Source organism: Chinchilla lanigera, unplaced genomic scaffold (assembly GCF_000276665.1).
Source record: "Chinchilla lanigera isolate Chin_1 unplaced genomic scaffold, ChiLan1.0 scaffold00050, whole genome shotgun sequence".
Lineage (NCBI taxonomy): Eukaryota > Metazoa > Chordata > Mammalia > Rodentia > Chinchillidae > Chinchilla > Chinchilla lanigera.
Genome location: NW_004955451.1, coordinates 313,509 through 384,573, shown reverse-complemented (window position 1 = coordinate 384,573; position 71,065 = coordinate 313,509). Strand labels below are relative to the sequence as shown.

Here is a 71,065-nt window from a genome sequence, read left to right as displayed (position 1 = left end):
TGCCCAGGACGGCTGCCCTATCTCTGTGTTAATGCTTGTGGTGCCGAGAGGAGGCTCACCTGATTGTGACCCATCCCCTCTTACTCTCAGGAGCTCCCTGCTCCTCTTCTGCAAACATAAGACAATGGGTGAATGGGAGTTACCTGTCTCAACAGGTGTTACCTGGGGCTCACTTTCCTACAGGGTGATAGGGAGGTCACTCTGAGCCCACCCCTCTGGGCATTCCTGTGACTGTGAAAATCCACCTTCCAATGTGACCCTTCCTCCGCCCCCACCCCCACAAATGTGAGGTGAGCCTATCTCGATGGCTTTAGGAGTATGTTCCGCATTAGCCTTCCCTACCATACTGTGAGACCCTTGAGGACTAAGACTAGCTTGCTCTTTTTTTTTTCTTTGTTTCTCTCTCTCTTTCTTTTTTTCTTCTTTCCTCTTCCCTCCTCTCTTCCCCTCCTCCTCTCTCTCTGTGTCTCATTCTGAGAATCAAATCCAAGGCCTCTTGCTTAAGGGTAAGTAAGTATTTTACCAGTGAGCCGTGTTCCCCAGATCAAGATTATTTCTTATTTGTCATTGAATTCTCATGACCAGAAGATTGCATAGAACATAAATATTCTTTATGACAAGATGAATGCTATTTTCTCATTACCAGCAAATAGTTATGAAGTGACTTTATTAAGCAGTAGGAACATAAAGATTAATGAGACATCATTTCCACTCTAGAATCAAGGAGATCAAGTGAAGCTTTTCTTACCTGGAGGTCGGAAGAGGGATCTGGCACCAGGGACCCCCAGGAATCTGCCTTGACAACTGAAAGCCTGGGGTCTTAAGAAAATTTGCCCAGAGTGAGTTTAGACATAACAAGATGCCCGGACCCCAGGAAGACACTCATTCACCTTTGACTTCAGTATATTCCAGAGTGGGGCTGATAACTCACCAACACTCTACAGATCTGTCTTCTGAGATCTCAGCATCTTCCTCTCAAAATGGATAAAAATAATTTCTAGGGGCTGGGGATTTAGCTCAGTGGCAAAAGCGCCTGCCTGGCAAGCGCAAGGTCGTGAGTTCGGTTCCAGGTACTGGAGAAAAACCAAAAAAACAAAAGCGCCTGCCTGGCAAGCGCAAGGTCATGAGTTTGGTTCCAGGTACCGGAGAAAAACCAAAAAAAACAAACAAAACAAAACAAAAAAAAAAAATTTCTAGTGTCTTTGCTTGGAAAAAAAAAAAGTTCATCCCCAAGGTTCACTTCCTGGGACCAAAGGAAGTGAAGTTTGCCCCAGGCCTTGCCTGGAGCTGCTGTTATTAGCTGTGCCCATGCTGCTATCTGTGGGTTTGAGGTTAAGGCTGCCTTTGCCCTCGGGAGGAAGCAAGCAGGTGGAGGCAGCTGTCTGGAGCTCAGTTCATCTTAACACATGTTTATGGAGTGTCTCATGTGTGCCAAGTGCTGCTGTGGCTACCGGGAACAGAGTGCATAGCAGTATAGGGGTGTGTACAAGACTCGTATCTGAGCACCTATGAGAGGAAGGAGAGCAAGCTGATTACTTGCGGACCATGGGTCAACCCAGGTGATGATCGGTATACCAAGATCACTGTAACACTGAGGGATCTTCACTGTATTGGATGAAGGTCTAGCAGTGTGTGGGACAGCGCTCTGCATGTACCACATTTTCTGCACAGCTTTTTTTTGGTACCGGGAATCGAACTCAGGACCTTGTGCTTGCCGGGCAGGCGCTTATGCCACTGAGCTATATCCCCGGCCCTGCAAGGCTCTTTTAAACCAGCACTTCTGGGGCTCCTCTACCATTAGTTTCAAAGAGGAAATGCATCCTTCTCAAGGGGTTTGGGGGTTCAGAGCACTGCAAAGGGAAAATTGCCCCAAAGCTTTACATTTTATCTTATAATATATTTCATTTTTGTGTTTTCTACCATAATGGGCCAATAATTGATCTATAATTGTTTTTATATAACAGGACATTTTATATAAATAGGAAATTATAATCAATAATTGATCATAATTGCTTTTGTATAAAAATGCAGTTAAAAGCACTTGGCTCTGAATAAAACTGATGCTCCAAGAAGGTAGGCTATTTTTCCTGTGTACTTCCTGGCTCAGAGCCCTATCTCCCAACCTGCAATGCTTGGCCTTTAGGACCCTGGCCCCAGACACATCTACCACATTCAGGGGTGTTACCCCAACTGGGCTTCTAATAGACCTGCATGTCCCACATCTTTGATCCCAAAGTACTCCTCTGAATTTGCGCTATGCCATCCTGGCCACACTCAGTCACACAAAAGATCGCCCCTCCTCTTCTAGGCTTATCCTTGTCTCTCTAGCAGAGTTTGGAGATCAGGTGGCCTATTCCCCTAATGTCTGGTACAGGGCCTCTAAACCTTTTTGCAAGCAAGACTCAGTGGTATGTGTGTGATCCTAGGTACTTAGGAGGCAGAGGCAGGAGGATTGCTTATGTCCAGGTGTTTGAGGTGAGCCTGGACATCATAGTGAGAGGCCATCTCAAATGAATGAATGAATGAATGATAGAATGAACAAATAAATATATAAATAAGCCTTTTTGCAGAGGCCTGCACAGAGAATGAGCAGGAAAGGGGCAGCAGTGAGCATGGGATCTGAGGCGAATTGAAAACACCCAACAGCTAACGTGAATACTTAATAAACTAATTATCTAAATGGTCCTGAGCTGGCTAGGGAATGTTCGTGTAGCTGCCTCGCCGTGCTTTAACTCAGTGCCTCACTTGCTTTTCTGGAATGATTGCTTTATATGTACAAGAAGACTGCGAATCCAGACTGTCAGCTTATCTAATGATGCAGAAGTTAGTGGTCCAAAGTCTAGAGTGGATTTATTATGGATTCACTATATCAGCATTTTTCAAATTTTAAAAGAAGTGCAACCCATTCATTTAGTCATTCATGCATCAGTGCATATTCTTATACACTCAAGTCTTCACAGAGGGCCTCCTCTGCAGCAGGCACTGCATGGGGTACTGGGTACAGCGTAGGGACCAAGAATGGCATGGTCTGGGCCCTACTCAGAGCTTGAAGTGGGAGACAGAATTAAAACAAAGGTCTCCAGGGAGGCAAACCATGTTCAGATGGGGCCAGCTCAGGGCCTTGTGCAGCCAACTTCTCTGTTCAATAGTCTAAGTACACAGTGAATAGGTCCCAGATGAAATTGAGGTAATGATGAATTGTCCAAGATTTCTTATAGAAGGTAAAAAAAAAGGTAAAATGAAATTCCCCTCCAAGTTCCCCCAGCTGCCCAAGTGCCTCAGATACTGTGAACCAAACTTGAAGTGCTCACACACACTTGAGACTGAGGAAATTCGTATTTCATTTCATCTCCCTCACATTAAAGCTGTGATGTTAAGTGCCGTGCTGACCTCCATGTCACAGATACAGCATGGGAGCCTTAGGGAGGTAAAGCAGCCTACTAAAGCCTAAAGTCGTCAGGACAAAGCCAGCAACGTACTGAGATGGGGTTTAAAAATGCGATGGGGAGGAGCAGCACCCAGGGCGTGACTCTTGATTGCATTGAACAGTGCTGAGCTGGAGGCTGCCAGTGACCTGCCAGACAGACCCCCATGGTTCTGAAGACTCCAGCCCCTGCCCTTTATCTCCCCTCCCTGCGGTGTGTGCAGATTGGATGGCTCTAGGTGAGGGAACCTCTGGACTCTGGGACTCAGCTAAGGAATTGCAGAGAGGCTGAGACAATGGAAAAGCGGGCTTTGGAGCATCTCTAAACAACCTGCACCCCTGCCCCCTCCTCCTCACCCTAAACTGACCAATGACCCCAAAAGCAGTGGCTCAGTTTCTTTCTGAGAAACCTGCTATGGCTTTGGCAATTGCCTGATAAATGCTTGCTGTTCTTTGCCACCCTTCACCTTCGGAGTATCTTCTGAAACTTTACTGCCATAAAGGCAACTCCAACTGAATTTTGGAGTGGGGTAGGTTACTAATCACGTGTAGAGTCACCTTCCAATGACATTAAGGCCTCCAGGAGAGTCACTGAAAAGTCTGTGAGGCCTGTTATTTCCATTGTGCAGGAGGAATGTGTTTATTCTTCCGAGGGACATAGAATCCTCACTCAAAGTGACGCTGCCACGTTGTGTAACCAGGAACATGGGTTGTTGCTGATGTAAACAAATGGCCAGGGCAGTATTACCAGGAGGCCTGGGTCTCCATTTCCCAGGGGTGTTTCTTATGAATGGCTGTGCCCAGTGAAGCAATTTCCTGCCTTGTAAACTTCTGCCCACCAAACCACATCTCCTATCTATCACTGCCTGGCTCTGGGTCATAAAACAATTCCCCCCAAACCAATCAGAGCCTGATCAGGAGTCCTTGAGTAATGAGAAAATTACCCTCCACCTGCAGACGTAATGGCACTTAGCAAGCCGGTGGCTTTGCAGTTCCTGAATGTAAACATCAGGTGCCTTACCCCGTGCTCTACCGCCGCTCATCTGTGATGTGGGGCCCATGGATTTGATTCTTAGTCTCTAGTTCACTTCACTGAGGCCCTTGCTGGCTAGTGACCCATTACCTTGACCTGAGAACCTTGCGGCCCAGAGGACACATTTCACTGTGTCAGATCATGATTTATAGAGTCAGGGCAAGAGAGGTTCAGGCAGGAGTCCCTGGCAGGTAGAGCTGGGAGGGTAGGGTGGTTGGTGAGGACAGGATGAGGCTGAAACAACTCCAGGAACTCTGATTGAGACATTCACTTTGAATGTTTGTGATCCTTCAGCCTGGAATGTCTACTCCACCCTGCACCTGCCTAGTACCTGTCACTCATTTTTCATGACACAGTTCATGTACCTACAGTTGAGTAATTGAGTCTTCTCTGACTCCGCCCCCCAGATTCCCCCATTGTCTTACTGCTACCACACTTTCTAACACCTACATGCTATATGGAAATCACTTGCTAACTTGGTCCAGCCGGGCTAGGATCTCTTTCAGTATCTTTTGGAGCCGTCAGCTCCCTTTATAGTACCTAGCTCAAAAATCAGTGTGCAGAAGAGTTTGCTGAGTGAATGAACACTTAGCATGTGTCTCTCCACCAACACCTAGGTACTCTGGATATTGAACATGTATAGAGAATAGCCATGTGTGGCAGTGCACACCTGTAATCCTAGCTCCTAGGGAAGCTGAGGCAGGAAAATCGCCAACTTCAAGGTCAGCCTGGACAACTTAGCGAAGCCATTTCTAAATAATAATTAAGGACAGTTGTAGATAGAGTATGTGTTTAGCATGCCCAAGACCCTGAGTTCAATTCACAGCAACACACACACACACACACACACACACACATGCACACACACACACACACATATACACACACATACTACAGAGAGAGAAGCTGGATGTGGTGGCACATATTTAGGAGACTGAGGTGAATTTGAGGTCAGCCTGGGCTACATAATGTGTTCAAACTCAGCCTGGACTAGAGTGAGACCCTGCCTCAAACCCCTGCACACACACACACACACACACAGAGAGAGAGAGAGAGAGAGAGAGAGAGAGAGAGAGAGAGAGAGAGAAAGAGAGAGACTTAAAGGAATATATGCTGGTAAAGCAAGGCATAGATAGGATCTGTGTATTAGAATTTTACAATCGGATTATCTTTTTGTGAATGGTAGGAATATTTGCAGATGGGATAGAGAAATCAAAGCCATGGGTAAGTGAAAGTTTTTTTCCTCTTTGAGTGCCAGTTCAGAAGGCAAAATGGGAAGAGGCCTATTTTTGCCTTTAGTTCTCTCTATTCTTTTAACTTCCATTTTTAGGAAAGCACTCAACATGCCACAGTTCTCACTAGCCGCAAACCACCACCCAGAGCAGCCATTTTTCTCTTTCCTTTCTCCTCATCCCCTCCCATAAAAGTGAATGCCGATGACTTGCAGTGTTCTTTGAATTTTGGGAAGTCCCAGAAAATGGTGGTGACAGCTGTGGTAGTAAGTGTGTATTTTTGGTTCATACGCATTTCAAACACAAAACTAGTAAACTCCATATATCCACTCACTCCTTCGAAGAGTACTGAGTGCCAGGTACCAGGGAGAAAAACCAGTGAACAAAGCACCACATCCCTTGTAGAACTTGTGTTGTTTGTGTGTGTGTGTGTGTGTGTGTGTGTGTGTGAGAGAGAGAGAGAGAGAGAGAGAGAGAGAGAGAAAGAGAAAGAGAAAGAGAAAGAGAGATCTCATGGTGTCCTCCTAGCAGCACTGGATACTATTAACTCACATTTATCCAGCAATTTCTTATGGACCAAACTAAGGACTTTATGAACCTCCTAGCTCATGGCTCATAGCTCATTGAATCCCCATCTAACACATTTCAGAGGTTAAACAGCTTTCCAAATATCATACAAGGAGGTAAGCGGTAAAACCAGGATTTAGATGCAGATTTGAATGACTCCCTACCCTGAGCTCTGCACCACAACCCTATACAGCAGCAGTAAATATTTACTACATGAACAGATGAATAGATGAATGGTTAACTCTAAGTACAGTGGCAGCCTGTTGTTTTGTCTCCACGATATAAGCATGAGTAATACTGAAGTTTTTCATTTACTTATTTATTCCAGCCACCCCAAAGCATGGCTCCTGAAAGATTTTATTAGCATCAAGAAGCAAGCATCTATATTGTTATCATCTATGTTCTCGGAACAAGATAACTTATTTCATAAAGATAATGATGAAATGTAGTGGGAGAAGGTGTACAAAGAAATGCTTACCGTAAATTCTCTTTCTGGGTTCGCATTTCTGAGTTTGCAGTAAAATCTGTGTGTTAGGCTGAATAATGACCCTCAAAGATGTCAAAGCCTAATCTCTGGAATCTATATCTATATCTATCTATCTATCTATCAATCATCTATCTATCATCTATCTATCATCTATACATGTTACTTTAAAAGGAGAAAGGGTCTTTGTAAATGTCATGAAGGAAGATTATTCCAGGTTAACAGAGGCTCTAAATACAATCTCATGTATCCTCATGAGAGGGAGGAAAGGAGAGCTCTGACACAGAAGCAGAGGCAGGGGCTGGAATGATACCCAAGGAATGCTGGCAGCCAATAGATGCTGGAAGAGGCAAGCAAAGATGCTGCCTTTGAGCCTCTGGAGGCAGTCAAACCTGGTGACCCCCTGGTTTGGGCCCAGCAATACTGGACTGCAGGTCTCCAAATCTTTAAGAGAATACATTTCTATTGTTTTAAGCCACCAAGGTTTTGGTCATCTGTTATAGCAGACAGATGAAACAAATTGAATCTCTTAAAAGAGGAAGCAACAGGAAGAATGAGTTTTCAGCTGCCGGTGTAGGTGATTCCAAAATAGACCCTCAGATGTCTTCTTGGTTGAAAGCCCAGTGAAATCCTGTCTTGAAAAACAAGAGTAAAGCAATCCCTATACAAAAAAACGAGCCCATCTCCTTTTCCCTTCCTTCTCTTCTTTCTTTGTGTGTTTTCATTGATCTAATATGTGTTAACACCTTTATATTTCTTTAATTAGTCCATATTTAAGATATTACTTGTTCAGTTATTGGTGGCTCCCTCCCAGTTGAATTTATTTAAGCTCCATGGAGAGGGTAATCTTGTAATCTTTTATTGTTTAATGTTTTTAATCTTTTTTTTTGAGACAGGGTCTTACTATGCAGTTCAGGCTGGCCTTGAGCTCACTTTGTAACCCAGGATAGCCTCAAACCTATAACAATCCTCCTGCCTCAGCCTCTCAAGTACTGGGATTACAGGTGTGCGCCGCCATGCCCAGCTGAGGGTAATCTTTTAAAAACTGCTTTTTTTTCTCCATGCCTAGCAGAGGATGAAGCATATAGTAAGCTTCAACAAACATTTGTTGAATGAGTGAATGTTATCTCACAGGGCAGCTTGACATCACCTTATGGACATCCTAATATCAGATGTCACATCATGACATACTACAAAGACGCTCCCTAAGGTGCCACTATAAAGAATAACCAAGTTATAGTCTATGTTTAGGTAATGCTGTGTTTCATTTCCTCCAATACAAATTTCTAGTTCCTAATTTGTTTAGGGCCCAAGCCTTGGAACTATTTCTGTTGCCTCTGTTTCTCATACAACACATCTAAACCATTGGGAAACCCTGGTATCTTCAAATGTTCTCTATCTTTGAGACACAAGCCCAGTCAGATAAAGAAGAGACAGTCCCATGCTTGCATAATGGCAATGGCTTCCATATGGGCTCTTTGCTCTCTTTCATGGCAAACTCCATACTTCATCCCAGCTCAGCAATCAGAGGGTCCCTTAAAGACGTCAGATCTTGTCCTGGCTTTCCTCAAAATTCTGTTTCCAGTTCATGCAGAACCAAAGCCAAAGTTATTACCCCCACTTGCAGAAGTCCTTACAAATGACCACAAGGCCTGATACCATTTGTCATCAATCCCCTGCACCCTGCTTACCTCTCTGACCCTCCACTTTCTCTTTCACTCAGCTCTAACAACTCTGCCCTTGCCTCAGGATCTTTGTACCTGCTGTTCCTTCTGCCTGGGATGATGCCCCCTGGATGTCCACGTGGTTCACTGCTCAACCTCAGGGCTCCTGCATGTCACTTTCTCAGTGACCACACACTTCTCCTTGGGCATCCTGTTTAAAATGGCTACCCCACCCCATCATCCCCTTGGCTTGCTAGCGTTTTCACAGATTTTACTATCTGACATGCACACATACACATATTCACTAATTTTTTAACCGTTTGTCTCCCTGCCTAGAATGCAAGCTTCATGAAAGTCAGGCTTTCACCCATTTTGGTTCACTGTTGTGTTCTCCATGTCCAGAATGATGGTGCCTAGCATGCAGCAGGGTCAGCATATATTTCTTGAATACATAAAGTAGAAAAATAATTTTGGACTAGATATTTCCAAGAGCAAAGGTATACACAAAAAAAATTCTTGTAATGGCTCGGGACTCAGACATGCTTTCCTTATATTGGGTTATTTTTGGTCTTTTGAGAAATTAACTTTATTTCTTGATCTTTTTCATAATTAATTCAGAATAATTTAATATACTGCTTTGTTGAAGATGTCAAGCCAGTAGGGCACAGGAAAGAAGCCTTCCTTTTGGGAATATAGCAGCATATATCTGGTGAGAAAATAAAACGTGCAAAAGAAACATCTTGTTGTTTGTGTTGTGGGATCTACTGGCACAAACATACACATACAGGCTGCATGAAATCTGTTGTCATGATTCCTGTTTTTGATGTTGCCCCCTCTGTGTTTACTTTGCATGCTCTCCTTTAGAAAGTGTGATATTCTCTATCATCTATCTATCTATCTATCTATCTATCATCATCTATCTCCAAGGAGAAGTTCTTATAGGTGTGTATGAAGTCCTGCACACCTGAAAGATTCATTTATAAAATAATCCTGTGATAAATCTCAGCAGGCAATTCAGTATTTGCTTAGCTGGAATGGCCTCTGCACCCAAGAGGAGAGGAGAGGAAGGGAGAGGGAGAGAAGAGCAGCAGGAGGAAAGGAGACACCTCACAGTCACTTGGTCCTGCTGATTGCATTTTCTCATAAATATTTGCCTTGAGTGATGCAGTTAAGATGTATTTGAAGCCTGCAGTCATTGCTCTGTCTTATTCCAGTCCAGCACAGTCCACTATTGACAAGCGCTTATTTTCCAAAGCAGCTTTAGTTTTTCTTTCAGTGCGGGGATTGATCCCAGGGTTTACAAGGATACTAGGCAAATGCTCGACCAGTGAGCTACCTCCCCAGCCCCAGTGCTTTTTGGGTGGCCTTTGTTTGAATTAATTCCTAAGGCAAAGGGGATCCATCAGCTTTGCTTTTCCTTGGACGGAAGTGACCTCCTGCCTTTTCCTCATCTTCACCTTTCCTGACTCTCTGATTCCTCCCCTGTAGCCCCCTCTCCTTTTCAGGACTAGGAAACCAGTTTTAGTCCCAGCCTCTTGGTGGTCTCTGTGGTCTCCCACTGATCACATTTTATCTTCTTTCCCCAAAGAAGACAGCCTTCCTGCCCGTCAAACCCTTCCCCCTCCTTGGGCCTGCCCTTCCCGACAACCATGGCTCACTGTTGGTTTCCATACAATGTAGAAATGAACAAAGGCATTTGATAATTTAGTGGAAATTTTCTTTAAGAAGCATCAAATTGGTGAGTGATAAGGTTATCTGAAGATATCAACCCAACCCAACAGACTCTATGGGAAACTGCTCTTGAATGGGAGAATATTCGCTAGCACACAGTACTCAGGCATGCAGGCAGAGTTCTAAGCATTTAAGGCATTCACTCTTCCTCCTAAAACAACCTGAAAAGTAGCTATGATCATTATCAGTCAGATTTTACATAGGAGGACAGGAGGACAAGAGAGGCTAAGTGGTGGAATTGTTGATTCTAATCAGGGCATTCTGGCTGTAAAAAAACTATCAAAGATCTTTTCCTAGAGCTCAGATTCTCTAACTGTCTGTACTGTACTCTTATCCACTTGAACTCAGTGGCAAACAAGGCAGGTTATCTGCAGCTTCAGAGCGAATACCCCATAACCCTTTGGCTTGGAACAGCTAATACAATTTAAGGCAAGTTTCATTACTGAGTCCATTCCCTATCCACGGATATTAACATACAGTCTGCCTGCCCCCTAAAACATGACAGTGGGTCCCGGTAAAAACAGAACCCTTGGTCACTATGAGCTCAGTGTACAAAGACAGACCCAAGAAAGTGTTGGTCCTTAAGAATCTGGGAGGAAAAAAGTGAAAGCTTTTAGTTGCAAAAGAATCTTGAGAGTGGGTAATTCCCATCTGGACCCCCACACAGTGGGTACCCATCCCCCTCTTATAGCCAGTGAGGAGAGGGGTCCCTGAGTTTATGAAAGAGCTGTTGTGGGGCTGGGTGTATAGTTCAGTAGGGGAGTGCTTACCTAGCACTCTCAAAGCCCTGAGTTCAATCCTCAGCACCACAAAAGCAAGCAAGCAAGCAAGCAAGCAAGCAGCTGTTGGCTTTCCTAGGGACTCAGTTGCTACATATTTTGATTTAAATAGGGTTTGGTTAGGAGAAGTTCCCAGATTATCCCTCTGCTCCTTCCCTTCCCTTCCCTTCCCTCCCCTCCCCTCCCCTCCCCACCCCTTCTCTTCTCTTCCCTTCCCTTCCTCCTCTGCTCAAATGACCTCTTGCATCAATATGACCTTCTGGGCCCTTGGGGTTACTGCAGTAGTGCAAGATTTAAACTGACAAATGCAGATGCTTGCTGTGGCAAAACCAATATGATCCAAATATAGAGCTCTACGGAGACTAAGGCTTGAGGTCTTTATTCCATTCCTCCTCTCAGAATTTGAGGTACCCTTAATTAGTGATCATCTCAACTGGTGAAAAGAGATCTTGTCTTCTCTCCACTTGCAATGCTTGGCCTTGCCCTAGTCCCTTCTCAACCCCATGACAAATTTTCTCTTGATCATTTTGGTCCAAATTACATTGTTCAGGAGAGCGAGGAATCAATGGAGGACAGTGTGCCATATCTACCCATCTCTGCTCTGGGCATATAGTAGGCACTCAGCAAAATTTTCTGACTCACTGAGGGTTGCATATTCCAGTACACTGAGACTTTTGGAAAATCTGTCTCTCAGAGCCTGTCAGCATAGGTTCCTTGCCTACATTTTCCTTGGGAAATGTTCCATCTAGAAGTAGCAAAGGGACAGGCCAGGAAACTCAGCTATGCCAAGAAGGAGGCAGCAAAGAAGACAGGGTCTTTTTCCTTTCTCCTGGAACCAGCTCTGGATTCTTTGCTGGCAAAGTCTGTGCTGGTAGAGTCTCCAGGTATTTTGCTTTTCACCTTTTGGACTACTGTACAGAATCCGATACAAGTGGTGACACTCACAAGAGCCCATTGTCCTAGTGCCTGGCCCTATAGATGGAAGACAGGATGGGAAGAAAGGCTAGAATTAATGCTTAAAATGAGGCTTAAAATGGGGCTGGGGGTTTAGCTCAGCGGCAGAGCACCTGCCTGGCAAGCTCAAGGTGGTGAGTTGAATTCCTGGTACCAGAAGAAAAACAAACAAACAAAAAAAAACAAAAAACAAAAAAATGAGGCTTAAAAAGTTACCCAGTATATTTTCATTCTTTCTGCTTGTTGTCAGTCTCTATGACCACAAGTCACCAAAATCTGTGACTTTGTCCCTGTGAACTGCAGGGTAGAAGGGCTTGTGCAGTCTGCCTGGGGGAGTCCAGTCTTCCTTACCTTAAACAGCAGGAAGGCCAACCTGAAGACTCAGGGAATGTGACAGCAAGTGAAGGCCAGCCACCCCTCCATGTCCCAGCACACACCCACTGTGACAACAGTAAGTGGGAAGTCTCAAGGAGACCAAGCCAGGGGTTCTTGGGAGGGGAGATGTCAGAAACAGAAATATGAGACTCTTGGCAGTGATAAAATAAATGGTTTTAATGGGAGGCTTCCTGAGATGACCACTGTGTCTTTGGCTATCAGCCAGTGTCGCTGCCCCAGGGTTTCTTAGGGGTGCACTGGCTGAACTGCTATTCCCACAGGAAACTAGGATGTCACTCTGATGCTCTGTCCCACCCCTCCGGGCATCCAGAGGTGTGTCTCAACATCAGGAGGCTGGGGCTAGCTGGCAGTCAGTCCAAGGGATGCTGTACTATGTGTGTCCTGGCCCGAGGGAGGAGTGAGGGGCTTCAGTTCTCACTTGGGGAAGAGGGTTTTGAAATTTCAACTCTGACCTTTACAAAGAAAACTAATCGATGCTTTAGTATTATATACAGGACAGGGGGAGATTATGTGGAGGGGGAAATTGCACTTAATTACAGCAGTTTATAGTTTACAGCCATTGGACGAATTTACTTCTTTAAAAGAAATCTCGAGATCATTTGGGATAGGGTTGGGAGAGGGAGTCTGTCGATATTTACAGCGTGTTTGGCTCAGTTCAGTAGCACATGTCCTCCTCTCTTCGTTTCAGTAACAGATTCAAGTTTTTGCATCAGTTTGTTCGATGAAGGATTGTAAGGTAGACTACCACGTTCTCTTCCTCTTGTGCAGTTTCCCGTTGCCCACCTCCAGGACAAACCGGAGCACTTGACATCTTAGGAGAGGCGTCGTGACAATACTGTGTAGAAGGGAAGCTGGGCTTCAGGCTGCGTCTCCTAAGAGCGGATTGTCTGAGGTGCCACCAGGGTGTCAGGTAAGCTGGGACCTCTCCCAGGTGCTTGTCAGGTCGCTGGGCTTTTCCACGACAGCTGCGCAGAGGGTGATGGTGTGGAAAAGAGTCCTTGTTGCTGTGCACGGAGTAAGTGATATGTGGACATCACCAGGCTTGCAATGGACACTGCAGAGAGAAAGAGAGGAGGGGAGAGAGCTCAGTTGTGTGCACCAGACAAGCACATGAGCCTTTAGTTCAGCTTCTGCAAGGAAGCTGACGCCTAACCCAGCCAGCAAACAGTGGTGAAGGGTGGAGGTCTAGCGGCTGCTCAGCTCTGCGCGTTGGCCCAGAAACACTTGTAGCCTTGGGAAAACCTGGGAGCTAGATTTCCTGGCCACTTCAGAAGAGAGAAATTAGTTGCTAGGGGCCTGAAAACAGTCCTAACTTGCTAAAGCTGAACTCCTCTTCCTGTGAGTATGGAACTTATGCACTCATTGTGGTTGCAAAAGTAGTTGAGTGGGGAGTTCTCATCTCTTGCAGAAATGAGGGTCTCCTCCGAAGATCTCTAAGACCAGGGGTGCCCTATCCCAGGGCTTCCCAAACTCTAATGGACCCACCACTTATGGCGATCTTCATAGAATAGCTCGATCCTGATTCTTAGACCCAGGGTGGACCTAGGAATATGCATTTCTCAGAATTTCCCAGGCTGTGCCCAGGCTGCTCATCTAGTCGGAGTAACACGGCCATCAGGCATGTGGGAAAACGGCGTCCACACAAACTTCCCTCTACCCAGGCTTTTCCAACTGGGAAGGAGCTTTGCCAACTGCAAAATGCTTTCTCAAGGTTTGTTGCCATTATGACAAGAAACTCAGAGAACAAGGAGAAGGATCCAGGGACTGAAGACCTCTGGTGCCATTTTTTTGAGCCTGGGGAAGGAGACCCCAGGAGACTGCTACTACCAGAGGCTTACTGTTACATTGTTATATCATTAACCAATGTTCCCAATCACAACCCCAGATGAGATTACCACTATGCCCATTTTACAGATTAGGAAATCAAGGCTTAAAGTGAGCTGGTTTCTGAACTGGGAGAGTGTGGAGCCAGAGATCTCAATCCTTCTTGGGTAATCTCATAGCATTTTTTTCATTCTACTACCCTTTCCTTTCTACTACACTTTTTCTACTTACCCTGAGGTTAAGAACCTTCTACTTAGCCTTGTGCCCTTGGTCAAGTTGCTCTCTCTCTGTGCCTCAGTTACTTTCCCTGGAAAATGGAAGTTGTGGGATTGGATGGGTCGATCTATGTGGAGTTCTCTGATTATAACTGGCTCACAAAGGGTTCCTCCATCCATGTTGCTCTTGAGGGCTCGTAAGAGCGAGCCTGAGCCATGAATTCATGTGAGGAGACAGGTTTCTGACCCTGCTACATTCTTGTGGGTCTGGTCAGCACCCTCTGATACCCTTTGCCTCTTCTTCTTCCCTCCACCCACCCCTACTCTCCAGTCTCTTTATTTCTCACTATCAGCGTTTTTCCAATTTTCAGATTTCAGGCCGAGGAGGGAGAAAACGGCTTCTGACCTTGCAGGTTTCAATAGAAGAGCAAACACGAAGGGAAGATAAGGAGACGCCAGTGAGATTCTATGACCTGTCATTAGGGATGGGCTTCCCAGCTATCAAATGTTTGCTCACATAATAAAATGGTGGCAGAGACTTAAATGTTGTCAAAAGAACTAGAGTTATTTGCCCCCTTCAGCGTCTAAACACAAACATCTGATAAGAGGTACACCGTGGTCCCTTAGAACTGGAGGCCTCGCACACCTAGTCCCATGAGGGTCTGGCCCAGACAATCCCGGGGTGACCCTCTACATGAAAGGTATTGCAGCAATAGCCCTCATCCTGAGAGAATTTGTTGCATGATAATAATAGCTAACACATATTGAGCTCCTGTGTGTGCCAGGCACAGGCATCAGGGCTTTGCACACACTATTTCATTTAACTCTTCCATCGTCTCTTTGAAGTAGAGAGTTGCCATTCATGTTTTTACTTTCTAGGCCCGGGGAGTACAGCTATGAACAAGACCTATGCATTCTAGTCAGCATTAATCAGCATAAATACCTATAGAATCAACCTTCAGGCAGTGATGAATACTCTATAGCAAATAAGCAATGGTAGGAGGTTAGGGTGACTTGAGGGAAAAGATCATAATTTCAGGGAGATTAGGAGAGGCCTCTTTGAGGTGGTGACATTTGAGCTGAATGAAGTGAAGGAACAAGCAGGTAAAGAAGCACACAAAAGAGTATTGTGAGGGAAGGACAAATGCGAAGACTTGAGGGGGATTGCTCAGCTTGGTACCGTTGAATCCAGTAAGTACGCGAGGGCCGGAGGCAGGGGAGAATGAGGACACCAGCAGTGTCTGATCACTCAAGGCCTTCTAAGTCTCTTAGTTTGGCTGCAGATGGAACGTTGCTGGGGATTCTTGATAGGGGAGGAACGTGCCTGATTTTTCTTGAAGCGACCATTCTGGCTGGTGAGTGGTGAATACACCACAAAGATACAAGGATGGAAGTGAGAAACAGAGGCCCCTGAAGGAGATGAGCCAGTGAGAAGGGTTAGCACTAGGAATGAGCCTGAACTAGGACTGGGACAGTAGCCGTGGCTGTGCTGAGAGGTGGTCAGATTTAGATGTATTCTGAAGGATGTCCAGCAGGATTTTTTTTTTTTTTTTTTTTTTTTTTTTTTTTTCTCCGATACCAGGAACCGAACTCACAACCTTGCGCTTGCCAGGCAGGCGCTTTTGCCGCTGAGCTAAATCCCCAGCCTGAGTAGGACTTTTTTTGATAGATTGGATGTGGAATATGAAGAGAAAAATCGAGAGTTAATCTCAGATATCTCATGTGAAAAATGGTCTAATTTGGGGGAATGGAGAAGCCCAAGGAAGAAGTAATTTGGGGAGGGAGGAAGTGGAGCAAAATGTTTTAGGTATGTTCAGTTTAGGGGGACTATTGGATATAACTGTCAGGTATATGTGCTTGCCAAAGACAGACGAACCCTTGGTGGGCAGGAATGCCCTGGAGACAGAATTGCAGGAGCTGTGAGCGTGTGCTTGGTCCAAAGTCACAGGATTAGTGGACACTCAGGAGTGACCATAGATGAGAAGAGGCCAAAGAATGGGCCCTGGGCTCTCTAGTGCATCAGTGTTGGGAAGATGAGCTTCCAGTTAAAGACGCAGGAAGGACTGGCTTGTGCTGTAGGAGAAGAAACAGAACGATAGTGTCCTAGAATCCAGGGGAAAAAGGAGAGAGTGATTGGCTGTGCCAATCACTGTGCTGGATTTAGCAGCACAGGAGTTGGTGAACTGGATACTCTTCGTGAGGCGTGAGGACAGAGGCCGGTCTGCAACGGTCTTGAGAGACCTGAGGGTGAGGAAGTGGAGATTCTGAGCACAGACAGCTCATTTCAATTATTATTAACTTATGTGAGGTTAATTGTAGCTCTACTAATTGAAAGTAATAATTACAGTTCCAAACCAGGCATGGTGGTAGATGCCTATACCATAAGCTACTCAGGAGCTGAGGCAGGAGGATTGCAAATTCAGGGGCAACTATCTTAGTTACTTTCCTTTTTTTTTTTTTTTTTATCTTTTTGAGACAGGGTCTCACTATGCAGTTCAGGCTGGCCTTGAGCTCACTTTGTAGCCCAGGCTGGCCTCGAACTCGCAACGATCCTCCTACCTCAGCCTCCCGAGTGCTGGGATTACAGGTGTGCACCACCATGCCCGGCCTTAGTTACTTTTCTTGTTGTTGAGACAAAATACCCAACACCCGAGGTTAAAGGGAGAAAGATTTATTTAGGTCACAGTTTGTAGAGGTTTCAGTCTATAATCAGCTGGCTCCAAGGAAGGGTGGCATGGCAGAGGGGCAACAATTCATGGCAGCACGAGACAGCAAAAGCAATAAGCAAGAGGGAGAAACAAGCCACTTTCTGCCCCTTTCATTTTATCCAAACTGCTGAGATTGGGGCAGTGCCAATCCAGTCAGTGAACTGATCCAGCAATCACCCACTCTTAATCCCAGCACCCTTAATCCTAGCAGTGAACCATGAGTTAATCACAAACTCTAGATTCAGCCACCTCCCAAAGAACTCTATGATTGCATGAGACTTTTGGGGGGGGGGACATTTGGATACAAATCATAACAGCAATTTAATAAGACCTTGTCTCAAAATAAAATTTAAAAAAAGGGCTGTGGGATGTAGTTCATCCCAGTACCACACACATCACCATCATCACCACCACCCTCATCATCATACAATTCCAATTTTACAAATGAGGGAAGTACAATTTAGAGAGATTAATTTGCCCAGGATTTTATACGAGCAATTCTGTGCTCTTAAACACTACATAGGATCATTTTCTACCTTCTGAGCAAGGAGATGGGGAAATAAATGCCCTTGCCATTGAAAAACCTACTTCTCAAGTTCCAGACATACTTGTTGACAGCAAGAGAAGCCAAGTGTGACCCAGCACCTGGGGACTGGATGTTTCTTTCTGGTCAAGCAACAAGTGATATAAGTCTTCCTTGCTATTAGTTCTCTCAGTGAACCCACAAAAGGGCTATCATTATCCTCATTTTGCACATAAAGAAACTGAGGCCCAGAGAGGTTGACACATTTCCCTGAGGTCACACAGGAAAAGAGTGGCAGAATGATGAGTGTGCATGTGCTGAGCTCCCAAGTGAGAGCGCCTAACCATCAAGCATTCTGTCTCATCACCAGTGAAGCCCACTAGGGGGGGGGGGTGCAGCAGCCGGGGATTTATGATGAGGCTGCCCACTTCCTTGTTGTCCACACCTCTGATCAGGGACTGTCTGGGGGCCTCTCTTGACCTCCTTATAAACTAGGAAGTGAGGCAGTGGGTACAGAGAGTTGTGGAAACAAGAGTCGGTTTACAGCCTGTCCACACTTGTTCTAGCCAGGGCCAGTGCTTCTGCAGTCTTATTTTTAGACTGGTGGCGCACTGTTATATGGTTGTGCAGGCACAAACCCACCCAGAAAATAACCCACCAGCAACCAAGATTTAAGAAGGAAAGAGAGGCATATGTCATGGAAAGAACTGATTGTGGTAGCCGCAGAAGAATTTGGGTCAACCTGAGGTTTCTGAAATAAGATTCCCAGAGCCCTTGGGGCACGCACGTCTGACTTGACAACAGGAAGTACTATGACCAGGTAGATCCAAGTTCATATTCTGATTGATTGCTGCATAACCTTGAGTCATGATTACGGGTGCTTAAAAATGGATACTGGAAGATGAGGGCTGTTTAATGTATTTAAAGTGAAAAGAATAAAGCCTGGAAGTCCAGCTCTAGAATTTATCACTCACATAAACTTGTCCAGACCCAGAAACCTGAGGTTTCTGTTCTGTAATCAGGCGTAAAAATATCTACCTTGCAGATGAGTGGGAGGGTTAGCCAGAGAAGTAAAATATAAAAACTCATGGAATACTGCTTAGAAAATGAGAGATACTAAAAAAATACTAGTTCTGAATCCATCTGTCCGTCCGTCCGTCCATCCATCCATCCATCCATCCACCCATCCATCTACCCACTCATCCATCCATCCATCCATCCATCCATCCATCCATCCATCCACCTACCCACCTACCCATCCATCCATCCACCCATCCATCTACCCATCCATCCACCCACCCACCCATCCATCCATCCACCTACCCACCTACCCATCCATCCATCCATCTTAACTGAATATCTACCATAGCTGGGGCATTGGACTAAACATTAAGGGTTTAGGTATTCTGAGCAGTCCCTGAACTATTTGCTGTTTTCCTGAGAGTTGGGTGAGAGGGTGTCTTATGCCAGCAGAGTGAAAAAGAGAGATCTGAAGCCCAGGCCTAAGAGGTGGGATGTGCTATAAAGACGGTCCTAATCTTGAGAAATGTTACTATCAGAACCTCCTTTGACCACACAGAGACTAAGCACACAGAGACTTAGCACCAAGGTATCAGTGGAAGGAAAGACAGAAGACAAGGGAAGGAAGAGAGCAAGAGCTCCCACTTTGAGCATTTAACTGTGTCCCACGCACACTGAACATAGTGAGATGGGGGTGGAATTTTCCTTCCATATGGATGAGTCTCACAGTGGGGAATGAACCGCCAATCTCACAGGGTGATGAAGCAGGGAAGATCTTTCAGCTCTACAATGTTTCTAAAGCACCACTGCCCAGCCACGCCCCTGTGACCTAAGCACGATGCACACAAATTATCCAGTTTGATGTGTGTGCACGTCTGTACATGAAATGTTCTGAAAAGCCCTGCCCAGCAGTGTTTAACTTTGTTAATAATCTTGCAGTTCCCCAACACATCTGACCAAAGAGTCCTTCTCTCCCTTCACTCCATAGGCCCCTGATATCTAGAACTGACTGGGAAATGCCCCTTGGAAAATAGTGCTACTTCCAACAAAAAGAAGAATTGCTACCAGGGCTCTTTGAGAATGCTTGTGGCTCCTAGCCGTAGGATCAGAGTTTGTACAAACTGTCTTCACCTTGGGTACCTTCGATGGTCAGGAGGGGATGCCTTTACCTTCATCCTAGTTCATTCTGCCTTTTCCATTCCTCCTCCTCCTTTGGTTCACAGGAAGAAAATTTTCTGAGTGGAACTTAGCACATGGGCTTAATCTTTACACTGGCTCACGAACACTAAAGATGACAAGAGCAACAGCAATTGCCATGGGGATTTAACAAGGATATTGGAAGGTAAGTGTTGTTTAAGTGGAAAGAGGCCATGGTTCGGAGTCAAAGAGAAAAGTCTGGAGCTCAGGCTCTAGAATTTATTATCTATGTGATCTTGGACAGGTCATTCTGTATCTCTGAGCTTCAGTTTATGTCTTTGTACTTAGAAAATGTAAAATAAAAAGTGATGAGATAACATTAATGAGAGGTATAAACTTTAAAGTGCTATGTGTGTTTATCCTTCCAGTGATGATCCTCTCCATCACTGCAGAAACGAGTCTCTTGCAAGACTCCTGAAATGTCTAGTGACACAGAGACGACTTCACAGCAGATGGAGAAGGCTGCTCCTGCAGCTTCAAGGTCGGCTGACCACTCTGTCCAATGGAGAGGAGAAGCCATTTGGAGGCTAGTGCAGAGTCTCAGAGAGCATCTTGAAGCATTTTGATTAAGAGCCCATTTCCTGCATCCAGAGACTCATTTCAGCAAGCAAGCCTCAAAGTCAATTTGGGGAAGACAGGAATAATTAATCATGGTCCTGTCTAGGGCTGACCAAGTGGCAGATGAATTGATAAAGCTTTCAAAGCGGAAGATATTCCCAAGGAGGTGGCTGCGCCTGGCTGCCCCCCTGATCGAGATTTGTGAGTGCAGATAAATGTTTTCCCTGCTCACTACAAAGAGTGGGAAATCGCATGGGAGTTGAAGGGCAGGGCAACGGGGGATTGTTCTTTAATCTTCTATTGGGTGAGAGAAGTGTGGTAAAGCAGATCCCACACACTTCTCCTTCTACTCCCAACACCACAGTCCAGTTGCCCGGCCTGTGCATATTTCAGCAGCCCAGATGGGCAGGTATTTAATCTATGCCACCTTGCCAAATCCTTAGAACGAGGAGACCTTACAAGTATTACCATAAAGATGAACAAATGAAGGTTCTGGGAGGTCAAAGAAATCAGGAAAATGGCGGGAATAGAATCGACCTGCCTTGCTACACTCTTAGACTGGAGGTAGAAGAAGATGGGGTTAGGAGAAGAACAAAGACTCCTGAACCCATGAATAAATCTGCTCAGAAGCACATGGCAATGGGTGAGGCGTGATTTACAGTGCTCAGGCGGAAAAAAGACCATTCACAAGATCAAGTTCTGCTGAGCACCTCTGACATGAAGTTCAAGGTTGTCTCCTCCTTATCTAATAATCAATAAAGGCCAAACAGTTCTCACACTGCACAGACCCCAGCTACTAAAAGGTCTTATTGTGTTTTTCAGGAGCTGTCATCCATGTTCAAACATCTCGTCCTGTTTCTAACTCTCGGTGTCCTGCCGCAGTGCAGCTGTGTGGCTGCAGCAACGCACTTGGCTGCCGGTGGCTTGTCTTTACTAGTCCATCACCTTGATGAGGAGGTGGGAATGATTCACCAAGGGAAACAGTGACCGAACCTCTCCATCCCCCACTTTTAGCGCACCAGGAAGGTGATTCTAAACTCAAAGTGAATCAGACCCTTGCAAAGGCCACGCTGTCTGCTGGGGAGTCCCCATGGTTGGCATAATCGGGTCAACCCTTGAAGCATACAGCATCTGGGCCTGGCAGGGGTCCTGGACTGAGAGAATCAGCCTCAGGACCCTGGACTCACCACTCATGTTCTCCATTGACCACCTTTGAAAAGCATGAAAACTCAACAGATGGCCTGACCTCCTGAGCCCTTCCTGGAAATACCCTTCCCATAGATCATCAATCATCCCATGGGGGAATATTTGATCTCAGGCTTAACGGCTTTGTGTCATCCATTCTCCAGAGACCTCTCAAACTTCAGTGCCTGATGGCAGGGGAAACGGGGAGCAATAAGCCTCTTTGGCCTATGGTCCATCTTTCTCCTGTCAGCTCAGGGATTCTTTTAGCAAGCAACCAAAGGAGGCTCAGAAGGAAGCGTCAAAGGGACCAAAATATGGCTGAGTCCACCCTTGCCACACTTCAGGCACAGCAAATGTTGGTCATGCCACCCGCCAGCCCTGCCGCCCCATCCTGTTGGCGTTACCTGTTTACTGGAAGACATGTTGGAGAGTGTGCTGATGCTGCTGGTATCCGTGACCACCATCGCAGAGGGAAACCGGGAGGTGTGGGAATACTGGGGGGGTTCCTGCTTGTGTGTGTACACTGGGGAGGAAGAGGGAAGACAAAATCAAGATACATACACAGCTATAGCTCCCCATCTCACACCATAGCTCCCATTTGCCTGCAGAGATGAAAGAGGGTGGTGTTTATGTTTGGGAAGGCAGTGAAATGTGATCAAATCCTGGCTCCTTACTCAAGTTACTTAAGCTCAGTTTGCCTGAAAAATGGGGATGATATCTATTGTGGGATTAGGAATTATCATGTTTAAACTACTTTGTACCAAGTACATAAATAGCTTTGTACTGTGCCTAAAACACTTCTGTTCCCCTGATTGTCAATAAAATATGAGGTGCCTGGGCATCAACAAGTGACCCTTAGGCTTATGTGGTGAATCTGAGATTTAAGTCAAAATATACTTTAAGCATGTGGCCAGCATGAAGTATCTGGCTAAGCTCAGGCTTGCTGCTTCTGCCGTGACTCAAACATCAGATCTCCTATGAGAGTTGTAGACTGATTAACAGCTATAATTAGATAGAAGTATAATTGATTGTATAATTCTGGGCTATTCCAGTTTGCATTAAAATAATATCATAGCCTTGTAACATGGAAATATGAAAGATAAACAAAGGAAACTAGATCCCAATAGAACCTCCAAGAGCATGTGACTTGAATTTTAGTTTCTTAGTACTTGTCCATGACATCTGGCACTGCTCACTCTTAACTGTTATCCAGAAAAATTATGCAAATTCTGTTATGTGACCAATTAATGAGAGCAGGTAGATGCTTGGCTGTGAGGGAGAGACCAGCCCGTTCTCAGAACACAGAATCTATCAAGGAACCCGTCAGTGGGGAATGGGGCTGAAGGTCACCCGCTGGTGTCCCAGTTCGCCCCTCTTGAGTAGAGATACTGATTGTTTCATAGTCCAGGGACCCATGGGCTCTCTGTGGCCTGCCCACAGGTTGCTGGCAGCCACTCTCTGACTGTCCTACTCAGGCCTGGCCACTGAGGGACCCTGCCCAAGTGAGGGAGAAGAGCATATTGCCAAGCTGTGGGAGGAAGGGAAATGAGGGACCTGTGGGCCTGGACTCTGCTACAGGCTGTGACAGATTTTTAGAAGCCGCGAATATGTGACTGGAATGTGAGATGGTGCTCAGAAACCAGCTCTACAAGTCCAAGTAGGGACTGAGCCCAAAGGACAGAAGGCTGAACTTGGCTGTTCTCCTTTACACCTGAAACCTTGTCAGAAGCAGCGTGGAGGCTGAGGGGCTTAAATCCCCTTTGCCATCTTTCCCTTTTAGGTGTCCATTAATAAATAACCTCTTGCATTTCTATAACTCTTTATGTTTATAAAATGCAGTTCACTCCTCTTTTTGTTTCATTTTCATAATGACCCTAGAGGCATATGATTCTTATTTTATGCATGAAGAAACTAAGACTTAGAGTAGCTTAAGTAACTTGCCAGTGGCTACATAGCTGGTGAGTCGGGTTTAAATTCAGGTCTGTCTAAGAATATATATGAACACCTTCTTCTGGCAGTCCTGAAGCAGGAACACCATTTATCCTTCAAATGGTTCCTCCCTGAACTTGATTTCTCTCCAAACATCTAGGCCATGGACTGTGGCCAGATTTGGCCAGAGGCCTGGAGGCTTGGGATGGAAGATAGAAGACAGAGAGGCAGTTGATTTAGGGAAGGCGCAGAAACTGGATCCAGGGGAATTCTCTGCACGGGGCAGAAACTCTGATACTCCTCACCCGGGATGGTGTGTAGGTAGTATTTTCCACCTCTGTTCATGGTTTTTGATCAGAGATGTCTGGTGTATATAAATTTGGAGAACGGGAACTCTAGAAGATTTTTCTATTTCAGGGAGGCAAACAGAATACAAATTATAGGTCAAAGCTGGTCATTTGGAAATGGCCTCTTGGAATTGTGGATTGGAAAGGCTGAGTTGAGGGAATGGAGATGTAGCTCAGTGGGAGAGCATTTGCCTACTACGAGTGAGCCCCTGGGTTCGATGCCCAGTACCATCATAAAAGAAAAAAAGGCTAAACTGAGGCTCCCCGGGAAGTTGCTGTGGTTGGTGGATGACATCTTTCCCACTGTGGCTGAATGGAGATTACGGCATGCGTTCCACAGTCTCTCTATCTCTAACTCGCCTTTACGGTAGGCCTAAGGTATCCCCTGCAGACCGTCCCCTGGGAATCTTGGGAGGAGGAGGAGCAACACGCAGAAGGCATGCTTCAGAAATTGTCTTGGTTGATTAGAGGGAGGGAAGATGACCAAACCCATAGCCTTCCAACCCATAGCCTTCCACCCTGAAGAGGGAAGCTCCTGTCCTCCTGTGTCCTTACTGTGTGAGTTCTGCAGCTGAGTCACGGCAGCCATGAAGGGCTGCTGGGCCATGTGGCTGCCTGGGCTCTGCTGCATGAGGGGCTGCTGGTGAGGGCTGTGCAGCTGCTGGGAGAACTGGACGGGCTGCAGGGCTGCCAGGCTGCCGGCCACACTGTTGATGACTGGAACGCTCTGTGCTTGGGAAGTGTTGAGGCCTGTGGGAGCAAGAGAGGACGGTCAGAGACGGCTTCAGGGGCAGGGAGAGGCAGGGGACGGCACCCAGAGTGACATGAAAAGTGACCTTACAGACCAGGAAACTGAGATTTGGAGAGATTCATTTATTTGCTGCAATTCCACAGTGTGTTGTGGGATGCAGACAGGCTTTAAATCAGTCTGACTGAAGCCTGAGCATCTGCAAAAGTCATCCTGTGACTTCCCAAACTTAGCCCCTTGAAGTTACCAGGGCCTTGGGGAAGCTGACTGTATTTATCACTTCCATCCACTCCAGACTGAAAAAGCCTTGCCTGGTGGCCTGGGGCAGTTATAGGTGTCCACTAGGGAATGGATTGATGGCCACATCTGGCTTTCCAGTAGAGGGCAGCAGTGTGCAAGGACCCACACCTCGATTCAAAACAAAACACCTCCATAGTCCTGCGTATGGAGCCTGAAGCCCGAGTTTAGCAGACTGTGCAAACACTGTGAGAGAGGTCGGGGTCTTGACTATACCAGACAGGAGGAAAACACGGGAACTCAGCCACTCTATGAAGTGGACATGTCTGCACAGGGCTGGCTACATAGGGCTGAGGGTATCAAAAAGACCAGGTTTGGGGGAAAGAAGTAGCAAGTTAGAGGTCAGCCCTTGACAGTGACAGGGCATCTTGTCATCTTGCTGTTCCAGGGTGAGAGAACCTCTGTGATATGGTATTATGTCTATATCCTGAGGTCTATTTAGAACCTGGGCCAGCACTGTAAGGACTGGGTCCCACGGTGCTCGTGCTCTTGCTGCTCGTTGGTGGGCCTCTGGGAAAGAGAGCTGAGGCACGGTCGGGGTGGGAACAAGAATCAGAAGAGAAGACACCCCAAACTCTTCTGGAACAGTCAATGTTCCTTTGTTCTTATTTTCTGGGGTGAAGAAGGAAATCCATGCAAATTATTTTAGGTAGACACAGAGGGAACAGCTGGAGAGCCTTTCCTGAAAGGGCCAGGATTTTGTGAGCAGGATGATGGTGGGTGGGGGTTGGGGGTGGTCCTCAATGGAGATAACACAAAGTCCTCAACAATTGCATACTCAGAGCTTTGGTTGATACTGTTATCAGAAACCTAAAAGGCAAGACCTCAGAGGAGAAAAGAAAGGGGGAAAATCCTTCTTCTGGCTCCCCTGGTGAGGGCTGGGAATAAGACCTTTTGATCTCCCTCAGAATAAACATGACTTCCACTTCCCCCAGGGGGCTCAGCTTCTCCCCAGCCGGTGATTCACCAGATACCTGATGTCCTCTTTCCCTTTTCTACTTCCTACTTAGGGTCTTGGTCTCCTAGGAAGCCCCACAGGTTTGCTATTTCTCCAGGAGCCCATGGCCACTGCTCTTTTTGGAAAATCTCTGCCCAGAAAAGCAAATTAACCTGTCTAGAGTGCATGACATTTGAAGACATAGTTCTGAGTCCTGCCTGAGCTTCAGAGCTATCTAGGGGACTCTTTAAGAAATATACATTCCTGGGCCCAACCCAAGACTGGTGGGTCAGAATCTTCAAGGGTGGGGCCTAGGAATCTTATTTTCAACAGAGTCTGTGATCCTGATATGCCTCAGTTCCAGGACTGAGTGCTCTGATGTCATTCTAGCTCCTGTGATGTGTGACTCTTGGCATTTTTCTTCTGTTTTTCTCTGCAGTTTCCTGCGTAAGAAGCATCTACCGGAAGCTGTCCAGGAGATGCACAGAGAGTAAGAATTTAGCATTGACAAGATATTTGTCCTGAAGCAGCGCTAGTACACTCAACAACACATAGTGGCTAAGTGAGAATGCCTGCAAAGTCCTGTTCATCTGGACACTCCAAAGAATGGGACCTCTGTGTCTCAGCAAAGCTTGCAGCTGAGCCTCACCAATTTTTTTTCAGTAGTGAGGATTGAACTGAGGGCCGCTGTACGCTGAGCTGGGCTACATACCCAGCTTATTTTATTTTATATTATTTTGAGACGGGATCTCGCTAAGTTGCCTAGGAAGGACTTGAACTTGCGATTCTCCTGCCTTCACCACCCTGAGAGCTGGGGTGACAGGTATGTGCCGCTGTGCCAGGCTTTATCCTCACCATTCTTCATGTTCTCTCTACCCAAAGTGTATAAGTGCACATCCTCCTAGGTCAGTGTACACGCTAGTGCCGCCCACATGCTATAGATCATTGTGAGAAGGTAGAGACGTCTGAGTAGAGGAAATTAGGAAAAACAAAATAGGAATATATAGAATGGCCATAGGGAAAATTTTAGTTCAGATAAATGATGCAAAAATGATGTATGTAACTGTACATGTCATTCAGAGCTTGGTGTGGAAAGAAAGAAGTCTCACAGTTTGTGTATCATTTGGTTGTAGAAATAAGGAAGTGGGTATGTTATCCATGGGCCTGTTAATTAAATCCCACTGAGCAAGCTTCTTTCAGGTATTCTATCCCATTTTCAATCCAAACCTTTGTATTAGTTTGGTTATGAAAGTTCAAGTACCAGAGGGTCTAGTGAAAAGTAAGGCAATAAATTAAAAATAATTTATTTACTTTTTAATTTTTTTGTGTGGTACTAGGGATCAGGATCTTCACACTGAGCTACACCCCTGCCCTTTTTTATATTTATTTATTTATTTATTTTGTACCAGAACTCATGACTTTGCACTTCCCAGGCAGGTGCTGTGCCGCTGAGCTATATCCCCGGCAGTTAATTGTTTGTTTATTTGTATTTTTTTTTGAGACAGGGGCTTGCTGTGTCCTTCAGGCTGGCTTTGCGTTAACTGCAGCCCAGGTTGGCCTTGAACCGTGGCTGATTCTCCTGCCTCAGCCTCTCGAGTATAGGGATTACAGGCATGTGCCACCACACCCAGTTTATGTTTTATTTTGAAACAGGTCTCACTAAATTGCTAGGTTGCCCAAGCTGGGCTTGAACATGTGATCCTCCTGCCTCAGCTTCCCTGAGTGCTGTGATTATAGGCATATGCCACTATATCCCCCAACTTTTTTATTTTGTAAATCCTCTAAAGGCTTCTTTCCCATTTTCCTTCTGCAAAAATACAGAGTATGTTGATTTCCTAGCAGCTAAGGATAGAGTAAGAGCCATACAAACTCATTCAATAAATTTGTGTGCCTCCAATGTGCCTACCCCATTCTACTCTCAAAGGACACATACATCATTGTCTTTAGAAATGATCTAAGTTGCTATCCTAGCTAGAGCTGATTTGAGGAGATGAGGGAAGGAAAGAAAAATGCAGGACCTGGGCATGGTGGTGCATACCTATAGTCCAGTGCTTAAAAGGCTCAGCCAGGAGGATCACCATGAGTTTGAGGCCACTCTGAACTACATAGTGAGACCCTGACTCAACAAAACAAAACAAAACAAAATGTAGGAACAAAACAAAGAAGTCTCAAGAGGACATAAGGGGCTCATGAAGGGCTTCAAGAGGACAAAGGGACAATATAAAGTTGAAGAAAAGTTGACCATTGTGGCACTCTTAGATCTCTCCTGAGTCCTCTCAGAATACTTCCAAGGGACACAGTGACAGTTCTGAGAAACAATGACTTGACCTGAGCTGTCACAGTGGAGCTCAAAACACACTGAATACTCATTAGCATTTAAAACTTTCTGAAAGACATCTCCAGCCACAGCCTGCTTGCAGCCTTCTCTTGACCGGAAGTGGCCCATCAGTGATGGCCACAGGCTGTGCGCAGCAAGGGACTGAGTCTCTTGAGCGTGAGGGAGCCGACCCATCTCACTGTGTTCAGGGATCTGCCTGAAAAGCCTACTTCTTGTTAGTTTTTTGTTTTGCGTTGTTTTACAGTACCAGGGATGGGATCCAGGGGCTTCACATGGAACTACACCCTCAGCCCTTTCTTATGCTAAGCTCGAATTTGCAGTCCTACTTCAGCTGCCCAGAGTGCTGGGATTACAGGTGAGCACGACCATGGCCAGCTCTCCTTCGAGTTTTTAAAGCTTAAATACACTGGGACAGTTTCTTACTGTGTCCTACCTCTCTGTATTTCCACCACAGGCCAAGGCGGATCTGCCTACCACATAAATTCCCTCTTTAGAAGGAAGCCCATCATATCTCGCCCCATCTTCCCCAGCACAAACTATCCCCTGGAAAATCTGCCACCTATTCAGGGATAGGAATGAACACAAGACAGAAAAGTACACGCATATTCATACTTTGCAGATTTATAAGCATGTCTATATATACTGTCACTTGATGACTCCAACAACCCATTTTATAGATGAGGAAATTGGACCTCATAAAGGTTTAATGATTTGAACCAGTCTGCACAGCTGACAAACTGACTGGGATTCAAATCCAGCCCTAAATTTTCTCTTGCTTTAAGTTAAATAATCCAACTATTGTTGAGAGAGAAATGAAACCAAAGAAGTTAAATAAGATCTACAGGTGCACAAAGGATCATCTATGCCGCCCCCCTTTAAAAATCTTGTTGACTCACTTCCCATTCATCTTCTCCCTACCTCCACCTTTTCTGACCAAAACCAGAACTTACTTTGTGCAATGGCCATGACTCCAGACAGTGGGGTCATGATGAGGTTCTGAGATTGCTGGGGATTATGGTGGGAGAGGCTGTGGATATTTGTCAAGGTGCTGACGGGGGGCAGGCCTCCTCCTGAGACTGATATCTGTTGGAGAGGAAAAACAAGAGCAGCATGAGTAGATTCCAGAGTGACATGACTTAGCAATTCCAGGGCCCAGCTAATTCACCAATGCATTCATCCCCTCTACAGTTATTAAGCACCTACTGTGGGACAGACTGTTCTAGGTGCTGAAGAGAGAAGTAAGTAAATCAGACAACACTTCCTACCAGATGGTGCCTGGATTTGCTGATTATCTATGACCTACCAGCCAGACTTAGAAATTCTCCTCTTCAGCATATTATGTGTTTGTCCCCTGATCACTTTGCATGTGTCCTCTTGTCTGCTTTCTGCCTTCTGTATTATGTGCTAGAGACACACGACTGCTTAAGACAATAACTGAAGAAATGCTCTGGGATTCCCCAAAGAAAGCAGATTAGGAACCAGGTAGGAGGGCAAGGAAGCCCACTCTGAGTTCTGCTCACATGTTAGTTCACACACCTTCTTACTACAATCCTGGGAGGTAGATGCTTCTGTCATTCCCATTTCACAGATGAAAACCTGAAGTTTGGAGTAGATATATATCCTGCCTAAGATGCTACAACTAGCAAATGGTAGAGCAGGTATTCAAGCCCAGGTCTGTCTGACACTAAAGCCCAAGTTCCCCTCACCCCATAATTATACCAAGGGTTGAGGGTTTAAGATGTTATTAGGTTTCTCTACTTTTTCCAAATCTTCACTGTACATTATAATTTCTTTATCTTTTATGTGAAGGAGCTGATGTTGCAATGGTAGAGCTGTTAAACAAGCTTCATTCTGTTTCATCATTATATTGTAATGAGATTAGGAGGAGAAAGCTACTAATTCTTGTGTATGTATTTTGTACATGACCATTTAATTGAATCCTTTTATTTATGCCTGCAGTTATAAATTTTTTAATTTTTCCAAGTACAGCATGTAATTGCATCACAAGCATAAAATGCTAAAAGGGTTTCTTCCTTGCTAGAACTAATACTATATCTTCAAGTCCCTTGGTTAGAACTTTTTGAATAGAATTAAACAAACAATAACTACAACAGATGTGCTTGTTTTGATCCTAATGTTATTAGAAATGTTTTCAATGTCTTCTCATTAATTATAAGTTTAATGAAACTCTCAGTTTTGCACACAAATGTACACACATATTTTCTCATACTACAGTAGCTTACTATTTATAGTTTAAAATAGTTTCTAAAAATATTATTAAGAGAGGACTGTCCCCTCATTTTAAACAAACTCAGACATTGTGGAGAGCATCAGGGGCCCTGAGAGGTGCGTTAGGATTAGGATACCTTAGGTATCTGAGTCACTTAACTTCCTTCCTTCCATCTCTCATTAGCCAAAGCTCTTTGGGTCATAGGTCCCATACCAGTAAGGAGGCAAGACCTTATCTCCTACCCTCCCCTTCCAGTCAATCTCATAATTTCCAAGGTTAATTTAAAAAAAGAAAGAAAGAAAAAAAAATCAAGCAGGTTTGTTTATGTTTTTTAAATGAGTTAGAGGTCACATCACCCAGAAGGAATTCTGACCACACCAAACAAGAGAGAACCAGTCTGTTTGCTAGACTTGTTTTTCAAAATGTCAGTCATAAAACAAAACAAAACAAAACAAAAAACCAGTGACCTGCCCGCGGACTGAATTCTTTCGGTAACACAGTCCTCTGGAGAAAGTCAATGAAACGATGTTCATCTCTCTGCCATTTCAGTGTTTGGCTTTTATAGTCCAACAGAAACATGGATGCCAGTGATAAAAGTACTTTAGTGTGTATGGCTTCAATTTGTAGGTTGCTTTTATTAATTGTCCTTAATAGTGGAAGATACAGATAGGACAGGTATTACTACTGTTTCTATATTACAGATTAAGACACAGATCCTCAAAAGAGTTGGGACTAGCTCTATGTCACTTGACTAATAAGTGAAGAACCCCAGATTCAAGCACAATTTTTCTGGAGTTTAAATCCATCCACTCAGGCAATTTTGGTCAAGTTACTTTCCACTGTAAAAGGCAACTATTATTTTCCATTTGCCTCAAGGACTAATGGAAGCCCGAGACTTGGGAAGGATGTGGTAGTAACCCTTACATGATAATCTGGAGGACTGAATCACACAATACTGCCATGTATAGTACCTTCAGTGGGAAAATTCTTTTACATGTCTTTAACTTATGAACTTGGTGTTATTTCTATTTTGCAGAGAAGAAAACTGAGGTTTAGAAAAATTAAGAAATATGTCCAAGGGGTCCGGTTGGAGTTGAAAGCAAGAGGCCTGCCTTCAGGGCCAGAGCTTTTTACCTTGACAACATACTACTTGACTCTGTGAAAGTATCTGGTGTGTGCTTTAAAAAAAAAAAAAAAAAGCCAATATACATGGGTTGCAACCCTAAGCCTGGCCAGCTTTCTACAATGCATACTTTTCCCCACTGTGGGTCTGGGCCCAACAGAGCAACAGAGAGTTTAAATGGACTGGCATTATTTCCAAAACCAATCTCTGGGGGAAGATTTCAAAGCCATGTCCTAGTGAAAGTAAGCACGCACAGATTGTCATTCCTAGAACAAGGCTTTCTCCAAACACAATAGAGCTATAAGCAATCCTGTTTCTTATGATATAGGCATTATTATCCCCATTTTACAGATGATGAAATGGAGGTTAAGCCATTTTTCCATCCTACTGCTGGTAAACGACAGAGCCAAGACTTGGAGACACAGGTCCCCTTGCCTGTGTTCCTTTTAAACCGTATTTTCCTATTGCCTTGGTGGACCAAGACCTGTGATGGCTTTGTTATACATTAACAGAGAACAGACTCTTGAATTTGGGCATCCAATGTCAGTGACATAACATACGAGTCCAGGGTGTTGGAAATGAGTGAAAACCTAGCCCCTGCAAACACACTTCCAGATGTTTGCTAACGTTGAGGTGTGCTGCCTTGGTCAATCATCAATCTGATAATATAGCGCCCGGTTAGGGCACTGTGGGACAGAACAGGGAGAAAAATGTGTATCTGCCGGCAGCCTGTGCAGCAACCTCGGCCTGGGTGAGGCAGCTTGCTGCTTAAAAGGAAGAGCAGGAAAGCTCAAAGGGAAAGTCCAAGGACCTTCGTGCAGTAAGAAGGGAGACTTGAAGTTGTTTTGTTCAGTGCTGGGATATTACCTAGGGTCTCAGGCGTGTCAGGCCAGCCCTGGACCTCTGAGCCACACTCCTAGCCTGAGTCCTGGAAGTGGGGCTCTCTTTCACAGACGTCCTCTTCCAGGAAAGCCTAGGTAATGCTTAACTTTAATTTGTCTGGGTCTTGACATGACTCTTGAGAAATCATAAAGATTTGCCTGTGCCTCTCACAAGGGAGCTGACACAAAATGTTCTTCAAGAAAAATGATCTTTCTTCAGGGATGGGTGGAGGGCAGGAAGGATGCAAAATGCCTCTCCATTGGAGAACTCTTTCATTTTTGTTTGTAAGGAACTCTGCCTGGCAGGCCAGCTCAGGTCCCCTGAAACTAGAGTTGGCTGGACCAGTGTTCCCCTCAGAAACTACACTTTGTTTTTCCTCCGGGAGCTGGGGCCTTGATTACCTGTGACTCACTAGTCCTGTGTTGCCTACACACATGTCAAGGTCTAAAATGGCGTCTGTTCCCTGCTGTCCTCCCCCAGTTCTGGCCCCCACTGACCTCTGGGTCAGACACATTGCCAGAACACATACAGTACCACCTCAGTGTGGAAGTCAGGAACCTCTGGCTCCTCCCTGCCCTGAAACGCTGAGCATGACCCAAAGAATAAAGTTTTTCCATTTCCTCCCCTCATTGTGTCATAATACTTTTGTCTCATGAGCTGCTCTCTGCTGCCCTGGTGTTACTAGAGGATTTGGACCTTCAAAATTCTAGTAATCGCAGCCGGGTGTGGTGGTGCATGCTTGTAATCCCAGCGTGCAGGAGGCTGAGGCAGAAGGATCATTGCAAGTCTGAGGCCACCCTGGGCTACATAAGTGAGTTCAAGGCCAGCCTGAACTGCATGATGAGACCCTGTCTCAAAAAGACCAAAAAATTCAAATAATCTATTCCTTGGCCAAGTGGACTAAACATATCTCTGAGTTGTGGGTATAGAAAACTTCACTTAATAAAGATAACACCAACTTTAACATTATAACGCCGCTGTTTAGTACATATCTTTTGTGCTGAACAAAGTGGGGAGTATTTCACATGTGTTAGTTATCACACTTATTCCCCTAACAACCCTATTGCTAGTACCTCCAGTTTATAGAGGATTTGAACCACAGGTACCTGGAACTTCAAAGCCGGCTTTCCCCACTCTAAGTACCACCCCACCCACCTGCCATTTTGTGCCGTGGTCTTCCCTGAAAAGGCATCCATATCCTTCAGAGTCTCAGTTCGAAAAGCTGCTCCATCTCCTACCATTCACTAAATTCTACCTGACTGTCCTTGCCAATACAAAGGGGGTTGCTGACAAGGGGGCTTGGTACTCCCTGGGTTAAAAAAACTGGCTTTGGAGGCCTTGGAGGGGAGGGATGAATGAACATTTTATCAACACAAATGTCACTGGCAGCCCCAAAACAAACAGCGTCCCACCCGGCTTGCTCCTTTATGAGGCATTCAATCAATAAAATGAGAGCAGAACTCTGTCAGATTTATTGGCTGGGTTCAAACCGAACACCTCTTCTACCCGCCACAGGCTGGGTCACCAGCTCTACCTTTCCGTTCCAACTTTGGTCAGCCCCCATTTTCTCCTGTGGGGTTACAATGGTTCATTGTTTGAGGCAGGCCTTGTGAGAAGTTGTGTTTGTTTTGCCTCTTATCTTATCAGCTCCAGAGCTACAATGGCCCAGGTGTACTCACCATTTTACCATCAGGTGAGAGGAGATTGTGGCCTGGGTCCAGGCTGGCTGGGGAGACTTGCTGTAAAACTGACTGGCTGGTCACCATGGCGCTGTTACCATGGTGACTGATTGTTGAGGAGGAAGTGACCTCATTGCTTCCTTGCTGGCTGTAGCGTACTCCTGAAAAACAACACAAGCCCCAAGAGGAACATTAATGTCACAGGGACCCTTGGAGTCCCTGTGATTCAGAGCCTCTTGTTTTCAAGGGTGGATGACAAAAAAGCACAATTGTCTCCCTCTCCCCTGTTTACCCATAGGAAATATCAGCTGTCTGTCTCTGGGATAATAGTGCCATGGTTTCTACTTTAATTCTAGAATGTAAGCTCCATGAGGGTAGGACATTCTGTCTGTTTTGTTTATTACTGTATTTCCCGGTGTCTTGACACTTGGTAGTCACTCAATAAACTGCTGAAAGAAGAGATTCTTCTTGTTATTGCTTTGGTATAGTTTCTTAGGATCTACAGACTGTTACTGGCCTTTTCTTCTTGGGCACAGTATTTATTTTATTCTTCAAATTGCCTTCTAGAAATGCTTCCCTAGCAGCTCCTCTTGGCTATATGGAGGCCCAAAGCATGAGTAGACCGACTGACAAAGAAGAGATATTGTCCAGTGGCCATAATTCAATCAGCAGTCTCTTGGTACCACTTTTGGCTGAGGCCAGGGGACACAGGCAGAGCAGGTCAGGGATGGGGCTTCAGCTTTCAGGTTTTGGCTCTGGAACTCACATTCCTAGAATCTCATTTGGCTGACTTCCAGCACACAGGGAACTGCATGGCTATAGGAGGTGAGGTGGCAGCTGATACAGGTGGGATGTGGATGCTTTATCAAACCATTGCAGTCTGATCTACAAGGGCAGAGGAAACCAAGCGTGCTTACAGCCTCATTGTGCTGACCTTCCTTCTTGGATAGAAAACACAAAGGAGGTCTGCTCTTAGGAAAAGGAAGGTGCTGGACAGAGACCAGGCAACTGAAAGAAGCTTAAGGGCAAAGAACCTGGAGCCATTTTGCAGATGCTAATCCTGTTGGAGGTGCCCCTGAAATAGCCAAGGACAAAGTTGGGAGACTTGAGCACAACTCACCTCTGATTTCTTATCCCCAGACAATGCTCTTGTGTTTTGTCTTGGATTGACAAAAAGGTCTGGGGGCTCTGTCCTGCCAGGGAGCAAGAACAACTCTCTAGGCATAGAATCACTTGGAGAAGTGGGCTGACTTTCAGCTGTTCATCTCCTTTTGCCCCATTTTCCAAGATGAACCATCCCTGTACACCAGTTCTATTCTTTTCCCCCTCCCCTGCCTCCTTCTCCAGCTAAAGCCCCATCTTCCAGGGGAGGCCACAAAGTCCCCTCTAGAGCCAGGCAAACTGCCATAGCCAGTGACCTCTAATTCACTAAGCTGGAGCTTACCAAGAAGAGACTCAAGCCAGTTTTCCCAGGATCCTCCTAAGGACATTACCCAAGGCTGACATGACCTAGAGCTTCAGAGGGCTGGGGAAAAAATAAACAAATGCTAAGGCATTCTGACCTTCAGGAGCAACTTGTTTGACTGTGAAGTGGCTTGGTGCTTGCTCTGTGGGCTTTTTGTATTGGCTGTTTCCCCATCCTTTGATCAAGGGGCTGATGGGGGGATGGGTTTGTCCCTGGAATTTGGTGGTTGTTGGTGCAGGGGACTACATTTTTTTGGGGAAGAACAGGAGCCATTAAGTTAAAAAGAGGAAAGGCTTCTGCCTCTCCAAATCAATACCCCTTGTTCTGCCTGTATTCCTCTGTATCTCTCTGGGGCCCTCTAGGGCTCCCTTTTACCCTTCTTGTAAAAGGATTAAGTTAGCTCCTGTCTTGCTACTCACTACTAGGCTGCCAATAGGATCTTCCAATAGTTCAAAGGGTTTTTCATATAGAAGAAGAAAGAGATTTGGAACTTATGTGTTCACAGGCAGAGCTAAGTCAATGGAAAGGAAGGAGGAAGGTTTCTAATAAATAAAAGGAAGAATTTCCTAGCAAAGAGGGAAAGTGGGAAGACTGTGCTCTAGAACTAGACAAACTTAGGTTCAAATCCTGCCTTTGCTCTTAATAGAAGTGCAATCATGGGAAAATTGCTTTTCCTCTCTGTACCTTGGTTTCCTCTCATAAAATGGAGAGAATACTTCCTCAACAGGGCTATTTTGGGATTAGAGCTCACATTTTATAGCTCCTAGCATATGGCAAAATACAAGGCAAGTGTCAGTGGGAATACTGGGGGAGGATGCTAGAGTCAGGATGGGTTCCAAGATACATGTCCTAAGGGTCGAATTATAGACAACTTGGGGCAGATTATAAGTAGCAAGTGAAATTAATTTCACAGAGAACAGTTTCTACAGGGTGCTGCTCTGGCAGAGCCACTGAGAATACTGCCCTGAATGCAACTTGGGAAGAGGCTTGGCTGCTGCCCTGATCTTTCATTTTGGAGGGACTGGACTTCACCCTGTTTCTCTCCCGCGTTTTCTGACTCCCTGATCAGCTATTTACCTCCCCAAGATGCTCTGCTCCTGAGAGAGTGGTGATAACACTGGGAGGCAGGTGTGTGCTCACCTCCCAGCTTGTCCCCATCATCGATTCAGTCTCAAATCAAACAGTCTCTGGATTTAGCCTATTTAATTTGGCTGAAGGAAAGGGCTAGCCCTGTGATGATCAAATATGGGTCACAGGGAGGCTTCTCTCTACCATGGGCCACACAATTATTTATTTAAAAATAATTAACCCAGGATATCCGCAGGAAACAAAAAGCCTTTTTTTACAAGACAGCATGGCAGGAGAGAGGCCTGAACCATTTGTTAGAGTCCAGGCAGTGCAGCTCAAGCCTGCTGTGGTTTGCACGCTTTGTTTCCCAATACGATCTTCATTATGTGAGAGATACAATGGCGGAGCTGCTCTGCTAAAGGCAGATGGACCTCTGAACCTCCCTTCAAAAACCTTGGGCTAAGGGCCAGAGTCCTGGCTGGGAATTAGGCGATCCCTGTTTAGACCACAGCTTTGCCATCCATTTACTGAGTGACCTCCAGCTTCCTTATCTATAACCCAGAGGCTGCCTACTGCAGGGAGGGGGGTTTCACTGCATTCCGGTGGGAGCTAGGCAGAGGCTTCTCATCGGCTCAGGACCCACTGTACCTTCTCCCACTGATGCTGCTCTCACTGGGATGGCTGGGCCCCGGAGGGGGCTGCTGTAACTGGCTAATGTGTGTGAGTGGTAGAGAGGGATAAGTGTTCTTGTTAGAGGAAGGAGAAGCCAAATCTGTGTCTATTTCACACATTCAGAAGAGCACTTGAAATGAGCATGGATAGGCTCTCTCACCTAGGTTTAAAGCTTGGCTCTCCCATGTAATAGCTGTGTGACCTTGGGAAGGTTATTTAACCTCTCTGAACTTTACTTCCCTAACTGTTAACAATACCTATCCCAAATCATTGGGGGGAAAAAACATTCAGTGAATTGGCAGATGTGAAATTGTTGCTCAGAATATAACAGTTTCTGCCACTTTCAGACTGCCTTTGTCTGAAGGATGTTTTCAGAGAGCCTGAGATCATAAAACTTTACTGAGCACCTGGCACCCAAGCACTGTGGAGCCTGTGTTAAGAAGTGGAATGGGATCTTCCCTTCTTCCTTCTGCACTGTTAGCTCAAAAAATGAAGATATGAGAAAGGTTTTGGGTTAACCCTTACTTGCCAGAAATGCCAGATTAGTAGCACAGGGGATCATGGAGAAATGACAATGACAGATAGTAGCAACACCCCTATACCTACTTCCTGGCTCAAACCACTGATTGGCTGTGTCCTCATCATAAACGCTGTGCACCACAAGTGTGTCCAGGAGCACAAGCCACCCCAGGTGGAATCTACAGACCTCCAGAACTTTCCCCTGTTCCCAGGCCCCAGCTGCATGGCTGTGGGGTTACTGCCGAATTCCCAACAGCACATGGACAGATGCAGATCATCTGGTAATACTGACCAGTAATACTGGTCAGAAGTTTCAAAAACACGGATGAAGCGTATGTTCCAGCGTTCCCTGCCCTGCCTTCCTCAGCCAGCATCTATCTCCAGCATGCTTCAAGCTGCTGCACCTTGGGATTTCTTTCTAAACAAAAGCATACCCTGTCCCTGCCCAGCTTGGAAACTTCTGACGGCTCCTCACTATTTTCTAACCTGAGACTGGCAGAATCAGGCTTTGGGCCTTTGATGCCTTATTTGCATCATCTCTAGCCACACCCCCTGCAGCCTCATGAGCGCTCTCAAGTGGTCCCGCCATGTCCTGTTTTGTGACTTTGCTTTTGCTTCTCCTTCTGGGTGAAAAGCGTTTCCCTTCCTTTCCATGTCACACCCTTTGTGAAGGCTAAATGCCACCTCCGGGAAGCTCTTCTTGATTCATTCTCTGCTCTGTCCTTTGTATCTTGTATGTGCTAAGAGACTCCAGAGCAGGAGTTGCCCACCCCGTATGCTCACGTGTTGACTTCTATCTCCCTTTTAAAGAAGTGATGGCTTTTACTCATTGTTGTACCCTCCGCTCTGCAGAGCACCTGGCACTGTGACTGTTTAAAAAATGAAGAAATGAGTCTCAGTGGCTTTGCGTGCCCCTACCCCGGAACAAGGTGCGTCACTTCTAGCAGGAAACCTGTGGTCAGTTCTGTGGTAATCACTGCATTAATCTTGTGAATCTCTTCCAACTGCATTGCTGCACTAGAGAACCGTGTGAGTCACATCAATTTTACATCTGAGAAACACTAGTGAATTCATAAATCTGTACTGAGCTGAATGGGGCCACACAGAAATACATTAAATGTGCCCACGCACGCACACACACTTATGCATCTGCCAGCTACCTCCGTCACTCTGTGTGCTATAAACCACATCTATGCCCTGAGGAACCACACTGTTTGCCAGGCGTGGTGTGCACACCTGTAATCTCAGCACTCAGGAGGCTGAGGTAGGAGGATTGCCAAAAGTTTGAGGCCAGCCTGGGCTACACAGTGAGTTCAAGGCCAGCCTGAATGACAGAACTAGGCCCTCTCTAAAATAAATAAATAAATAAAAGAACCAAAAGAAAAGGAATCATGATAATCCTCAGTGACTTAGGACTTGGAACCTTCTAATGCCCACTTCTTTAGGCACCTTCTGGACTTTTTCAAACTCAAGTGTCATATTTATTGTTGAGCACCATTTAACAAGTATAAAACCCTGCTAATGTTTTTACTGGATTCTTATCTTTTAAAAATGTGTCTGTCACTCCCGCCTGTAATCCCAGCACTCCAGAGGCTGAGGCAGGAGGATCCTTGTGAGTTTGAGACCAGTCTGGGCTACAAAGTGAGCTCAAGGCCAGCCTGAACTGCATAGCGAGACCCTGTCTCCAAAAGACAAAAATAAATAAATAAATAATTTTAAAGTGTCACTGATGGAGTTTTAGAGCGTTATACCCTTAAATCTCTGCCCTGTGGTGTTTCTTGCACACTTAGCAAAGCATGTTTGTTTTTAGGATGTGAATGATGAGTTATACAGAACTAGGCACACGTGTTCAGACTGCCTCACAGCTGCCAGAGAGCTGCTGCTCGGGGCGTCATTAACCACAGAGATGTTTTAGAAACTTGGGTCTGTGAGTATAGGACATCTCATAAAGCCTTGGATATTCAGTCCAGCTCTCTAGGCACTTCAGAAAAAAACTACAACTCCAGTTCCACAATTCCAAAGAGCAACAAGGCACCATCCTCTATACACTGTGAACCAGTATACTCCCTCTCCCCGTCTCTCTAGCTTAACTCTGATGATCCTGGATCAACCAGTGTTTAGACCTTGGCATTTTTATCTATAAAATGGACAAACAGATCTCCCTTCCTCATACGCTAGAATGACAAATGAATAAAATAATTTCAGGAAACAGTAGGGGACAAAATTCTGGTTGAATAGAAGACCAGTATTAGCCAGGAAATGTGTCTACAATTCCTCTTTTACAAGGAGAGACAAGGGAATGGGAACCGTTGGGTAATGTGGGGCTCAGCTTGTCTCCTGTATGGCCTTTGGCACTGAAGCCTGGGGGTTCCCTCCACTGGGGTCCGGGATGCCTTCACCCTTGGCATTTCAAAGCCAACCTCCCATCCCTGATAATGCAGGAATGTTCCTCTGGCTGGTGGACCTCTGCCAGCTTGAGTGAGTGTCCCAGCCGCCAACAGAGTAAACATTACTCAACTGGCTGGGGCTCTGTCACACACATTCTTCCCCTGTGTTTCTAACCTCATGCAGAGCACAGCCCAACCCCTTTGGGTCTGGAACTGGGAATTTCAACTCAGGTAGGAGGGAACTTTCTTCCAAAAAGAAAGGACCACGTCCACAAATTATGGCTAGGCAGAGCTGCCTTTCCTAAGAAAGCACAGCTTTGTACTGGGGAGAGGATAGAGCAGGTATGATGTCCCAATACTGGGTCCTGACAACTCCACCCTCCCGCAAAGCATGAGTTGCTTTTCCTGAGGACAGAGGTAAAGAGATGAATGATTCAGTCTGGTGAACTTCTGAGACATTCATTTGGGGTTAAAAGAATGTGAACAATTCCCTGATTTGAAACTGGGAGCTCCAGAAATGAAAGCTTTCAAATGAATTAGCACTGCTGCCCTTGTTTTCTCATTTGTAACACAGGTCTTTTGCCACTTCTTCACAATATTTCCTTTGAATGTTTGCAAAGAGTTTGGGAGATTAAAAATCCAGAAACCTGGGAAGAAAAAGCTGATGCAAGGCGAAGCCATTTTAAACACCGGGCTCATTTCTATTTCAGATCCCTTTCTAGTGAAGGTGGCTTAGGTAGAAGCCCAGTTCATAAGAGGAGAAACACATTCGCCTGCCTGGCAGGCGCAAGGTCGTGAGTTCGGTTCCTGGTACCGGAGAAAAACCAAAAAAAAAAAAAAAAAAAAAAAAAAAAAAAAAAAAAAAAAAAAGAGGAGAAACACAGACAGGCCTGTGGGGCGGGTAAACATTCTTGACTCAAGGAGTAAAACACTGAGTGATACTTCAGAGAAGCCCACAGACTGGTTTTCCTATGAAAATCAAAGCAAATATAGCCAAGAAAAAAAACTAGCCAGTTTTCCATCAAAAGCATCTTGGCTGAGAACAGGAGCTAAATGTTCCCAGTGGGCCTGAAAACATCCCACCTGCAGGAGGTACAGCACCGACAGAGACCCCCTGTGTCCTCCCACTGGTCTGCCTCCGGCACCATGCCTGTCCTTGCTACAAAGCTGGCTTCTGCAGGTAAGTATCAGGTTGTTTGCGGTGAGTACTTTGGCCTGGAGATCACTGCTGCCAGCGTAAAGGAGGCATAAGAACCTGCCTCGCATTCAAGAACCTGAGCAGTTCTTACCTATGTGAAGATTTCACACTGTCTGCTTCTCAATGTGCTACAGATGCTCACTGGCAGAGTGGGAAGTGAGGTTCCAAGAGGATGAGGTCATTTTTACCACCTCTTGCCAGGGGTTACCCAGTAAGTCTAGTGTTTCAAAGCCGAGCCTTCTCCCTCTGCTTGCTAAGCCCCAGATGAACGCCAGATATGTGAGCTACCACATTGTGATCCACTAATAGCTTGAAATAATTTTATGAGTTTATTTACTATTTTCATGGGGAATGGAAGCCCCATTGAGGGCAGGACCTTGTCTATCTTCACCATGATCTCCTCAGACTCTTTCAAAGAGCCTAGCATGTGCCAGACGCTCAATAAGTATTTGTTGAATGAGTAAATAAGAATGAATGAGCTATACTTCAATGGTGACTGAGGGCTTCACGCCCTTTTCGACTTTGGTCTGCTGAGTGGCTGAGAGGTGACTGGCACACATTTACCCTTTAAATCTCCTGGTTTTTCTGCAGTGAGGGGAGGCAAGCATTATTTTTGGTTGTTGTTTTTAAGGAGTAAGAAGGAAGAGAATGGAGAGAGGAGGAAAGATTAAAATGTAATCAAAATGGAAGAAATAATATTGGCAGATTTGGACAGTGTCATGTGAATGAATGCACCGGACAGGTGCATGGAGGAAAGGGTGATCAGCAGGTCTGCCTTCTGCACCTGAAGTGGCCCACAGGGCTTTCTAGAAATGGCCAATGGGATACCCACGGGGAGCTACCAGTTCTCTGCATCCTGAAGCCCAAGCATAACACAGGTTACCTCAAGCTCCTTAAGGAGTTGGGAGTGAGCTCTTCTGTTAGAACAGGTTGATTTCTAAAGGTATAGGCCTGCAGGCTGGAAACCCAATTTCATTTTAGCACCTAGTCTGGGGTCCATTGGATTGATTTTTGAGGTAAGAGTCCATGAATGAGGATAGACCGTGGCAACACGAATAACTTAATGTTTTTTTTTCCTCCAAAGAAGCTAGTGTAAAGCTAAGAAGGGTTAATGGGAGACACTGTTAGGCCTAAAGGTTGTGGGCACAGACAGTGTCCTGCTGCAGTCTGGCTCCTGGGGTCCCGCCTTTTCTGAGAGGCTGCCTTTGCAGGCGGGAATAATATGGCTGCAACAAAGGCCCTGGGCTTGGCTGATAGGATGGTGATGCTTCTAGTGGGTCTGGGCAATGGGAGAAAGGCTATAAAGCCATCAGCAGACTGAGCCACTGGGTGCGCACACAAAATAAGGTCCTATAAACAGACATCTGGATTGTGACTGAAGGGCTAATAAAATTGCCTTCGAAAAGAGAAGTTTTCCACTGTGACCTATTCATAAGCAGTACCCTACTGGGAGGTGATACCCAGGGAGAGGATCTTTTAAGGCCTGACAAGTGTCAGAGCTGCCTCATTACAGGAGTTTGCCAGCTAGACCAGCCTGTTCACCACTATCACAGAGGAAAACTGCATCAGCAGCATCATCACCATCATCACCACCAGCATCATGATAGACAGTGCCAATCACCTGGCAGGCAGGCTCAGGGGTCCCGGCCCTAGGGACCACCAGGTGTTGGGCACTGAGACCTAGCAAGATAGATGATGAATGGTTTCCATTCTGCTGGGAGAACAGAAGCACCAGTCAACAGCTCAAAGAGCACCACCAGAGAACCGACAGCTGCCCAGCTGAGCAGTTTTGCTTCTGTCTCTCTCAATGAATTGGATTTGTAGTAAGTCTAGACCTTAGGTTTGCCAGTAGAAACTCAGAAAAGGTAATTTTCTCTCTTTTCTTGCCCAAAGGATACTGGTAAGAGGTTATAAAAGGAACTAAACTAGTACAACATTAATCTAACAAAGCTTAACTAAATGAGTAAGCTAAACTAGTAGAAACTAAGCTAGTAGAACATTAGGGAAAAAGTCATACTATGTTCTTTGAAAGCTTTCTGGTAGCTTTTAATGTTGACATTATCTTTTGAACTGTATATTTTAGGTAAGAATGTGGAGCTGGCTGGCATTGCTGCTAGAAAAGGGAAGATACACTGTAATGAAATATGCAGATGTTATATAACACAAAACTAAGTTATGCTCAGTTAAAAACCGAATATCAAACTTAGAAAATGGGTCACTTATTTTTTTACGAGGCAAGAGCGGGGTTTATTACACAGAGATATAGGCTGTACTCAAGAGCATGCAGAGTGCGGGTGCTCAGAGAAATGAGGCACCGGAAACAGAGCATTTATGCATTAGGCTTTTGAACAAGAAACTCTCTATAACAGATATCTTCAGTCTACTGACATGTAGAGCGTCTGCCATGTGCCAGGCTGGGCTAGTGAAACAGTGGTGAAGAAATCCAACTTGGGCTTAGATGTTGGATTGCCCACAATCCTACCACTCAGAATACGCAAGCTAAGTTTAGGGACTCCAGGGGCCGCTTTCACCGTGAAAATAGTCTTACTTGATTTTTTTTCTTTGACAGGTAGGAATGCAAACCCTGTATTTCACTGGTAGTGGGGTTCTAGACAATAAAGAGGTTGATTTCCATCTGTAAATCACCTAGAGACAAACGAAGCACTGACGATATGCCCACCGTGTAAACCAGTGCTACACAAACAGAAGACGCTGTTTAGACAGCTTCCACTCATACTGAACAAGGACTTCTTTGAGCTTTGTTGCCAACCCAGTGCAACAGGTGCCCACTGGAAAGAGGCAGGGGCAGGGCCTAAGGCACATGCATACCGCCTGCCACTCAAGACCCCGAAAGTGTTAACCTCCAGCAGTTAGAGTTGTCTCATTTATACCCAGCATAAATCTGTTTATTGTGACTGGCCCCACCCAATCTGCTGGTGCTATAAAGCTCTAATGGTCCCTAATAAAGGTAGAAGCCTTCTAACAGCACACAGTTCTTGAAACTGGGACAGAGTGAGGAAGAGAAGGAGGGAGGGAGACAGATAATGAGCTAACAATAAAATATCACAGTGGCAAACCTCTCTCTGCACTTTAAGCAGAGATACCTTGGCTTGGTCCCCAAGACTGGGAACAGCACAAAATCCCCAAGCAATAACCCATCAGAGATGAAAGGTCCTCGTCCAACATCCTCATTAGTCAGAATCCCTGAGAAGTTAAATGATTTGCCCAAGGTCATTCTACCCCGCAGGTGGTTTTGCTCTTTTGAATCTTAGACTATAGCTCTGGGGTTCATCTGCCTCTTCTTTCCCAGCTGAGCAAGGCACCATCAGGACTATGATCATGGCTGTCAGAACTCTTGGGCTTTATCTAGCCTACTAAGGCTGGTTGCGCATCCAAATCTTTTAGGGTGTTTATTGCAACTTCTTCTGCCTAAACAACACTGTATCCCACCAGTCCTAAGTGTGTGGGTAGGCAGGGGATCCATGTCTATTTTTAATAAGCTCCCAGATGACTTTTATGTGGTCTGAGAAAGAGGTTTAAGAAGGATAGATCTTGCCAATGCTTGGGTTTTGTGGTCTCAAATAGTAACCAAAAGTCATGGAAAGGGAAATTCTTCTGCAGTGAAACTGTGAAGACACACCCTTAATAAGAACCCAGGGAGATCCAAAGCCCTTCCTCACTCTCAGTACCTTGAAGGTTCCTGAGTCAGCCCAATAGCTCTGCAAGGTCAGCGAACTTTTCTTGTCAGGCACTGCGCTCAGTTCTGGGTGTGTTTTATCATATTATGTCTCACAACAGTCCTAAGGAGATAGTTATTATGATCTGTACTTTATAAAGATAGAAACCACAGCTCAAAGAGGTTACAGAACTTGTTTGAGGCCATACTACTAGACAGTGACAGAACCACAATTCAAGCCAAGCCTCTTCTGGGTGCTATATCTCGCTTCCCAGATGTTCTTTGCTTCCTAGTCTGGTCCTGAGAAAGGGCTGCCTGTAGGTAGCTAATCTTGGATCATGTAGCTTCCCCTGGATAAGTTATTAAATGCTAAAGACCATCTCCACAATGGTCCTCCAGCATGTAAAGCATGAGTCCTGAGAAACTTGGCTCTTGAATGCCCCAAAGTACTAGAGGATGAAGTTGTATCTTGCTGGCTGCCTCCTTGGCTGAAATCAAAGAAGTGTGCTGTCACAGAGGCTGCTGAGTCAGGGCAGAGGATAAGGGAAAGAGCTCCCAGAAAAAAAATCAACCCTCAGGAGCTTCTGCAGTTTCCCATGCTCACTGTGGCGTTGTGTTCACCCCTCCTTTGCCCAAAGTTTGAGAGAGTGTCCCTTCTAAGAACAAAGAGTACTCAGGAGCTCAGCGGCAGCCTCTGCCAGGAAAGCACCACACCCCCTCTAATTGGCAGGTTCCCAGGGTTAATCACTAGCAAGCAATATACACAAGTAGGATACTTGCACTTTTTTCGTTTAAGGGAGAAAAATGCCTTACTCGTACAGGAAATTCACTGTCAGTATGTAAACCTGGCCTCCTGCTACATGGTCATGAGCCCTTCCCTGACACGAATGCATGGCACTTCCTAGCTTCCTCAGGTTGTTTTCGTATATTTGTATTTAATACCTTAAGAAACTAGGTATGCCTCACAGATGTCACAGAGCAGTCCTAGGTGAAACGGGAAATCCCCTCACATCCAGTGTGTTACCAGGAGCCAGCATGAGTCTGCTGCAAGATCCAGAATGAGAACTGCAGATGGAAATACTTAAACATCAGGATTGAATGAAACCTCCAGAAGAGACAGAGAAGGAGGAGAAAAACAAAACAACAAGAAGCCTCTGAAAGGGAGGATAATAGCTATCATTTATGAGGGACGGCTACGCCTGAGGTGTTTTACATATAGATCATCCCGTTCAATTCTTCTAGCATCTGCATGAATGAGTATCCCCATTTCATACATTTTTTTAAAAAGCTGAGGCTCAGAGATTCCTCACACCTGCCAGAGTCACAGAGCAATCAGCGGCTGAGGCAAAGTTGGAATTCAGGTCTGCCTCCGTAGCCTCCTCATTGTCACTTGTTGGACGTATAAAAGCATTTTCTCCTGGTATCTTTAGTACACAGTTAATGTCTGTGTTGGTCCTGGCCAGGCCAAGGGATGCTCGGGCACAAAGGAAGCTTAGTTACTATTGAGCAGCTCCCAGAGGCCCACTACTGAAAGTGTGATCCCTGGATGATCCTCTTCAGTAGCACCAAAATGCAGAAACCGAGGCCTTGCCCCACACCTACAGAATCAGAATCACAGTCTGCACTTTAGCACATGCCCATTTGATGGGCAGGCACTTTAACACTAAGAAGCTTTATCTCAGAGCTGGTTTCTAAACCTGGTGGCACACTGGGATCACCTGGAAACTTCAGCAACTACTGACACTTATCCCCCGCCCCCAGTTCTGATTTACTAGGGCTGGATGGCAGCCTAGGTACTGGCATTTTTAGAAGCTCCTCAAGTGATTCTAAAGAGTGGCAAAGCCTAAGAGCCATTGCCCCTAGGGTAGGGTCTGTGGTCTGCTGGAGAGCAGCCTATTTTTATATGATGCACCAGTGTGGCTTTTATATTTTTAAATGGTTAAAAAGTCAAAAGAGTGCAATATGCTGTGTGAAAATGACATGAAATTCACATTTCAGTCCTCGTACATAAAGTTGCACCTCAGGACAGCTCTGTTCGCTGACATACAGTCTGTGGCTGTTTTTATGTCACAAAGGTAGAACTGAGTGGCTGTGACTGCGACAGTATGGTCTGAAAATCTTAAAATATTTACTTTTTGGCTCTTTACAGGAAATGTGTTGACCCCTATTCTAGAGTACTTGTGACTAGTCAGGACTGAATGTTTCATTTGCATTGATTTTACCCTGGGTATATGCTATGTATAACTGTACGTACATAGATGTGCATTATGTGTTTACATATGTGTGTGAGTTCTGCCTTCTTCCTCATTTATGTTTTTACTTCCCCTTGAAAAGTGGGTAGAGGCATAACGCCAGGTCTTGTGCCTTCCAATGAAGCAGGTAGCTTCAAAGGCCCTTGCACAGATTTTTGCCTCTCTCTGCACCTCTAGTGCTTAATTCTCTCCAAGTTCCTGTCACTTCCCATCAAAACTTTTACAAACAGATCCCAAGAGCACTTCTCCTATATAGGCTGCAAGCTGGAGCTCTGTGCTGGCAGGCAGCTTCCTTCCTCCTTAGAGCTGAATGAAGGCAGCAAGGAGTCCTTGAATCCCCTAAGGATCCTTCAAGGGGATTAGGCCTGACCACTAGGGTTGCCTTCGGTGATACGAGTCCAGTATCTGCCCAGCCCTTTGTGTAGGAGGTGGAACCCCACCAGCCCAGCAGCCTGGTTTCTTTGTATGCAGACCAGGGTTAGTCCCCTATCGGGAAAGGCTGCCAGCAGAATACCTTGAAGGCTGGGCCTCTTAATCTCACTAATATCCTGATTGTCTACTCCAATCTAGTGGGAGCCTATGGGGTGGTACCTAGCCAGATAAAATGACCTTTAAATTCAAGAGATAAAATGACAGACAGATAAGGTCCCTAAGAAGGAGGATATTGGAGCCATGTCTGTCATGGGACCCCCAGTCAGTACAAACCTTGTTCCTACAGCAGCAGATGTTCCAAAGCAGCATTTAGTTCTCTTCAGAACTGAAATAATCTGCTACTTAGGGACAATGGGGCTCACTTACTCTGGGGGCCTTTGCTGTTGAGATGAATATTTTTACAATTGCCCTCATAAACTCCTTCCCCTTGTCTGCTGAAAGGAGGGGGCAGAGCTCCTAGGGGTGAGCTGAGGTGCCTGAACTGTCTCAGAGGCCCCATTAAGTTGTTAAGGTATTTAGTGCCCCAGACAGGGCCCAATGCAAGGGCAGTTCAAATCCCCCACAGGCACAGATGATGAAGGGTTGTGGAAGAGGGGGCTTTGATTTCTCCCCGCAGAATCCACCTTGGTCAGGGGCAGTGGGTGAGGAGGAAACAGTCAACTCCCCAGCCTTACTCCACCTCCTTGGCCACCCTTTCCCAAAGCCTCCGCCATTGAGAGGGCAGCTGCAGGAGTGTGGGAGAGAAAGGGACTGCAAAGTACTGCGGTGTGTGTGTGCTCGCATGCAAGTTTTCAGGCCTGAAAAGTTTTTAGCATATACATAGAGCCAAGAGAGATGGACAGTGTGTAACAGCTCAAAACCTGTCTCCATGGCTTACACACTCTATGAACTTGGGCAAGTTACTCACTTTTGAAACATCTCCCTTCCTCTGATTGTAAAAGGAAGACACCAGTACAGTGGTTTCCACCCTCCCTAGGGTGTCACAGAGGTTAAGTGAGAGGATGCCTTTAGGTGTTCAGCCAGGGCCTGTACCCAGGAAGTGCTCAGTCAATGCCAGCTGTTGTAATTCTTCACTGTTAGTCACTCTCTTGCCATTGGGCACTTTCCAGGTTTCCTTTGGTCCCACAGATTTCCATGCCAAGGAGAACAACAGTGTTCACACAGGTCTCCGGCCAAGAGTCTGGTTTGTCTAAGACCTGGGATTAGATTTCTGCATCCACTGGGGAAGGAGGGTGAGGAAAAAGCAGGAGGCAGGATCCTCTGTTTTTCAAGTTCTGCTCTCATGTTAGAGAAGTCAAGCTTGCTAGGCTGGGAAAGGGAGGAATAGAGTTCAAAGGGGTGGAGAAGAATAGCCACAGAAACAGTGTCCCTTCTTGGGGAAAAAGGCTGCGGCTCAGGATCCCAAAGATCTCAGAATCCAGGCTGTGGAGAGATGCTTTCTCTTTCCTATGTCTCTCTTTCCGGGAAAGTTTTTAAGTCTACACTTCCTTCCCAAAGGTGATGCAGAAGTGGGGAGGGTGAAGACTGATGAAATCTTTTCATCCCTCCTTTTCTTCCTGGAGCAGTGGTCAGGTGACTTAGTTGGGGACTGGAGCAAAGTATATAGTGAACAAGGTCACCCCAGATACCACGGCTTGGGTGAAGACCGGCCCTGCTTCCATCCCATGCCAACTTCCTCTTCTCCTCCAGCCAATCAATACGAGCACCAGTCTCCAACCAGTCCTTTTTCTTGCCGCAGCCCTGCCCTCTGACCTTTTGGGGGCCTCTCCCTTGAGTCAGCTCCAGAATGGAGGTAGAGGCCATCACTCCGGACCTGCTCAATGGCCTCCGAAGGGGCTGTCACGAGGCCTATAACCAGGGACAGCTCCTGCTGGCGAGAGCTGGGATGGGGAGGGGGGCAGATAAAGGCCTTGCAGGTTGAAGATAAATGGCTGCCTACAGCCTGCTACAGTAACTTCAGGCCCCCAAGAAGAACAGACAAAGAGTGCCCCTGTGACACTCACTGGAAAGATGAAGGCCCATCAGCGGCAGCCAGGCTGGTTCAAAGCCCCAACTTAATTGTCAATTAAGCATGCATAAGGGAGACAAAGCCATGACAACCCCTGGCTGCATGCTGGTGTGCGATTGTAAAGCTGAGGAGGGGCAACGCCGAAAACAGCTGATTCTGCTGACAATGTGTTTGTAGGGCACCTTGTAACCAATCAGCCACTGACAGAGGCAAAGTGCTCCTCCTGCCACCCCTATTGTGCTGGACATTCCAGGACCAGGGTCACACTGTGGTCATCGTGGGCAAGTGGGCCACAACACAGTGAGCGTGGCTGGGAAGGAAGGGGCTCAGTTATAGAAAAGGTGCTTTTCCTCTCTAGGAAAATTCGTCTCCAGGTGCCGCCAGCCCTCCTGGCTCAGGTGCTGGGGTTGGGAGAGGAGAACAGCTGGAGAGTGGGGGTACAGGATTAGGGCTCTGTTTTTCCCCAGCTCCACCTCAGAGGCTGCTAGTGCTGACTCGGGATGTTGGTTTCTCCTCAGCAACAGGAAGCTCAGAACATGTATTCTCCATTCCGTTGTGTTTGGGGCTTGGATAGAGGCCACATGGCTGTGGCAGCATACTGGAAAGTGACTGTGAAGCTGTTGAGACCAAAGCCTTCCCTGAGTGCTGAGTTCCAGCCTGCCGACTCCCTGGCCCCGGGTACATTACGCTGGAGTCCTATCACAGCGCATGCACCATGACAGCAACCTGTAACACGGACAGAGGGCTCTGATCCTAGCATCGTGCACCCCAGACTCCAGCACAGTCTCAGGGTCACAATACGTCTCATGGCCTCCTAGGAACAATGCCCCAGGATGTGAAAATTACAAAGAAAATACATTTTTGCTGCCTGTCATTCTTTCCATTGCTGTTGGCGTAGGCCTCTGTGATACTGCTAGCGGTGATGACAGTAACAGTGCGGTTTGTAGGGAAAGGTAATGATTACCATTCACCAGTTTAACTCTCACATGCACCCTATGAGGCAGGTACTATTTTTCCACTTTACAGACAAGAAACTCGGGGGAGTTATGTGAATCAGCCATACGGATCCCCTGTTGGTCTAAACGAAGATGGAAAATGACATGCAGGGAATTATATTCCTTGGCTTGGGACAAGGATTGCCTTGATAGCCCTAAGTGAAAATTAAGGCAGAGGGGAAGCAGCCACTGCCCACATACACAGCACCCCCTAAGTGCTGCTCTGGAAATAGCAGCAGGATCCTTTCCTCCCTGGAGAGCCACTAAGCCTCCAAAGATAAACTTGATTCCCAGCTGATTCTAGGGACTCCACGCTGGTGCAGTGTCTTCTTTATTACACAGTGAGCTCTGAGGGGGCAGGGCTGTGTGCTCCCGGTGCATTTCCAGGATTTGCTAAGCACTCAATGTGTGCTTACATTGCGGGAAAGTATGGCGCCAGCATCAGCAGACCTGAGCTCTGGTCCTTGTCTGCTGCCGTTGCTCTGTGTAGCTTTGCCAAATCACTCCCTCTGGTTCTATCATTCCATGACTTTGTTTTTAAAGTCCAGACTTCTGGGAGCACCCTCAGAGAGTCCATTTCCAGTGAGATGCGTCCTCAGAGTCCCATGTGAGCCATATCCAGGCTGTTTCTTAGCCTCCATCTCTGCCTTATTTTCAGTACCTGTCCCTGACACTCCAGACCTAGCTTTCTATATTCCGGGAGACAGAAGGCTGAAGCTAACGACCCTGTGGTGACCTTAGCACAACCTCAGCTTGTCAGAAAGCTGCTGGGCCTTTGTTTAGCTTGCAGGCTCCCTGACTTTGGTGTGGAGATCACAGGTCCCAGTACAATGGCTATTGTCTTCTCAACAATGCCCCTTGCCCCAGCCACACCCCCTGTAGCTCCCAGCTCAGCTCTGAGGATAGCTACGGTGGGCAAGTACTCCAGTCTTGCTCAGTGCTGGCCACACGCCATCTACCACTGTCCTCTGAACTCTGCTTTGAATTACCACAAAGGGACACAGTTACTCTGAGATCAGGCCAGCACTGGCCCAGGGGTTTCTCTGCCTTTCAAGAATCACCCAAATTTTCTTCCCACATGGCTGAGCCTTTCCTTTCTATGGGAACAGAACTCACAGAAACTACGGGCCAGGTCCAGGCTTTATGCTGGGCACTATCAGGTTCCCAGACACCACAGGAGAGGCCATACTACGGGCACAGCAGGCTTAGAACAAACCCTTGTATATTTCCCCACTGTTGGCTCTGAGCTTGTCCTGGTGACACGGGTCACCTCAACACTTGGATCAGCTCCCAGTTCTCAGGCCTTTCCCATCAGAAGGGCAACAAAATAGGCAAGGAGGACAGATTTCAGAACCACCCCAGAATTATAAACACTGGTTAGCTTTCCTCTGTAATCCTTTCCCCAGAATAGGAGACTGTGCCATGCTTCGTTCAAATGGGCACCAAACGCACCCCAATAAGCACACCAGTTCCGGAAACTATTTTCATGGAGGAAGTAGACTGCAGAAGTACCCGACCAGCCTATAGAAACACAGCACTCAGCACATGGGGTGATTTCTCACAATGAGAATGTAGGATTCCAGCCTGACGGACCTAAACCCCACAGTAGAGACATTCTGCTCCAGGCCAGGGCTTGAAACACAGTAAGAACTCAATCAGTTTTGGGCAACTAATCATTACAAAAGTTTCATGCAACCAAGTAACCAACGCTATCCTCGCCATGATGGAACACAGAAGCCAACAAGCACAAGGCCACTAGAATGGCTCTTCTCTAAAGCCACTGGACTTTTACTGGAACTGAAGAGAGCACTGGGGTAGGACATGCCCAAGGATGGTAGAGGGTGGCCAGGGTGCTGTTTCTCACCACCATGCCTGCACCCCTCTGCCTGCAGCTTGGGCAAGGCAGTTTCTTGGTGGATAAGCTGACCGGAAGGGCAAGGTTAGAGACTACAACAAAAGGCTCCCTTAGGGCTCAGCTATCCCTTACATCCAATGGAACAAGGAATTGGAGGAAACTTGATCAGAGCCACATGAAAATGTTCTGGCCACAGGAGACTAACCCAAGCGCCATTCCAAAGCTGTTGCTCTTCTGAAAAATCTTGGACCAAATGAGACCAGTGGGGAAAACAAGAATAGTCAGGTCTGAGGCAGTGAGACCCAGACGCTGCTTACCTGACAGCTTATTTGGAGGTGAGGCACTGGGCTGGTGGTGGGGAGAGCCATGGCCCAGCAGGGGGTTCAGGCTGTGCGTCTGATTGGAGCTATAGGCGTCCATGGCCAGCTTCTGCCGGAACGCCTCCTCCTTCCTACGGTTTGCAAACCAATTGTAGACACGGACCTCAGTGACCAAGTTGGAGCCCAGCCCATGGGCTTTGGAGGGGGAAACACCTCGCTGCAAACATTCTGCCCTGAAATAGACAGAGGAGAGCTGATGAGTGAGGATGGCTGGGAGATTTGCTTGTGGTTGGCCCCAAATACAGTCATAGTAGTCTTGGTTAGGAATTGTACAGAAGTTACAAGTTGAGTAGTGGGCTAGAGGAAGGCCTCATTTGAGAAAAAACCAGTCTATGTAATTATCTGATGAAGATGATTGGTGGGAGCATTCAGCATAGGCACAGAGCAAACTATGCTGCCCTGCAAGGCCAAGGACAGCCCTCTGGTGTGGCTTCTGATCAGAAGAGAGCAGCCAGGTATAGGCAGTTCAGGGCGACAGTCCAAACAACTGGGCATCCTGACACCTCCTTATTTTGCCAAACTTCTCACCGCACAAAAGGCCAACTCTTTTGCTGGCTACATCTTGTGGCTTCCGAACCAGATTCCTTTTTCAGACCCAGGAGCTCCCTGTCAAGGACAGGCTTAGTGGGACATAAAAGAAGGCAACCCCAAATGCTTTGTCTCTCGTTTTAATAGAGTTGATGAAACCACACACTTGGGTGTGAAATATATCCTGAGACATCACTGGATGCTGGAGAGGAATTCTCATTATCAGGAGACAGGGCACAGCCTGAGAACCCTGTGCCTGCACAGGCAGATGGATTTGCCTCTCAGCCTGGCCTCCTTCACCACATCCGTGCACTGCCAAAGCCATTCCAGAGACATATAAAGAGGCCCATAGGCTTCAGCCACAGTAAAGAGCGGGTCTGTTAGAAAGTCAATACTGGAGTCAGGGAGGACCAGACCGGAGTAACACAAAAAGTTCTCCTGAGGATTTCCAGTAGTTCCCTTTCTTTATAATGACATACAGTTATTAAGACATAAAAACAACTCTACTGAAATGATATGGACCAAATGGATTGAACAGATCCAACTAATTCTTACTTCCCTATAGTTTCCTTTTGGACTAATGGGTGGGCAAACTGGTGGAGGCCAGACCCAGAATCTGTGGCTACAAAATGATTTTGCCTGGCCCTGTATGGAGACCAATGACATGATATTGGTTTTGCCGGTCATCATAGTTTATACCAGTATTCTCCAGAGTGTCTTCCCTAGAATAATAATTTATGGGGATGTTAGCAAGTATTCCAAAGAGGAAAGAGTCCATGGTTAACAACCACTAAAGCTATGCAAGTTTCTTGACTGTAGGACTTCTCATAGTTGGTAATATATTACTGTGTGTTGCAACTCTCGAAGAAGTAGCCATATGATGTTTGTCAAAGTTATTTATCAATACATTGAGACTGGGGTTCTGAGCAAAATGCTTTGGAAACGTTCCAATTTAGCCACACTTATCTGGATAACCAGTATTTCAACTTCCCAGGACTGAGGGGGTGGATCTTGGGTCCACGTGTTTGCCTGCCTGCTCGAGCAAGCTGCTGGTGCTGTTACCTGTTGCACTCCTCCACTAAGGCCTCCCTCTCTTCCTTGCTGGGGTTCTTTTGCCGGTCGTAGGCCTGGTACAAGATTTGCTGGGATGCGGGCCCCCATTTGAACCGGTTGCGGCGCATCTTCTTGTTGGTGGGCTCAGAGCAGGCATCATCGGACTGCCCAGGCCCCTGGCTCTGTTGATTGAACTCTGGAAAGAGAAACAGCAGCTGATCCTGACTGCTTTTGTCTGTCATATTTCCAGAACTCTGGACTGTCTGGTTGAACTCTGAAAAGAGAAAGGGGTAGATTTGATAGGGCCTGTAGCCTTCACTTGGCAGACAGACAGACAGATAAACAGACGGACAAAGACCCCTTGATTCCTCTCCCCTAAGCTTTGTAATCTGCCATGGTTGTGTGTGAAGCCAGAGTGGAGAGGCCTCATGACAGGCTCCTCGTGGCACACCTCAGTGCTCCAGCAAAGTCACCCTCTTCCTTTCTTCCAAGGAACTTAAATGTAGCCAGGCACCGTGTTGAGGAAATTAATATTTTTTCTTGGGTCACTGGTCCTCAGACATGAAGCAACACTCTCAATTCTGAACACTTGTATTTTAATGACAAGGGAATGAATTCCACCAAGTCTCAGGCCAAGAGAAACACTTCTAGGGTGCAATTTACTCTTACACAACATATTCAGAGCTTGACTGTACATAGCTGTCCCCACCCTTCCTTTCTGCTCATACATACTAAACATCTGCATTCTAATGCTAGGTTCTCAGAAAAATACAAAGCCCAAAACATTTCAAACAATGCTTTGAAATAAATATATTTGAAGCTTTGTATTAGAAAGAGAAGATGCTCTTTAGACCTCAAATATAATTTCAAAGGTAATGGTATGGGTCTGTATGTGGACGTGTACAAGGGTCCATTTATGAGGGAGAAAGCCCATGCAGGAAGTCTTATAGGTCACCCACAAACTAGAGGGTGACTAGGGCAGACACTGAGACAGAGGGCCATGTTAGGAATGGCACTGGATGAGTTGGAGGGTGGTACATGTAGATGGAATGATGTTCCCCGTCTGTCCACTCTCCAGGATCCTTCAATCCATTTTTGTCAAATGAATGAATGAAAGATGGCACCTGGGCCCAGTGGTGATCTCTTAGCCTATATAGTTTAAATAAATTACACTTGATCTTAGCCAAAAGGCCAAGAAGTGCTTGGTTTAAATAAATTGTACATTCACTTAGTTTAAAAAAGAGAGCTTTGTTGTCCACTTCCTCACAACTGCATGACGCAGGGTTCATTAGGGGTGATTGGTTCCATTTTACAGATGAATAAACATAGGCCAAGCACCCTGACACATAATAAATTCTCACTTATCTAAGGACCTATATCCACTTTGGCTGCATCAGGAGGAAGCAGTGGGCTCCTAACCAGCCTGGATGTAGGATCCCAGATACAGGGACGGCTGGACTTTGTTTAACCAGTGGCTAATTGGCCAAGTTAATGAGCAGTCTTCCTGGCTGATGGAGTGTGCTTCTTCTCACTACAACCTTTTGTTTGGGCCTCACTCACTTTGGGTGATTCTCAGGCCACCTGAGGGGCTTGGAGACTTGAAATAGTCTCTGCTAAACTGATGAGCAGGAAATCACTGACTCTTTGGGAAAACGAGGGGCCCCAGACAAATTGTTTAACTCCTTGATCACTCAGTTTCCCTTCCTGTGGAATGAGATAGGGGGCGCTAAACAGTTTTTAAAAACATTAACCCTTAGTCAGGACGATGATGTTGATGATGACCCAGATTCCTCTGGTGGCCATGCCTGCACACCTCCTACATTATTTGGTCTGCAGAGCAGCTCTCTATGTGCAGTTACTTGAGGGACAATCAAAGGGGAGAAAGAAGCTCCCTGCTCAGTGTCTTCTGTCTCCCCTGTGGGCCCTACATGTTACCTACAGAGTTGCCCATGAGCATTCAAACCAAGGACCTGCAATCAATTTGAATTTTTCCTTTGGGCAAACAGATGTCATAACAGTCAACCTCTAATGAGCCATTACTATGGTGAGGTTTTGTGCAGCATCCTCTAAATGAATTCCTTCATACAACTCTCACAGCCTCTGTGTGTGAAAGGTATTATTATATCTGTTTTACAGGGGAAGAAACTGAAGCGCAGAGAGGTTATGTAACTTGCTCAAAGTCACACAGGCTTGGGGCAGGAGCTAGAGTGTGAACTCAGCCTGTAGACTCTAAGGCTCCTAACTACCAGCTTCTGAATCCTCTCTGGAAAAAACCCCAAATCAACAACAACAACAAAAACAAACAATACACCCCTAAACTCCCCAAATCTGATTTCTGTGGTGGTAACAAACCTCATCCCTGAAGCTTTGTCTGTGGTGGGTGTGAAACACACAGCCATCCCGCAGGGTTGCAACCATCCTAGTGTCTCACTTGCCCTTTGGGGAGGCAGCAGCCTGTCAGGTCTGTAGAAGCCAGTGTATGCCTGGATCAGCCAGGGGATTGCCTGAAGGTACTCAGAAGCAAGCATCCGGGACCTACTGACCTTAGGGGCTCAGCTCTTGGCTCTCTCAGTGTTTGATAAACTAAACTCTCACATATCCTCCACTTCCTTTTGGATTAACCAGGGTTGGAAATGGGGCAGAAAATGTTCATTACTCATAAAAGTTACCTGGGAGAAGCTGTCTTCAGCAGCCTCTTTCTAGGGTTGGGAGCTGGCTTAGACAAGCAGGTTGTATGTACAGACAGGCCCATGAATACTACCATTTATTTGTTTCAGTTTTTCATGAAATTTTGTAATCATGTATCATCTTTTTTTATTCTCTCCCCTTCTCCTTCCACTCATCCCACTCACTTGTTTCTGCTTTATTTATCTCCCTTCCTAATTTTTATTCCATGCTGGTATGACTCATATTCATTCTTCAAAACTGGGCTAAATGTCACCTCATATAGGAAGCCTTCCAAGAGGTGTCTAAGTGATTTAGCAATTTCTCCGCTGCTCCTTCTGTGTATCTTTATAACAGCTCTTGGAAAGCAATGGTCATTATTTACCCAAACATCTAAGCTCTTCAGCAAGTGGAAGTCCCTGCAGAAAAGGACCTGTGCACCCCACAGCTTAGCATGTTGTTTGCCACATAATAGGTATACACATGATATTTACAAAAGAAAGGAATGTTTCTTAAGCTTTATGCCTCACGTGGCTTTACATCAATAACAACAACAATTGTTATGAGCAGCTTCTACCACCCATCAGCTTTTGTAAACCGTTCTCTCTCAAGCATTCTGACCATCTTCCTGGGACTTCTGCCTTTACAGAAATTCCAGCTGACTTTCCCTGCCTTCCCTTCCCTCTTTTCGGTGGTATCTCAGGGGATACACAAATGCAGTACAAGCTGGGAGGTTGGGTGAGTCCCAAGAGTTCTCTGGCCTTTGGAGACTGTAGCTCCTGAGAATTTCAGGAACTAGAGAGTTGCTTCATGTCAGGAACACAAATTCTTAAAGAACTAATTGCCAAGGCTGGAGTCAATCCATACTGCAAAGGGGCTTCTCCTCTAAGCAGCAAACAGTTGTCACTTTGCTTCATCTAATCTATCCATGTAATGCTTCCAACTGAAGAGTAAACAATCAAAACAGGGGCTGGGGATTTAGCTCAGCGGCACAGCGCCTGCCTGGCAAGTGCAAGGTCGTGAGTTCAATTCCCGGTACCGGAAAAAAAAAACAAAAACAAAAACAAAAAAACCCAAAAAAATCAAAACAAAAGTCTTTCAGTATTACTGGGTGGAAGAACTCTTGGAAAAGGACGAAATCTTTGGGATGGCACAAGGAATGACAAGAACTGATGGGTCAGAGTTTCAAAGGCAGATACTTTTACTGTCTCTTGCCTCAGCCAGAAGTGGCTTCTTTATTGAACAGGATCATCAGCTGAGGTCCCCAACTCTACTCCTCTTGGCAAATGTGAGTAAGAACTTTAAATTGATTCTGGACTTGGTGCCACCTGATCCCCTGTCAAAGCGCAGGGTTGGATTCTAAATGTCCCTATCTATACAAATGCCTTCATTTTTAATTCCTATTTCAGAGGGTAGGAAAATAACAGCAATATTCTTGACTGCCATAAAATGTCTTCTTTGGAAACTCTGGCTTCTGGTCATATATTAAGGGGAGATGCTTGGTTTACATTATGGAAGATATTCTATTCTGTTATCTACTGAGTTTCAGAGAAAAGGATGTTGGGAAGAAGGACCAAAAAATTCAAGGTACATTGCACACTGAAGGGCTTGAAAGCATCTGGCTGGGTAACAAGGGGCTGTGGAGGGAGAAAATGACACAAGCCAGTCTACGTGTGGCAACTAACTACGAAGGCCAAATCCACCTGCCAAGTGCTCATAAAGGCCTTGTTGATCAAGGGGAAACAGAGGCAGCCCACAAGGGTCAGAGTGAGGGCAGAGATCTTTTCAAGTTGGAGCAGAGGCAGGATGCAAGCACTTACGTCGGAGGATCTCCCGCTGCTTTCTGACGTACCAGGTGTACAGGGCGGCGCGCTTCTGGGTCTTCATAGGGGTGCCCTTGTTGAGATGCTGGGAGAGGTGTGACTGGTTCAGGCCTGTGACATCCACCACTTCCCTCTGGGGGATGTTGTGCTGTTGCATGTAGCCCTTGATCATTTTGGCAGCCCTCCATGGATCCTCACTAGACAGATAAGCAAATGGTTAGAGTGCTGGTGGAAGACGTCTAGGGAGAAATAGTTTCTTGCTAGTGGTTCTACCTATACTCTGCAAAACCAACTTCCATGTATTTCTCTACCTGTCCAAATTACAACCTTGGGAGAGGAACGAAGAAAAAAAAAAAAAACTCTAAAAAAAAAAAAAACAAACCAAAACCAAACAATGCCCCCCCACCGCAAAGAAACCACCTAAGTAGAAGAGCTGAAACCCCTGCACAATGCACTTTCCCTTTCTTCCAAAATCAGCAGGAAAGAGAAGACGACTGTTCATCTTCAGAAATGAGCAAAGACCACTCACACACTCTCATTAAGCAGGGGAGGAAAAAGCTCTTGTTTTGTTTTGCTTTCCTTCATTTTCCTGGAATTCGAGATATTTAAGAGGCCAGACCCACTGGAGAGTAGAGCTGAGCTTGAGACCAGGTGGACAGATCTTACAAAGACGGAGGCAGCCTCCGTTGCTGACTTTACTGCATTTCAGTCTAAGCTTCTCTTACATTATTTTCTTTCTGAACTATTGAATCAGTCTCTTATAAAACAAGGGTGAAATATGTGTCTTGTTTCCTGAAAAGCAAGGAGGACTTAATAGCTAAATATTAAATCCCTTGTAGAGTTTACAAAAGTTTTCAAATACAATGACATTCCTCCCTGGGATCAAAGAATCATACCACCTGCAAGGAAGGTAAAGTTAAAAAAAAAAAAAATCCACACCTCCGCCTCCCAAATAAAATTTAAGGAAGATAAATGATTTCAGTTTTGCAGTAAGACATTAACAATCTCAAATGCCTTGTTTTACTGTATTCTTCGTACATTCCTCCTCGGATATGGCAAGCGAATCTGGAAGGTAACTGTCTCATAAATTTTAAGTTTGGGCTAAGAACGTGGTCAGACTTCATTTCTTATAAACACAGGCATGCAAAAAACTTTGTATTAGTGCCTTTGATATTTATTTAAAATTTTCTCAACTTTGCTAATATCATTTCTTGCTTAGTAAATAGGTGACAAAATGAGAAATGTCATTTAAATTAAGAAAATAAGACATAGTATAGGGTAAAAGTATCAAAGAAACAATACTTTCACAAATATTGTACATTTTAAATTTATAAACACCATCTCTTTACTGTGCATTTATATATAATATATATATATTTGATAGGTCGTAAAAATGAAGGGAAAATTTGTTTCAGATGAAACAATAAAAATGATGTTAAAGCAGAGATCCTAAATAGATAAAATGTTGCAGTGTAACATTTATTTCTAAATAGTGTCTATGTCAAATAAAATTTGGTTTAGTGAACTCAACTTCTAATAATTAAACAGACATTTTATGAGCATTTGAATGGTTCTGATTATTTTTAGAAAGCTTTTGATATTAAATTTATAAGAACTCGGGCTTTGAAAGAGATGTTTCTGAGAAATGCAAATTCTAGATTAATTACATATAAGTTAATAACGAATTTCTCAAGTATTTATAAAAGTACTTCCAAGTAATACAACATAATGAAGTAACAACAAGAACAAAAACAGAGAAAATGCATTCCTGTTTTAAACATGAATTCACCTTGAGCAAGAGAAAAATAAGGTAATAAACATTTTAGACATATTCATGTAAACATCAGAGATCATGTGAAAGTTTATTTCTGGCCAATATTTCCCAAGATACTTTCAGGGTGGAACACACTTTCAACAGATACGAACAGTTGCTTCAAAAGTTAGGAAAAAGTATTTGGATTTTAGAAGTTAATACTGTATTGCTTGAACAGTTTCTTTGGCCATTTGTCTTTTGTTGAAATTTCTTTACCTGTGTTCATTTTGTGCGCCTAAGAAACCTAGGAAAATAGTGCAATGTTCTAAGTGCAAACAGCTCGGTGAAAAAAGTGAATCAGTTCAACAATCAGGCCGGTTTCAATTTGTAAAAAGTCCACAAAAATCTTATAAACAAGGCAAAACCTTCAAGTCCGAATTAAAAGAACTAGAGTTCAGGGTAAGATGGCGTAGTTACTACACCTTTATACCTCTCTGCCTCCAGAATTCCCGTATCTTTTCTGGGAAAGGCCCCGAGAGCTGGTTTAGATATCTTTTAGTTTTTAAATACAGCTCACATTCAGGAGCTCCCAACCCGGATAGACGCGCATGGCCATTGTGCTCGGAGCGCAGGTGTCAAACGCCAGACCTGGCCGCCGCAATGTCCGCCAGGCACGCTGCTTCGCAAACAATGACTGCTGCCCGCGAGCGGAGCGGAAAAACCCCGGCACAGCTGTAGGCTCCTTCGCTGAGAAGCCACAACTCCGGTGCCGTAGGCAGCAACCAACTTTCCTAATGCCACCTCCGGCCAGTCTGGTGGAGAGCTCCGCCGGGAGCAGAGGACCCGGCAGCACACAGCACACAGTCCCCAACCTGCCTTCCTGGCCTTTCTCTTCTAGGAGGTGTAAAGGGCGTCCGGGCGCTCCACCAAAGTGACTTTTCTTTTCTTTCCGCCTTAGGGGAATAGGCTGGACAAGAAAAAAAAGGAGGTGGGTGGAGGTAAGGGGCGCTTGTGCCTGGCGCTCTGAAACCGATTGTGCAGTGACCTGGGAACCGCAGACAATTTCTTGAAAAATTACTTTAATAAAGTCTGACGAGCCCGGAGTTGGGGAGCGAAGACAGCACCCACTTGACAAGGGGAGAAAAGCCTCAGGATCTGTCCAGCGAACCTAATTCTGGCGAGGGTCTCGGCCTCCCTAATCCTCCTCCCCACCCTGCTTTGGGGAGAGAGAGGGCTAAGGTCCGAAGACACCCGAACCAGGCTGGGCCTGGCTTTCCACCTGCTGGGCCTGCGGGTGTCGGCGGCCCTGGGGCTCCTCTGGCTGCTCCGGGCTCGAGCAGCCCCGTTAGGGCGGCGGGGGCCCTCGGCTGCGCAGGGTCTGGGGGTGGAGACGTGGCTCGTCCTGCAGTGCAGGGCGCGCGCCCCGAGAGCGGCGTTGAGCACCCCCGCGTCTGCGTTTTGATTTCCTTCCCTTTCTAAGCCGCGTTTACAACTTCGCCAATGAATAACCCGCCTCTCTTTTCAACCTAATCACGGCCCTTTGTGTATCTTTCTGTTGATGATTTATAGAAATAAATTAATAACACCCCAACTCCACGTGCTGCAGTTTATGTTACATCTCTGCTGTGTCCCGCCGGGCGATGCTGGGCCGGGTGCAGAGGGGCGCCCTGGTCTGCTCGGGCGCCCCAGATCGTAGGAGTTCTGCCCTAGCCAGCGGCCCCGGGGGCCAGGCAGAAGGGCCGAGGCCTGGGTGACCCGCGGCCGGGATCCTGGCTGTTCCCAGGTCCGGGTCACCCTCCGCGCCGCCCTGGAGTCCCAGCCATTCTGAGGGGCTCCTCTGCGGACTCCTCCCCGCCTCGGCGACCCACATCTTGCTGTCCCCTAAGCCTGCCCGGGATCTAACGCCGCCACAAAGGGAAATGGCGAGGGAAGAACCTTAAGTCTATGAATTATAGCAAAACATTTAGGGGCGGGGGCTAGAAATGCCCCCGATTATGTTGTCTAGAGGGCAAGCCACCGAGTCCCCAGGGCGCAAATTCAAAAGCAAGGTCACATCCCACCCCGAAAGGGCACTGCGAGCGCGTGGCCAGGCCGGGAGCGACTTCAGTCCTGGGCTCTGAAACTTTCAAATCGCAGCGCTTAAGAATTGAGAGACAAGCGAGCGGTTCTTTCCTAAACCCCTGTGGCCCCAGAGCGAGGTGCGATCTCCCAGAACCACTGGGCTCTTTGGATAATTAGTAACTAGCTGTCAAAGAGTAGGCCGGTCGGTGAGGACCCAGAGGATCCGGGCCCGGGGCGAGAAGGCCCGCTCTCCCGAATTCCCCCTGGGGCGCCGGGTGTCGGAGGCAACGTGCTTGCGCGCCTCCTTTCGCAGATCGAGACCAAATCCTCTGCGAATAGACTCTTCGTCGGATTTAGCCTACACCACCCGCGCTTGCTCAGCTTCGTGGTTTCTTTTGCCCGGCGCGGGTCCACTCTGACCGCACATGCAAACGTTCCCCTTTACAAATCCAAAGACCGCTTTGGGAATTCGAGATAATTCCGAGTCCAGCCTGGGCGCCGCAGATGCGAGCGCCCACCAGATCCCGGCCCCAGGTGCTCGCGGCGGGTCCCTCTGCAAAGCACGGCGGGTCGCTGTGTCCAAGCCCGGCCACGGCTTCCTGACCTCAAGCAGTGCGGCCTGAGGCTTGCAGGACTGGTGCTTCTACTCCTGGGAAATCACAGTGATTTCACCGCACCCACTCACTCCTTCAGTCTCTGGGTCAAACCTCGGGCAAAAGGCTCCGCGCCTCTAGTTCTCGCGGGCCGAGCCCCGGCCCCACGGGGAAGGCCCTAGGGTCCCGACGCTGACCTGGAGCCTCGGGCCCAAGGGAGCCTGGTTGAGGGTCTGGGAAGGGTCCAGGTGTTGGGGGAGAAGTAGAACGCCTCCCGGGGGGACTTCTCGAGTAGCAAACGGGCTTGCGGGAGCAGTGGGCGCTGTGTCGCTCGGGCGCGGGGCCCGGGCTCCGGAGACTCCAGCGCGAGCTCTGCACCGCGCTCGCTGCCTACCTGAGCATCCGGTCCACCTCTGCCCGCTGCTCCACCGCCTCCTCGGTGTTGAGCGCCTGCAGCTCCTTGAGGATGGGAGGGGTGTCATAGTCGTCGCCGTCCTCGGAGCCCTCGTCCCCAGACAAGCGGCCCTTGGCGTGGCCGTTGGTGAGAGTATGGAAGACCGGCTTGGTGTCGGGATCGGTCCCGCTCCCGGGAGACAGAGGCAGCGTCTCCAGTTTCACCCCGAAGTTCGGGGATGGCAGCAAGTCTTCCAAGGCCTGGACCAGCACCTCCTTGGTGACCCCGGAGCTCAGTAGGGCGCTCAGGAGTTCTTGCTGGAGCGACGTGAGCTTGGACACCATTTTCCAAGGACGGAAAGAGAAGGGGGTGAGGGGGTGGGTGGGTGCGAGAGAGGAGGGTGGAGGGGAGTTTCACAAGAGAACCCCAAGTCCTGGAACCCCTCCACCCTTCAGCCTCCAGACACTTGTTACTCCCGGGGTCCCGGAGCCTCCTCCGAGAGGAGTCAGAAAACTTCTAACTTGCCATGATCGCCACCATTAGGCCATATAAGATATGCAAATTAGTGGGAAGGGCCCTGCTTTCGGCAAGATGCAAATGGTGGTGGGGAGGGGGAAACCCAGAGAGAGAGAGAGAAAGCAGTCGCGGGGAGCGAGAGACCCGGGCCGGGAGCTGAGCTTGCCGGGGCCCATTGTACTCACGCTGGGGGGCTGAAGACCTTCTTTTGTGGGTTCTGCTTATCAGCTAAACTTTAGCTGACCTTTGGACTTGTTAAAGCAAGTGGCTTGCAGCCTAGGTGCGGGGACTTTTCCACTGGCCACACAGACGAAACTGCGCTTCTGGGGTTCAGGTGAGAGCTGGAGAAAACTGGGGGTGCTCTTGGAAGAAGACAGAGGAGGATGCAGGTAGAGAGCTTCCCAGGCGTGCACAGGTGGTAAATCCGGAGAGCCAGCGGGGTGCAGGAGAAACTGACTGACCCCTTGGGCAGGAACGCGGAGGCCAGGAGGAAGGGGGTCTCAGGTGGGGTGAATGTGGATTGGGGAGACTCCGTTTATTTTAACCTCAGTTACTGCTCTCTGGGCCCCGAACCCTCACGGTCCAGGGCTGGCGGTTTGGATTTGCGGAACTGCGGGCCGGCATAGCGTAGGCAACAGTGAAGGAGTCACCGACTAATTTATGACCAGAAGAAATCGCCCAAGTGGAGGTCCCTCTAGCAGCTCGATGTGCTGGACGCCTAGGTGGCAACCTCCTGTTTAAACCCGGCCTATCAAAGGGCCTCCACTTCTGCAAAAAAGCTAAGACCGTGGGGACTCCTTTCTAGGAGTGAAAGTAAAGCTTGGCCTGCGGCTGAGTGAACATTGGAGCTGTGTGTCCCGGGCCCACTCACTTCTGGTTTGTTCGTAGTTTCAGGACACCCGCGGCGCATTCTGCAAAGGCAAGGTCACTGCTGCAGTGTTGGGGAGTCTCACTCGCCAAGTGGAGAAGGCACTGAGAAAGCCACTGAAGGAACGAAGTTTTCCCCAGCCAGACCTGGCTGGGAAGGAAGCCCTGGGCGCTTCAACACTGCAGGAGTTTCTGCCACAACTCCTCTGGGACGGCGGCAAAGGGGAGGAAGGAGGCACCCAACTCACCCAAGCCTATAGGCTGAGATCTGACTTGCAGAACAGGGGAAGGGGCTCCTTAGGGTGTACCACTCAGACTCCTGGGGCAGAAGACACTCTTGTCTTTGAGCCCCAGTTTCCTCATCTGTGGAAAAGGCTGAGAGGGTAGGTGCAGTGCAGCAGAGTTGTACACGCTGAATAAGACCACCTGTGCAAACCCTCGTTCTGAAAATAGTGTGCACACTTTCCAGTCTGGGAAGGCAGGAGGCCCCCTTGTAAAAGCCAAGAGGCCAGTGAAACCTAGCACTTCTGGAAGCTTGGAGTTCTCAGAATCAGAGAGAACGAATTCGGGAATAGGAAGGACTCGGCCGTTAGGGACAAAAAATGAGAATCAGCAGGAAAATTGCAAAGGAGCTTCTGAATATGTCCTCCTTTCTCTCCCACCTTCAGAGATAATTAGGAGAAAGCTGAGTTTAAACTAGGGATAGAGAGAGAGCTTAGCGTGGTGGACAACAGGTGTCTGGGTCACCTGTCCTGGGAGCCAGAAAGAAAGGAGGTAGTTGTGTGTATAGATTCCTGGGAAGGTTTACACTTATCTCAGTCCCTCTTCCCTGAAAAAGGGGTAATAAATCCATAGAAGTGAGGGCCCTTCATCCCGCCTTCTTGTTTTCTAGTTTGTTGTGACATATGGCAGATGTTTGCCCACTGTAATTCCACTCAGTGGAGAATTTTCTGTCTCCTCAGCTCCTCTCAAGCAGGATAATGAAGTGTTCAGAGTAAATGCCCCTGGAGAACAGCCTCCTCCCTCCTCTCTGTCTCTTTCTCTCTGTTATAGTTATAGAAGCACCAAGTACAATGTAGATCAGATTCTATGTTAAACTGGGAAGGCCCATTAAAAAGCCAAACATTACTTCTCTTTGTAACAAGATAATAGTTAAAAAGCAGTTGTAGTTCTAACTGCTGTTCACCTCCTTGAACTTCCAAGCCTCTTTCGCCCTCAACATTCAGGTATCAGCAAACCCATTCTTCCCCACACCTCAGCCACCCAAATAAAAATACAGAAATTGCACACAGGGGAAAATTCCTATGAGTGCCCAGTTATATCTTCCATGTAATCTTGCTATTCATAGCCAGAAATTCCTGTAAGCCTCTTCCCCAGACCTGCCTTGTATTTCTCACTTGCTGCTATTGTAGGTACTTATGACGTGGTTGCAAGTACTGTGAATAGATTCAGCACCTACCCTAAAAAATTTAACAAAGAATAAGGAGACCAACAGCATATCCTTTACAGTATAGGTCTTAGATTTAGCATCTAAATGAGTTCTGTCTTGAAACTCTTCAGAGAAACTTCTCTCCCCCAATAGAAGAAGACTCAGCATGTCTGCAATAATCTCTGCCTATGCTTCACATGGGATAAAGTTGGGACAGACTGAGGCAGTAACCTCATGTTAAAGATGGGAAAATAAGCTGGACATTGTAGCCACTCAAGGAGGCTGAGGTAGGAAAATCAGCATGGACGACTTAAGAACTCTGTCTCAAAATAAAATAAAAGCTGCTACAAATGTAGTTCAGTGTTAAAATATTTGCCTACCATGCACATGAGGCCCCAGATTTGATAGCAATACTGAAAAAAAAAAAAAAGAAAAGAAAAGACAAGACACTGGAAAGTCTACAGAGATGTTGCTTGTAACCACTGGAGGAAGTTAATTTGAGTGCTGTTTGGAGCAAGGCTTTAGGATGAAAGAAGAGGGTCCCTAGCTTTCATTGTTTTGGGAGATGAGAGTTGAAAGGGAGATTCTTTGGGGCAGGGGGAGAATACACAGCTGAGAAGGGGGGCAGGCTCTGTAGTCAAACAGACCTAAACGTGCAAAAGAATAATGACGTTATACTGTGTTTTCGTGAAAATGAAATGCATTAACAATCACAGGTCCCAGGAGTATGGCAGGCTCTCATATATTTAGAAAAATAGAGACACACCATGAAGTCATGCTGAGAAGCGAGGCAACTGATCTCTTTGGGCTTTTATATTCCCAGATTGTTTTTAAGAGTTACTGAATTCGAAGAGACACTATTAGGCTCTTCTTCCAACAAATTTGCAGTTAGATTCCAAGATTTTCTAAGGGAGATGCCGTCCCTGGTATGAAATAATTTGAAATCTACTTGGCATATCATTTATGAAGGTTTTCTGAGCATCGTGTTGGTAATTTTACCAAATGGTGGATGCAGCTCCTGTGAACTCACTTCGCCTGTAATTTTCTTCAGTTTGTGATAGTTTCCCTTCCTACTACCACCACTTTCCACGTTTACCTTTCTTTGTTTACAGGAGACCCTGGTCTTTCTGATCTCTGCTCTTCTGCTCTCGAAGGCTTCCCACTGAGTTGGCGGTGACTAGTAGGGCTCCAAGTGCAATCGTCCCTGGAATAAAACATAAATACCATTCTATCCTGTTCTGAGCTGTTGAAACCCACAAAACATTCTAGACTCCAGGGTCAGAAGCTTGAGGTTCTAATTCTGGCTATAACACTCCTTTCTGGGTGATTCTTCACCCCCAAAGGCTTTAGTGAGTACCTCCTCTGGGCCTCTGATTCTGCTTTTGAAAAATGACCAGTTGGTTTGGATAACTATGTAAGAACTCCAATTTTCCTGATCTGAAATTACTAAAAGGTCTTAAATTACTGGAGTCTCCACTTCAAGCTTTTTGGCCAGATATAGTGTAAGAGCTCAGGCCAGATCTCTGAATAGTAGTGTACATGAGATGTTTGACTAGCCCATGAAAAATACACACCTCAGGCTGTAAAGGTCCACAAGGGTTAAGGACTTTCTCATGTCTCGCTCTTCAATGCCTGGAGAGGTGCTGATATAAAGTAGATGCTTAACAAAATACCGAAGAAGAGAATATATCTCTGGATTATACTGTTAGAGATGATTTTTCTGTTTGCTTATTTATACTTGTCAGATTTTCTCAATTATCAGCAGTAAAATTCTAATACAAAAATAATTTTTTTCCAGATACGAAAGGATATATACTGTGTGATTACATGTATAGGCACTTAAAAAGTAGAAAGAGAAATCTACAGTGGTAGCAGTTTCTGGAATGGTAGAAAGGTTTCATGCTTTAATCAGGGTGGAAGATACATCAAGTGTCTTTACATGTAGAATGTGTGCATATTGTTATATATAAGGTATAACTTAGTAAAAAAATTTTTAAAAATATTTCTAAAGTATAAAATGTAAACAGCAGAAGTCACCGTCTTACCCCTTCCACTGTTTACACTTGATATGTGGCCCTCCAGAATCTTTTCTATTCACCACGTGTAGTTAATTGCCATTGAAACCTCTAGACTCCTAGTATATCCCAGGAGCCAGCAAACTTTTTCTGTGAAAGAGCTAGATAGTAAATATTTTAGGCTTTGTAGTCCAGAAAGTCTCTGTTGCAACTATTCACTTTGCTATTATGGACAATACCTAAATATGTGTGGCTGTGTTCCAATAAAACTTTACTGATAAAAACGTTCGGCTGGCTGGATTTGCTCCAGTTTGTCAGCCCCTGGCTGAAGCAACTAATGCCAATCAAAACTTGCAGATGCAAAAGAGAACTTAAAAGTCATCTTGTCCTCTGGGATAAGTAGATTCTTTATCTTGGGAGACGAAATAACTTTCCCAAGAGATACAATACAGTGTACTAGGGAAATCCCGGCTTTGGAGTCAAGTAGACTTGTAACTTTCTAGGAACATGGAGTGTGACTTTGGACAATTACTTCATTATTTTTAGTCTTATAGTATGAACACATGTAAATATTGATAACAAGGGATTTTATGCCTCATTGGGTTGCTGAGCGAGTTAAATGAATTACCACAGAAAAACACGTTTCATGGGGTTCACATAAGCAGGGTACAAATTAAATTCTTGCTAATAATCATAGCACAAGGCTCAGGGGTCTCCTCCCTCCTGCCTCTATCCTTCTAAATGCATAGCTTGTGGGGGTACAGTTTACTACCAAAACTCCCAGATGTTCATTATGTCTGAAGCCCTTTGAAGAGCCCTGTGAAGGAATAAAAAACAGATACAGGAAGATACCAAATCCCCATTATTTCAGCCACTGGCTTCCTTTCTAGAAATCCCTTCCACCTCTGAGCCTTTATTTCCCCACCACACTGCTATTAGATGACCTTTCCCAGGGGAACTCCAAAAGCTAAAGAAGATTTCTTTCTTTTGATTCAACAACCCACATCCTTCTGCTGGGTCATATTTAAAATAGGGTGTTCCCAGCAGCTTGTAAAAGATTAAATTAAAAACCAGTGAATGAGCCTAGTATGATATTAAACTAATAAATACTACACCTAGCATAGAGGCCTTCACTCCAGAACAATGCCTACTCCTTTTTCTTCCTTTGCAACATCAATGATAAGTGGGTGGTGGGACCAGCACACAGTAGGTACTCCAAGAATGTTTATTGAATAAATGGTGAGCCCAGTGCATAGGATGTATTCTATGAATGTTTACTAAATAAATGATATGGGTTAGGTTGTAGACCTTAGAAGAAAATCTTTCCTAAAATTTCTTGGAATTTGTTTTCAGATCAATATTAAAATAAGTATTACTGACATACACAATAATTGCATTCTCCTTTCTTTTTCTCCTGACAAACCCATGAGACAGGCACTATCATCCCCACTTTAATGGTGAGGAAATGGAAGTTTCAAGATGTTAAGGAAGCCTAGCATTGTGGTGCACATCTGTAATTCCAGTTACTCGGGAGGCTGAGGCAGGAGGATCACAAGTTTGAGGCCAGCCTGGGATACTTAATGAGATCCTGTCTCAAAATAAAATAGAAAAGGCTTAAGGATGTAGGTCAGTGGTAGAGTGGTGGCCTAGTATGCACAAGGTCTTGAATTCAGTCCTCAGTATATTAACAAATTTTTTTTCCGAAGAAGATAAGGGTTGACTTAAGATCCTATAAATGGTTAAGGATTGAAGCCTTGGACTTAGACAGTGAACCCCCTAATCCATGTTAAGTGTCTAGCTTTTGTGCTTTCACACCAAAGCACCCTGGGCAGCCAGAGAGAAGGAGAGACAGAGAGACAGACAGACAGACAGATAGAGACAAAGACACAGAGAGAGAGACAGAGACAGAGAGAGACAGATGGAAACAGAGAGAGACAGAGAGACCCAGAGAGATAGAGAGAGATCTCTAGGTCTCTCCTGTCAGAGGAGGCATCTGACATGTAAAGTGCTATTGTTCTTTTTTTTTAAACTATTCTTTTTAAAATAAAAAAGAAACATATCTGTACAGAGATTTATGATGTACAGAGAGCTTCTTCTTTTCCTTCAGTCCTGAAAATAGTCCCTTGAAGAAGGATCACAAATTTGAGGCCAGTCTGGACTACATAACGAGACCCTGTCTCAAAACAAAATTAAAGAGGGCGTGGCAGACATTACTGTCCACAATAAACAGCGGAGACCAGAAAATAACGACAGGGCTGTTGAAGAGCAGATATTCAATGCCTGGCCTGAGGTTCTGAATGTTTCTCCTTCGGGAGAGAGGAATCACTGAAAGTTTTCAAGGGGGTGTGTGCCATTTTAAAATTTATTTTTTTAGAGAATCCTTATGACATCAATAACTAGTAGTGGCTACTTATTGGATGCTTACACCACTGTGCTGAGATTTATACCATTATCTTAT

At 46.0% G+C, this 71,065-nt stretch overlaps 1 protein-coding gene and 2 long non-coding RNA genes across 6 annotated transcripts; 2 read left to right on the top strand and 1 right to left on the bottom strand.

Moving 5' to 3' along the window:
- Window positions 1–13,153: 13,153 nt before the first annotated feature.
- Window positions 13,154–64,291, bottom strand: Hnf1b (HNF1 homeobox B). 4 transcript variants are annotated; one of them, XM_005393907.2, is made up of 9 exons: window positions 63,781–64,291; window positions 58,977–59,176; window positions 54,502–54,766; window positions 52,849–53,084; window positions 34,005–34,165; window positions 29,041–29,176; window positions 24,326–24,520; window positions 21,899–22,017; window positions 13,154–13,318 (listed from the first exon to the last, which is right to left on the bottom strand). In XM_005393907.2, exons 1-9 carry the CDS (start codon window positions 64,122–64,124, stop codon window positions 13,298–13,300), a joined length of 1,677 nt encoding a protein of 558 aa, XP_005393964.1. In that variant the 5' UTR covers window positions 64,125–64,291; the 3' UTR covers window positions 13,154–13,297. The 4 variants fall into 4 exon arrangements, with proteins under 4 accessions (XP_005393964.1, XP_005393966.1, XP_005393965.1 ...); XM_005393909.2 differs by having other exon boundaries at window positions 54,502–54,688; XM_005393908.2 differs by having other exon boundaries at window positions 29,041–29,173; window positions 63,781–64,290.
- On the top strand, window positions 13,328–14,847 carry LOC102018876. Its single transcript, XR_262565.1, has 2 exons — window positions 13,328–14,255; window positions 14,675–14,847. It is a non-coding gene; the product is annotated as an uncharacterized LOC102018876 (long non-coding RNA).
- A 52-nt stretch (window positions 64,292–64,343) lies between the features above and the next one.
- Window positions 64,344–68,895, top strand: LOC102018674. The gene is made up of 2 exons (XR_262564.2): window positions 64,344–64,630; window positions 65,185–68,895. It is a non-coding gene; the product is annotated as an uncharacterized LOC102018674 (long non-coding RNA).
- The last annotated feature ends 2,170 nt before the right edge of the window (window positions 68,896–71,065 follow it).

Coding starts and splice junctions, on each gene's coding strand:
- Hnf1b (XM_005393907.2), bottom strand. CDS start 64,124: ATGGTGTCCAAGCTCACGTCGCTCCAGCAAGAACTCCTGAGCGCCCTA. Junction 34,166..52,848: donor ACCTCCAAATAAGCTGTCAG/GTAAGCAGCGTC, acceptor GTTGTTTTTCAG/GAGTACGCTACAGCCAGCAA. Junction 29,177..34,004: donor TCTCACCTGATGGTAAAATG/GTGAGTACACCT, acceptor TTTCCTCTCCAA/CAGATATCAGTCTCAGGAGG.